This window comes from Urtica dioica, chromosome 7, assembly GCF_054948205.1.
Source record: "Urtica dioica subsp. dioica isolate 48M chromosome 7, U.dioica_male_clone48M_v1_H2, whole genome shotgun sequence".
In the NCBI taxonomy this organism is placed as follows: Eukaryota; Viridiplantae; Streptophyta; class Magnoliopsida; order Rosales; family Urticaceae; genus Urtica; species Urtica dioica.
Window position 1 is genome coordinate 31,669,135 of NC_142762.1, and position 71,489 is coordinate 31,740,623.

At 36.9% G+C, this 71,489-nt stretch overlaps 6 protein-coding genes and 1 non-coding gene across 9 annotated transcripts in view; 4 read left to right on the plus strand and 3 right to left on the minus strand.

Annotated features, from left to right (window-relative positions):
- Window positions 1-11,345: 11,345 nt before the first annotated feature.
- Window positions 11,346-21,018, minus strand: VTE1 (tocopherol cyclase, chloroplast / vitamin E deficient 1 (VTE1) / sucrose export defective 1 (SXD1)). The gene is made up of 10 exons (XM_089620641.1): window positions 20,685-21,018; window positions 20,236-20,480; window positions 19,931-20,010; window positions 19,372-19,448; window positions 19,070-19,239; window positions 18,530-18,627; window positions 12,826-12,933; window positions 12,298-12,414; window positions 11,992-12,141; window positions 11,346-11,901 (listed from the first exon to the last, which is right to left on the minus strand). The coding sequence occupies exons 1-10, from the start codon at window positions 20,939-20,941 to the stop codon at window positions 11,722-11,724; spliced, it is 1,482 nt and encodes a 493-aa protein (XP_089476767.1). The 5' UTR covers window positions 20,942-21,018; the 3' UTR covers window positions 11,346-11,721.
- A 1,472-nt stretch (window positions 21,019-22,490) lies between these two features.
- Window positions 22,491-22,572, minus strand: TRNAS-CGA (transfer RNA serine (anticodon CGA)). Its single transcript has one exon. It is a non-coding gene; the product is annotated as a tRNA-Ser (tRNA).
- Window positions 22,573-22,966: 394 nt separating this feature from the next.
- LOC149390814 (putative beta-1,4-xylosyltransferase IRX9H) lies at window positions 22,967-25,687 on the minus strand. 3 transcript variants are annotated; one of them, XM_089621226.1, is made up of 5 exons: window positions 25,492-25,687; window positions 24,353-25,400; window positions 23,953-24,208; window positions 23,630-23,855; window positions 22,967-23,395 (listed from the first exon to the last, which is right to left on the minus strand). In XM_089621226.1, exons 2-4 carry the CDS (start codon window positions 25,114-25,116, stop codon window positions 23,673-23,675), a joined length of 1,203 nt encoding a protein of 400 aa, XP_089477352.1. In that variant the 5' UTR covers window positions 25,117-25,400; window positions 25,492-25,687; the 3' UTR covers window positions 22,967-23,395; window positions 23,630-23,672. The 3 variants fall into 3 exon arrangements, with proteins under 3 accessions (XP_089477352.1, XP_089477351.1, XP_089477353.1); XM_089621225.1 differs by having other exon boundaries at window positions 22,968-23,385; window positions 25,492-25,685; XM_089621227.1 differs by lacking the exon at window positions 22,967-23,395 and having other exon boundaries at window positions 23,502-23,855.
- Window positions 25,688-39,391: 13,704 nt separating this feature from the next.
- On the plus strand, window positions 39,392-44,913 carry LOC149390815 (uncharacterized). Its single transcript, XM_089618886.1, has 12 exons — window positions 39,392-39,618; window positions 40,077-40,204; window positions 40,291-40,353; window positions 40,500-40,621; window positions 40,849-40,964; window positions 41,091-41,895; window positions 42,117-42,845; window positions 43,058-43,279; window positions 43,362-43,457; window positions 43,538-43,732; window positions 43,803-43,916; window positions 44,366-44,913. The coding sequence occupies exons 1-12, from the start codon at window positions 39,518-39,520 to the stop codon at window positions 44,624-44,626; spliced, it is 2,952 nt and encodes a 983-aa protein (XP_089475012.1). The 5' UTR covers window positions 39,392-39,517; the 3' UTR covers window positions 44,627-44,913.
- Window positions 44,914-44,986: 73 nt separating this feature from the next.
- LOC149390816 (ARM repeat superfamily protein) lies at window positions 44,987-46,238 on the plus strand. Its single transcript, XM_089618887.1, has one exon. It carries the CDS (start codon window positions 45,154-45,156, stop codon window positions 46,033-46,035), a length of 882 nt encoding a protein of 293 aa, XP_089475013.1. The 5' UTR covers window positions 44,987-45,153; the 3' UTR covers window positions 46,036-46,238.
- Window positions 46,239-59,099: 12,861 nt separating this feature from the next.
- Window positions 59,100-63,595, plus strand: LOC149390817 (L-gulonolactone oxidase 3-like). Its single transcript, XM_089620597.1, has 3 exons — window positions 59,100-59,978; window positions 61,769-62,024; window positions 62,614-63,595. The coding sequence occupies exons 1-3, from the start codon at window positions 59,298-59,300 to the stop codon at window positions 63,444-63,446; spliced, it is 1,770 nt and encodes a 589-aa protein (XP_089476723.1). The 5' UTR covers window positions 59,100-59,297; the 3' UTR covers window positions 63,447-63,595.
- A 7,025-nt stretch (window positions 63,596-70,620) lies between these two features.
- The window catches only part of LOC149390818 (L-gulonolactone oxidase 3-like), a 4,904-nt gene continuing 4,035 nt past the window's right edge, over window positions 70,621-71,489 (plus strand). Inside the window, exon 1 of the mRNA XM_089618698.1 lies at window positions 70,621-71,485. Coding sequence (XP_089474824.1) covers window positions 70,820-71,485 — 666 coding nt within the window. The 5' untranslated portion in view covers window positions 70,621-70,819. The remainder of the gene's footprint in view (window positions 71,486-71,489) is intronic.

The following is a 71,489-nucleotide window of genomic DNA, read 5'->3' on the forward strand; positions in this document are numbered from 1 at the left end:
CTCGCACACGCAAGTGCACATGGTCGCAATAGTAATAAATCGTAAGAACGAGTCAATCCCTCGAGGATTAGCTACATAAGGAATCCGATAATCACAAGCTAATATAGAACTAAAGATAGTTGATGGAATTTTTGTCACAAAAATTCATTAACAAGTCACAAAAATAAACAAATAGATAGCACGAAACTTCTAATGGATGAAGGGGAGGACTATGGTTCACGGGTTCACAATACAACTTGGATTCGCTGAACTAAGAGAAGAAACAAGCTATTGAGTTTCACACATTTTACTACTCATACTCACTTTAATAGTATTGATAAATCTCTCTCGAGCATCTAACAACTTAAACCGATACCGGAATTTCATCTCTCGATCTCAACTCCTAACATGCATGGCAAGCATTAAAATCAAGAGTATTCACATGAGTCTAAAACAGCCTAGCTATGTCTAGCCTAAGAATGTATTCTAGTAACCCAAAACAAAAGCACAACAACCTAATCTTTCTCAAGCATTAGAATTGAACATAAATCAAGCATGAGTTCATGACTTTCATACAAGCATTAAGCACAGTTTTGGATTAAGTAAAAGTGATGAGAATAACAACAACTTAGCAATCTTAATAAGGTGAATCCTACATCGTTATGAACCCGCTACACCATGCCCTATATGAGATTAGTTCATATTGATGACTATAACAATAATGATACACAAAGATGAACACAAGAACAATAAATCAAAAGACATCATAAACATAAGGAAAACATGAATTAAAAAGAGTAAGAGATGGAGAATAGAACACTAATTAAGATTGTAGCAATGGTAGAACTCCGCAACTCAATCCTTGTCTTCAAATTTAAGCCACAAAGTATGAACAAAGTCTGGAAAATTTAGGAAAAAAAAAAGAAAATAAGCAAAATAAAAAGATGTTGTTGATAGATTCCACAATGTCTCAATCCTTGCATGCCTTATTTGAAAGCATTTGTCTTTTTAAGGCTGAAGGGACTTGTTTTCGGAGCAATCTGGGCCTTTCAATAGCATCCAATGGCTGAAAATCGCTTTAAAAATTGATGAGAACGACGTCTGACAGGAGGACCGCGTGCTGCGCAGTCCTTTTTTCGCTTCCGCGCGCTCCGCGCGTAAGACTTTGTGTTTATTGATGCAGATTTTCCACTCCGTACGGCGCGCAAAATGGACCTCACGGCGCGCGGAGTTGGAAAATTTGCTTCCTTCGCTTCTTTTCTTCGTTTTTTGCTCCGTTTTGACTCCGATTAGCTTATTTTTCCATAGTGAGACTCCGAACACTAGTAAAACCCACATACACCTGAAAATCCATCAAAAATACTCTAAAAAAAATTAAAATCCTTGAGGACTCGTCAGTTTTAGGCTCGAGAGAAAGGAGCTTTACACGTGATTAATGCACCTATCAAATCCCCTCAAACTTAAACCGTGACTTGTCCTCAATTAACAAAAGAGAAAAAAAGACACACAAATCGAAAAGGAAAAAAAAATAAAAATATGTGGATAGAATTCTAATGCTCAAAAATGCCTCGAACAACTTGTCAATGCATCAACTCAAATTTATGGACTTATGTAGACATGAAACCCCACAATTTTCAAGTTTTAAACCGACTATCAAATGTAATAGAAATCTTATGAGCTCATGTTACCTTAGACAGTTTTACAATGCTTACCGTCTCATGAACTTTCGGAATCCGGGTCTCATAGTCTTTCCATCCACCATCAAGAAGACACAAAAATCGAAAATGAATAGGAATTTGTTTCGATTCAACACACCCATATGCCCCCTCTTCTCTCTTGATCTCCACTAATGTGCACACATCATATCTAGCTCGTCAATGAGGTCTTAGAAGGCTTGTAATGTTCAAGGCTTAGGTTACAAGGTATGGAATGGAATTTTTAGTAGCTTAAGCATCAACCTTAGCGACTCAAATCTCACCAAAACACAATCCTCACATGAAGTTCACTCACTCACCCATTCCCACGTTCTTGGCATCAAATTTTACCTAACGAGAACGTTTTACTTAGTCTTTTTCTTTTCCTGTGTTTTCCCCCAAACTTCGACTTTACAACAATAAATCTCTTCAAGATATAGATCACCACGCCACAACATAAATAAATTAAAGACATAACTGAAATTTATTTTTTTTAGACATAACAATAAAATTAAAAATAAATAATCACCGGCGTGGTGTCTAATGGACTATAAAACATATAGAGACTAGTCGGAGAACATGTCATAAAATAAAAATAATTCACTCAACAATGTCACTCAAGAGTCGCTAAAGTCAACGGGGTTCTTTGTGAGATTTTCAAATCATCGGCTCAGCTTTTTCTGACTAAGTATCGAGAATGGATAGTGTTTGGCCTTTGTGAGTGGGGTCTAAAAGATAAACAATTATGGGTTGTCTTTTTGGCTTGACGGGCTATTCCAAATGCCTAAATCATCCTTACTAAATCAATGTGCACTCAATTTCGCTTCGATTAGGGATCGGAGAAGGTTCTAGTGTGTTTGGTGCTCTTAACAATCGGTTAGACTAATCCTCTCGGTTTCCTTAGGCTTCAAGACATACAAAATTTGGGTCTAATTTGGCAACAACCTAGCTCACTAAACTTCTTTCACACAAGGTAGCACATGGGTCTATTTTCACTATCTATGGCTTAAGATTTTAATAACATTGGCTATCACAAGTGAATCATTGGCAATTGAGCATAAATTCTACTGAAAACCACACAAAGATTGAAATTAAAACATCAGATTTATATACAAAAATCACCCCCGCAAGACAAGAAAAAATCTCCCCCCCCCCCCCCCCCCCCCCCCCCCAAACATAAAACGCTACATTGTCCTCAATGTAAATAAAAAAGAGAGAAAAATACAAACCTCGCGGGAGTGGTCAAACTCCCCTACTCGTTGTCGTCGTATTCCTCGTCCTCGTCATCGTCGTATTCCTTTTGTGAGTGGGTTCTAAAAGATAAACAATTATGGGTTGGCTTTTTGGCTTGACTGGCTATTCCAAATGCCTAAATCATCCTCACTAGATCAATATGCACTCGATTTCGCTTCGATTAAGGATCGGAGAAGGTTCTAGTGTGTTTGGTCCTTAGCCTTCGAGACATACAAAATTTGGGTCTAATTTGGCAACAACCTAGCTCACTAAACTTCTTTCACACAAGGTAGCACATGGGTCTATTTTCACTATCTATGGCTTCAGATTTTAATATCATTGGCTATCACAAGTGAATCATTGGCAATTAAGCATATATTCTACTAAAAACCACACAAAGATTGAAATTAAAACATCCGATTTATATACAAAAATCACCCCCGCAAGACAAGAAAAACTCCCCCCCCCCCCCCCCAAACATAAAACGCTACATTGTCCTCAATGTAAATAAAAAAAAGGGAGAAAAGAACAAACTTCACGGGGGTGGTCAAACTCCCCTACTCGTTGTCATCGTATTCCTCGTCCTCATCATCGTTGTGATCATCGGTTTCGGGAGGAACGTATTGGCTTGGCTCCCATGGAGGATAAAAGGGATAAGGCTCCATGAGGCGTTGTGGGTATGCCGGGTAGACGGGGACGTCGGGGTAGGCACCGGTACTCGCATCGGGAGGAGGGGCGTAAAATTATTGTTGGAGATATGTCCATTGGTTGTATACACCCCGGTGGAATTCATCTCGCTCCCACTCGCGCTCCCTGAAATCGTTGAGGAAACTCCCAAGCACGTTGGTCCTATGACCAAGGGTGAGCACATTGTCGTCGATGCGGCCCAATTGTTGCCAAAAGTTTTGCATCATGACCATTAATTCTTGATTATGGTTTTCCGCCGGTGGTTCTTCGGCTTGGACCGGCGGCGGCTGCTGCTCAACCTCGGGCTCATCAAAGATAGAGACGTTGGGGCCCACTTGATATCGCTCCGAGACATCAGTAAATCCCCAGCCGCTTGGGTGTGCTCGTCCATGCTTCCATTGCGGGAGCTTCAAGATCTTCTCCTCTTTAATTGGGATGCCAAGCGGTGCGCGTTGCTCGGAGTTTGGAATTTTGAGCTTGGCGTCGAGGAAGAGTTGCGTAATTAGTCCGCCGTGGCCAAACGTGACATCGGTGTCACGTCTCGCGCAGAACAAGAATCGTTCTCGTAGGAGCCTCCCAATACTGATCCCTTGTCCCGTGACTAAGCACACCAAAAGAGCTAATCTTTTATGGTCGAGTTGGTATGCCCGTAGGTTTGGGAGGATCGAGGCACAAATGAAATATTGTCAAGCCTTGGCGAAGCGATTGATGCTTGAGATTGGGAGGAAGCTTGGGACTACTTGCCCGTGCACGGTCTTCGTTTTGTAAGTGGCACCGGGATAAGCAAGCAGTCGGATCCACTCTTCCTATTGGGGTTGGATAGTGAGGTTGAAGTAGTCATCATTCTCGGGCTCAGGTATGCCGAGATATGCGTTGAGAGCAGCTGGAAAAATGTTGATGCTGACATTCTAGACCCGGACTACATTTCCCTCCATCACCGAGAGATTGGCATAGAATTCTCTTACTAGTTTTGGTGAGGCCGGCATAGTGATGTTGCACAAATTTCCCCACCCAAGAGCCTCATTTGAGCCACCATATCTCCGCATTGTCTAGTGGGCTCTAAGGTCCGCTCGGGAATCAAGCCCTTTTTTTAGATGACATCCCACACTTCTCCCGCACCCTCTAGCAATGTCGATGGCCGAGGCAATGAGGCTCCCGATTGTCGGACTCTCTTGGGTTTGACGCTCGATGCATCTACACAAGTAAACACGTAATAAGTGAACGTTATTGGATCTAGTGCTTAAATCATGAACTTATCTTCCCCCCCAAAACATAATTCCAACCCATTCTTAAACTCAAATCTCAATATTCACATCACATATGTCTAGTTTCGTGCAAGGATTTTCACTCGGGTATTTCATCGAACACCTAATGTGCATGTCAATTCCAACAAAATTCTTGTATCATGAACAACAAAATGGAATTTCCACAATCAAACATGCATCACAAACACACTAATACCGTCAACTCACGATGAAATCTCCATAAAATTCGAATTTAGAGATATTACCTTGTAGATCTTGGAGATGAATGGATGGATGAGAGTGAAATCAAATAGAGAATCACCAAAACATGGAGTGGGATGTGATTCACAAGTGATTAGGTCTCTTAAAATGTGTTTGATTTCGAGCAAAAATGAGATTTGGAGAGAAAATGAGTTAGGGTTTGGAAGAAATGAGGAGAAGAAATGAGGAGGGAAAGAAATTGCAAGTTTTTAAACCAGATTTTCTGTTCTGCGCGGTCCAAATTTTTAGTTTTCGCATTCCGCATGTATGACTCTGGAACTTGGCGCGTCAAAATTTTTGGACCTCGCGCCGCGCAAAATGGGCCTCGCGCCGCGCGGTCCAAAAAATTTAAGGGTGCGAAACGCGCGTAAGACTCTGGGAAAATTTTTTCGAAAAGTTTTCGATTTTTTTTTAATTATAAACAAATTGAAAAACTTTTAACGAAAATAGTTCTAAATAATGCAACAAAAGAAAACACGGGCTGCCTCATGTGAAGCGCTTTAGTTAACGTCAATAGCTTGACGGGGTACCAATTTCTCATTCGATGATGTCGAGGTACGCCACCGCTTTCTCGTTTTCAAACACGCCGCCATAGTATGACTTCACTGTTTGCCCATTCACCATGAATTTCTCGCCACTAACGCTCTCGAGCTCGTACATGCCCGATGAGAATGTTTGCGTGATTGTGAACGGCCCGGACCACCTTGACTTGAGCTTTCCAGGAAAGAGCCTCAACCGGGAGTTATAGAGGAGGACTTGTTGTCCCGGGTTGATATCTTTTGACACGATATGTTTTTCATACCATGTCTTCATCTTCTCCTTATAGATCCTCGCGTTCTCGAATGCTTCTTGTCGGAACTCGTCGAGTTCATTGAGTTCGAGGAGTCTTTGTTTCTCGGCTGCCTCGTGGTCAAAGTTGAGGAACTTCATCGCCCATAACGCTCTATGCTCAAGCTCTACCGGAAGATGGCACGCCTTTCCATAGACAAGTTTGTATGGAGACATGCCGATATGATTCTTGAAGGATGTCCAGTATGCCCATAGAGCATCGTCGAGCTTATGAGCCCAGTCCTTGAGCGAGCTTCCCACCGTCTTCTCTAGGATCTTCTTTATCTCATGGTTAGAGACTTCGGCTTGACCGCTGGATTGATGGTGATATGCCAAGGCTTTCCGGTGAGTGACACTATACTTTGCAAGAAGCGCAGCGAATTGACGATTGCAAAAGTGAGAGCCTCCGTCACTTACAATTGCTCGAGGTGTGCCATGGCATGTAAAGATGTTGTGCTTGAGGAAGAGGAGCACTTCTTTCCCGTCGCTTGTTGGAGTAGCCTTTGCTTTAACCCATTTTGACACATAGTCGACGGCGAGAAGGATGTACTTGTTTCCGTAGGAGGGTGGGAATGGTCTCATGAAGTCTATCCCCCAAATATCGAATGGCTCTATCTCCATTATGTTCTTCAATGGCATCTCATTCCGGTTCGAGATGTTTCCAGTCCGTTGGCATCGGTCACATGACATGACGAAATTACGGCAATCTCGGAAAAGGTTCAGCCAAAAGAAGCCGCTTTGAAGAACCTTAGCAGTTGTGCGATTGTGCCCGAAATGTCCTCCATACTCTAGAAAATGGTAGTGTTTGAGTATGAAGAGCATCTCGTCATCGGGCACGCACCGGCGGACTATTGAATCCGCGCATCGCCGATAAAGGATCGGCTCATCCCAATAGTAGTGTCGAACGTCGAAGAGGAATCTCTTCTTTTGGTGACGGTTGTAGTCTAGAGGCATCTTGTTGCTCACCAAGAATTTGATGATGACGGCGCCAAAAACTTGTTGCGAATATTCTCGCACACGCAAGTGCACGTGGTCGCAATAGTAATAAATCGTAAGAACGAGTCAATCCCTCGAGGATTAGCTACATAAGGAATCCGATAATCACAAGCTAATATAGAACTAAAGATAGTTGATGGAATTGTTGTCACAAAAATTCATTAACAAGTCACAAAATTAAGCAAATAGATAGCACGAAATTTCTAATGGATGAAGGGAAGGACTATGGCTCACGGGTTCACGATACAACTTGGATTCGCTGAACTAAGAGAAGAAACAAGCTATTGAGTTTCACACATTTTACTACTCATACTCACTTTAATAGTATTGATAAATCTCTCTCGAGCATCTAACAACTTAAACCGATACCGGAATTTCATCTATCGATCTCAACTCCTAACAAACATGGCAAGCATTAAAATCAAGAGTATTCACACGAGTCTAAAACAGCCTAGCTATGTCTAGCCTAGGAATGTATTCTAGTAACCCAAAATAAAAGCACAACAACCTAATCTTTCTTAAGCATTAGAATTGAACATAAATCAAGCATGAGTTCATGACATTCATACAAGCATTAAGCACAGTTTTGGATTAAGTAAAAGTGATGAAAATAACAACAACTTAGCAATCTTAATAAGGTGAATCCTACATCGTTATGACCCGCTACACCATAGCCCTATATGAGATTAGTTCATATTGATGACTATAACAATAATAATACACAAAGATGAACACAAGAACAATAAAATCAAAAGACATCATAAACATATGGAAAACTTGAATTAAAAAGAGTAAGAGATAGAGAATAGAACACTGATTAAGATTGTAGCAATGGTAGAACTCCGCAACTCAATCTTTGTCTTCAAATTTGAGCTACAAAGTATGAACAAAGTCTGGAAAATTTAGGGAAAAAAATAAGCAAAATGAAAAGATGTTGTTGATAGATTCAACAATGTCTCAATCCTTGTTTACCTTATTCTGAAAGCATTTGTCTTTTTAAAGCTGGAGGGACTTGTTTTCGGAGGAATCTGGGCCTTTCAATCGCATCCAATGGCTGAAAATCGCTTTAAAAATTGATAAGAACGAAGTCTGACAAGAGGACCGTGCGCCGCGCGCATCACCTTGCGCGCCGCGCGGTCCTTTTTTTCGCTTCCGCGTGGTCCGCACGTAAGACTCTATGTTTATTGATGCAGATTTTTCACTTCGCGTGGTGCGCGAAATGGGACCTCGCAGCGCGCGGAGTTGGAAAATTTGTTTCCTTCGCTTCTTTTCTTCGTTTTTGCTCCGTTTTTACTCCGATTAACTTATTTTTCCATAGTGAGACTCCGAACACTTGTAAAACCCACGTAGACCTGAAAATCCATAAAAAAAATACTCTAAAAACAATTAAAATCCTTGAGGACTCATCAGTTTTAGGCTCGAGAGATATGAGTTTTACGCGTGATTAACGCACCTATCAGACGCTGATTAAATTTATATCTTGGGAATCTAGAATATGATCTGAGGGGAAATGATTCACAGATACAGAATCCAGCCTTCATGAAAGAAGGTAAATGTTCACTCACCTAAAGGTTAATTCCGAAACCGATAGATTGCGCGCACTTTCGAAGTAAGTAACGTTCGGAAGAATCTTTCGCTGGGAAAACAACGGTGATTAGGGAATATAAGTATCAAGAAAGGTATAACGGAATAATTGACCTTTTTTATACGGATTGAACCTGGAGGATCTTGATCACGATCTGACTATATCAGTGGACACTTGTCACGATGAGTAAATATAATTATAGTACAAAGAAGGGTTCAGTCTTGGCTTTCATAGTGGAGTATTTGACCAAGATTAAACGAATCGATGGAAAAATAGAAAGAATCATTTCGTCTTTTTCTTCGAAATTGTTAAGCTTCTATTACTAGGTCCATAGTCCCTGATTCGGCTCTGATAAAGACGGATAAGAACTCTCTGGTTATAATGAATATTATTATTATAATCTCACATCTGTAAATTATTTAGCTGCACTCATGCAAAAATTTGTCTATTTGCCAAATTAAAAATTTATTGTGGAATTAATTATTTATTGTTGGATCAAGTAAATAATTAATTGAATTTTAAGTTGGGCCTTATGAACACTGTAAAATTCAAAATTCCTTGACCCAGTACCAGTCATGTTGGGCCCCTATTTGGGTAGAAAATACTCAATATTCTCTCTTTAATTAGTTGCTAGATTTGTGAAATATAAATCAGGTAACTAATTAAATAAGAGAGAATAATAATGGTAGAGTTATTCTCTCTCAATTAAATAACGAAATAAGATACTGTCATTTATTCTCTCTCATAATTAGTTTCCTAATATCTAGGAGAATAATAATGGTAGAGATATTTTCTCCACTAAATAAGGAAATAAGATATTGTCTTCATTATTCTCAAATATCTAGATTCCTTAAATATAGGAGAAAAATGAGGAAATATAATATCCTAGATTATAATCTGATATATGATGAGAGAAAAAGTATGATAAGTAGTCAAGATCCAACGGTTCATGCTTAACTACAAAATATGAAAGAATAAAGGAGAATAAAATATACCTAGGAGATTCCTTAAATATAGGAGAAAGATGAGGAAATATAATATCCTAGATTATATCTAGATCTTGTCATATAACCTTAATTAATTAGCTAAGTAGCGTAATTAATTTTTTCCGCATAGTTATATGGGTGCATAATCACCAACAATATCTCGCTAAAGAATTGACTATATACCGAACTGTTTTATAAAATACCGGTGATATGTCACTAGTATACATATATTATAAAAAACCAACAATTCATAGCGATTTTAAAGAGAAAATCTAACCTTTTTACTATTGGTATACCTATTTTTTAAAAATTTAGATTTATATCTACCAATTTTCGTAAATTGTAACTGAAGTATCTATATTTTCGGGTAACGGTTATGTATCTATCAAATGTCTCATTAATTCGCTCGCGATCTGAGAGAGAGTCTCAGAGGTAAATGTCTCAAATTCATAATATATATATATATATATATATATATATATATATATATATATATATATTTTACCGGTTAATAAATAATATAGAAAATAATTTTATTTTTTAAAGAACAGTGGGGGATTGAACACACGACACCTCCACTTTGGAGATAGTGTGGAAGTACCATTAGACTAAGTTAATTACCCCATGATTTTTTGTTACTTTTAATCATCTATGATTCCTCTTATAATATATATATATATATATATATATATATATATATATATATATATATATGTGTGTGTGTGTGTGTGTGTGTGTGTAAAATTAATGATTTATTAGTAGTTTAGTTTATCGAAATATATTTATGTTTGATATCTATTATTAAATTAAATTGTAAGTTTACATATAGCTAACTTTTATATATTCCAAATAAACACATTTTAATGCATATAACTTCTACAAATATTTTGCAATATAATTTTTGTCGCAATTTTTGTCTCTTATTACAATTTTCACAGACTACTGCAGTTTTAATAGACAGTTCTTTCAAATTTTTTTCACGGACTACAAAGGATTGAAATGTCAACGGCCGATTTCGTGTCGATGGCCTCAAAAAACGGAAGTTGCGGTGGCCGATGGGAATTGCGACGGAAAAAATGTGGAAATTTGCTTTAAAAAATACCGACAGAAATTGCGGTGCCGACGGAAATTTCGATAAAACACGGAAATGCCGACGGAAATAATGTTGCATAATTTTTAATATAACAAATAAATTAGTTTCAAACACACACATAATAAGTTTAAACTCCAAATTCAAGTCTCCAACACACGTAATAATTTCATACATCATAAAAAAAAACATAAACAAAAGGTCCAAAACACTTAATAAGTTCAAAAACAAAGATAAGTTCAAAACACATTCTAAGTTCAACATAGATAAAAAGACTCAATAGTAGGTTGAGTGGCGGTAGGGTTGATAGTAACCCCCGGTTCGTGTTTAGAAATCACAGTAGTCAGCCCATTAAAATAAATTCGGATTATATCAAAACAACAAGAAATTCTAATTTTGAAATCTAAATCTCAAACATGAAATAAATTCGGGTTCTATAAAAAACAACAATAAATTCTAACTTTGAAATCTAAGTCTCAAATATCAAATAAATTTGGATTCTATTAAAAAAAATTGAGAAAAACATATGTGAACTACACAACATAAATACAAACCTTTCATTCAGCAAGATTTTTCCAAAAAAAAAAATCAAAACGATTCGATTTCATCACAAACTCAAACTGTCGGCACAAAACAGTGGGAATAACACGGGAATTTCGGCGACATTCCCAAGAAATGACGAAAATATTGTTGATTTTGCACTGAAAGCGTGGAAATAATGTGGGCACGGTCGAAATTCCGGGAAATGTCAACGAAATAAAGTGACGAAAAGACAAAATGTCATTTTTGTGCCAGAATCCCAAAAATAACGAAATTTCCACACAATTTTCTCGAAATACCCCGAAATTTTAAACATTGGTGTAGAGAACGTGGTTCCTTCATGTAAAAAAATTTACATTTATCTTACACCAAATGGTGTTTTTATTAGGAAAAAGAGTTCAAACCACAGTTTGGATTTGTCATTCCTTTACGGATTAATGTCATTTTCACCCCCTCTTTTTTTTTTTTTTTTAACAAGTCTGAGTACAAACTACTTGGAGCTACGAATTGGACGTTTTCGTATAATTTTCAGACAGTGTAGACTTGATAAGAAGAAAAGTAAGAATGGATGTTTAAGTGTAACATTCAATGTGAAAATCTACAGGCCCGGCGGTCTAAGCGGCCGCGGAATCAAATTGAAAAGCCCATCCACATCAACGGGAACATTTAGAGCACGACTAATCAACTCCGGCGTCGAGGTCTTTCCCTTCCAAGTGTTGAACCACGGCCCACCTCCAACCTCTGCGATTGCCATGTCGCTACTCACGTCCAACACAATCTACAGGATTCAATAATAATGTATCATCAACTCCATTGTAAAAAAAATAGGGCATAATAACGGTACTAATGAGACTGAGAAACACTGTACCTTTCCCTTACTGCCATCGTATTTCCGTTCCCACATTCGGAGTTTTACAGTCGCAAAACATGTGTCTCTGCACGCTGGAGCAAGTCCAGATTCAGAAGTCGGTGCACGTAAAGTTGTACCCGGATCCTCCGTTGTTGCCTCCAACTCAACCTGATCATAACCAAGAAAGTCCACGAAGTTATCGAAGTTTTAATATATTATTCCCAGGGACATGAAAGCTTCAATCATCAATAGACTGGATTAATGCTGCTCGGGTATGAAACCAGGAATAGGCCAGATTGTTGTTAAACAGACACAAATCAGTACCGTGTGCGTGTCATTCTCTGCAGCAATATACCAGTAGCCCCAAGTAGCAATTTCCCAACTAACAACACCGTTCCAGGGCACGAATTCATAAAACTTCCCATCATAGTGCACTCCAACCTGCAATGATGAGCAATACAAAGTAAATGAATGTGCTTGGAACTGAAGCTACTGATTCTCTGAAAAGGGTAGTGGACTGACTCTCTCCATTCTCATTGAAACAGCATGAAAATTTCCATGAGTCATTTTCTGGTATTGTAGATAAATTTTCTAACCAAGGCAAATTTGAGCAATTTTTATTATTATTTATATTCCCTACGAGAGGATTGTTGAAATAATTCACAACCCTATTTTGTCTTGCTTAATTAGGAAAGAAAACATAGGTTCACATACACATTAGATAAGCGAACCAGTCACCATTTTATGCACTACCTATGACTTCCGTCATCTTTATTTGTATATTATTTACCTAGGTTGATAATGTATTACTTAAATATATACGAAAACTAGAGGTTGGCTGAGAAGTTTCACCAATGCTGCATTTTCATAAGTTTCTGAGAAACCAGGCAGTTGCCTCAACCCTCCAGCTGCCGTGAGAGCCACTTCTCCAGCTGTTCCTTTGAAAACATTACCCTGAACCTGCAATACGACAAAACGTGGTGTCAGTGTAATCGCTTTATACTGAAGAAAGAAAGACGCATCAGTAGTAGCAAATAAAGATGGTTCAATAGGAAATAGCTACAAAACTTCAACTATCCGTTTTCAACTCATTATTCAAGATTATAAATAAGTTCATTCTAATTATGAAACAGGGTCCTTCAAGCTATTAGATGTATATACGTTTTTATATTATTACATTTAATACCTAGCAAGAGTAACTTGTTTCAAGATAATTTTGAAGAAGATGAATCTAGAGAGATTTGGTGATCGAGAGAGATAATGCTCTTCTCGTCAGATTTTTCATTAACCTTCAAGTATTACAGGGTTTGTTATAAAAACACTTCAGAATCTTTAACAGATCTTTAACAGCCTAACAACTCTAACAGAATTCCAGCTCATCACCAGCTCACTAAACCGACTCTCTATTGCGCCAACGTGTCACGGATTTCTCCTTGCTCATTGGTTGAAAGTTCCCTCAGTGTAACTGATGATGTGGCTGGTGTTGATTGGCTATTACCCCCCTCAAACTACACGGAGATTCCATGACGTGGAGTTTGTTCTTCAGCTTCAAGAAGCGAGTGACGGAGAGAGTCTTCGTGAGTAGATCAGCCGTTTGATCAACTGTAGGCACATTGCGGATTTCAAGCTCATTACGCAGTACCATGTCACGAACAAAGTGGAGATCAATTTCCACATGTTTCGTGCGAGCGTGAAATACAGGGTTGGCAGCCATTGCAGCAGCTCTGATGTTGTCGCACCATATGATAGGAGTCCTTGAGAGAGGCACTTGTAGTTCACGAAGCAACGATCTGAGCCAAGCAATTTCAGCTGAAACATGGGCCAGGGCACGATATTCAGCCTCTGTAGATGATCGAGCGACCACCCCTTGTTTACGTGAACTCCAAGACACCAAGCACCTAGCAAAGAAAACACAATAGGCGCTTGTAGAACGCCGATCATCAGGATTACTTGCCCAATCCGCGTCAGCAAAGCTCGTGAGGTGAAGAGACTGAGTTGGCTTGAACGCTAGGCCGTGTGTAATTGTGCCTTTCAGGTAGCGCAGGATACGCTTACAAGCCAGCCAATGAGCAGTTGTTGGGGCTTGTAGAAACTGGCTCAGACGATTAACAGCATGAGCAATGTCCGGGCGTGTCATTGCCACATACTGTAGAGCTCCAATCGTGCTCCTGTAGATGAAAGGGTCCTCCATAGGTTCACCAGTGAGCTTGGACAGTGACTCACCAGGGGCAGCTGGGCTCGAGCATGGCTTTACACCAGTCATGTTGAGTCTTTGAAGAAGGTCAGCGACATATTTTGACTGTGAAAGATAAAGGCAAGTATTATCTCTGGTTGCTTCAATTCCAAGAAAGTAATGAATCGAGCCAAGCTGTTTGAGAGCAAATTGAGCATGCAGATCAGCAGTGAGCTTAGCAATAGCCTTGTCATTACTGCCGGTGACTAGGATGTCATCAACGTATACAAGTAGGAGAATGTAGATCCCACCAGTGGCAAATATGAACAAGGAAATGTCGGCCTTTGACTCGGTAAAACCCCAATGTAGTAAAGCTTGACGAAGTCGATCAAACCATGCTCTCGGCGCTTGTTTTAAGCCATAAAGAGCTTTATGTAGTTTACACACATGGTTGGGAAATTTGCTATCCACAAAGCCATCTGGCTGTGCCATGTAGACCTCATCAGTCAAGATGCCATTGAGAAAGGCATTATTCACATCTAGCTGCTTTACATCCCAGTTCTTGAACACTGCCAGAGTAAGCACAAGACGAATAGTACATGGCTTGACCACAGGACTGTAAGTTTCTGAAAAATCAACTCCTGGAGTTTGAGAAAACCCTTTTGCCACTAAGCGTGCCTTGTATCGTTGAACAGCACCTGATGGGAGATACTTCACCTTGTAAACCCATTTGTTACCAATGACCTTTTGAGCTGGTGACGCAGGTACAAGTGACCAGGTTTCATTTTGGGAGAGCGCAAGCAACTCAGCCTTCATAGCAGCAGTCCAATCCCTATCAGCAAGAGCATATTTCACTGAACTTGGTTCACTAGGTCCTGGCTTGACAGCAATGGGGTGACGTGTTACAGTGAAGACTTTAGGTTTTTATATTCCAGATTTGGACCTTGTGTGCATGTACTGTGTGTTGACTGGTTTTTACTGCGATTGTACAACCACTGGGACCAGCTCTGTATTACTCGGCAGATTTTGGCATGTATTTGATACAGCTGTTGACGAGTTTGGTACAGTGGGATCACTCTCTACTGGAGGTTGGGATGGCTCGTTTGCCGCTTGATCTATCAAGTCACAACAAGTAGGACCAAGACTGGTCGGTGAGTTGGGACCACATAATGATGGGACATGTTGGTTTATTTGTGGTATACTAGCTATATCTGACTGAGGGTTTAGATATTTGTGGTAATATTGGTGGTGGGGTCACATGGTGGTGTGTGAATTGGGTTTATTTGTGGGATATTAGCTGTTTCTGACTGAGTGTATACACAGACTTGGGATGATGGGAGAACAATTGGGACAGACTCATAGACAGGTTGTGTTTCATCAGGGAAAAGTGTAGGATAAGGAAATTCAAATTCATAGAACACAGCATTCCTAGTAATGTAGACTCTCCCTGAAGAATGAAGGCATTTGTATCCCTTGTGTATAGGACTATAACCTAAAAAGAGACATTTTGATGATCTAAATTCTATTTTGTGGTTATTATACGGTATGAGGTGTGGATAAACACTACATCCAAACACTCTAAGGAAAGTATAATCTGGTAACCTATTGTATATCTTTTGGAAATGGCTAATACCATCTAAGACTTGTGTAGGTAAAATGTTGATTGTGAACACAGCTGAGGTAAAAGAATCCCACCAGTAGTGTAGAGGTAATTTTGCTTGAGCCAGCATGGTCAGTCCCAACTCCACGATATGGCGATGTTTTCTCTCAGCTCGTCCGTTCTGGCCATGAACATGTGGACAGGGGTGCCTCATTGCAATGCCTTGCTCAGCAAGAAACGGAGCTAGCGGTCGATACTCTCCACCCCAGTCGCATTGGACACCACATATCCTTGCATTTAGAGACTTCTCAATAAACTTCTTGAAGCTCTTGAAGACGCCAAGTGTCTCAGACTTCACCCTCAACGGATAGATCCATGTAAATCTTGAAAAATCGTCGATGAAGTGAATGTAGTATCGATAGCCTTGGCTTGAGACTACTGGTGATGGTCCCCATAAGTCTGTGTGAATAAGCTGTAAAACACGCGTTGATTTTGTTTGCGACAGAGTAAAAGGCAATGAATGACTTTTCCCATACTGACAAGCAGAACAAAAATCTTGCACAGTTTTCTTAGGACAAGTCACTTTGCACTTATTCAAGACATTGTGTACAATTTTCTCTGTGGCATGGCCAAGTCTATTGTGCCATAATTCTCACTTATCACTGCTATTACAAACTGTGAAACAAGTATTCAGCTGATTATTAGACTTGTGGAGAAAACTGTCTTGACTACTCTTCTCCTCAGAGAATGCCTAAGAGTCTTGTGCAACATCGTGAGCTTGTACTGAGGAATCCAATGCCATAGGAAGTGAAACATTGAGACTGAGAGGAGATGACTTAGGCCTTGAGCTTGATGTAGAACTTCCGAGCGAATACAAGCCATTCTCAATTGTTCCTCGAAGAAGAACTTTCCATGTTCTCTTGTCCTTTACAACACAATAATCAGCATGAAATTCAAGGAAAACATCATTCTCAGACGTCAATTAAGAGACACTAACTAGACTTTTCTTTATGTCTGGAACTCTGAGAATATTTTTTAACTTTACTCCTCTATTTTCAGTGTTTCTCGCATTCTTATCAACAAGATTTGACTGTCCAAGATGAGTAATAGTTGGAAATTACCATTTCCCACCATGAGTTTCTCTTTTCCCTTGTAGCCGGTGCTCACTTGCAGATTGTCCATTTCCGATGTGACATGGTTTATTGCACCAGAGTCTGCATACCAAGCCGGATCAAAGACAGTCTCAGGTCCTGCAAAGAACACTGACATGGCCGTTTTCTGGTCTTTCTGTGCCTGAGGGGCTGGCTGCTGTTGAACAGTCGTGGGAGGAGAGGCCTGGTAAGATTCATCGAGTCTATACCAGCATGTTGTCGCAATGTGTCCCTGCTTGTTGCAGATCTGACACGTAGGTCTTGAATTGTTCGAGCCTCTAGCACCGGAGAACCTTCCTCGTCCACCTCTGCTACGGCCGCGTCCTCTTCCTCGAGATTCCACATAGTTCATCATTGCAGTGTGGATCTGGTTATCAATGCTGCTTGCAAGGTGTTCGATTCTAGACTCCTGAGAGATCGCCATGGCTAAAACCTCCTGTACAGAAATCTCAATACCACTGAGCACTTGACTCTGCAATTTGTCATTGACCATGGCCACTAGAACATCATATTCACTCGGCAATCCCATCAGAATAGCTAAGACCAGTTCATCCTCGGAAATCTCGTATCCAACCAGAAAAAGAGAATCTGCAATACTTTCCATTTTCGAAAAATAGTCTGAGATAGAAAGCGAGCCTTTCTTTGTAGTTTGTAGTTGCAGTTTCAGCGGCATCACTCGAGCTCTTGACTTGACAGCAAATCGCTGCTCCAGTGAGATCCATAGAGCTTGAGATGTTCTGATCCTTGTGACGGACCGAAGAATTGTTGTTGATAGTGAAGACAACATCCAACTCGGGAGAAGTTGATCTTCACGAGTCCAGATCTCGAATTCAACGTTCGGAACTGAAACTTTCGCTCCTCGCTCGTCGACTGATTCAATGAATTGAGGTGGTTGAGCTCTGGTTCCATAGATCAGACATTGCAGGTTGTGACCTAGGATCGCCGGAAGAACTTGAGACCTCCAAACAGAGTAGTTCTCACGATCGAGCCTCACAGTGACGGCATTGTTGAGCGTTCCTGTGAAATGCGGATTGATCACAGGTCTCAAATCGCTGTTGATCTGAGATGATGACGGAGAAGAAAGACCTTCATTCGCCATTGAAATGCTCTGATACCAAGATAATTTTGAAGAAGATGAATCTAGAGAGATTTGGTGATCGAGAGCGATAATGCTCTTCTCGTCAGATTTTTCATTAACCTTCAAGTATTACAGGGTTTGTTATAAAAACACTTCAGAATCTTTAACAGATCTTTAACAGACTAACAACTCTAACAGAATTCCAGCTCATCACCAGCTCACTAAACCGACTCTCTATTGCGCCAACGTGTCACGGATTTCTCCTTGCTCATTGGTTGAAAGTTCCCTCAGTGTAACTGATGATGTGGCTGGTGTTGATTGGCTATTATTTCAAAGTCTGTTCACAGCAGTTACTATCAGTTTGATAGAAGAAATCAACCTCAAGGCCACTGGGCCCCCACATTTTCTATTTGAAATAATTGTATATATGTACTCCATATCATAAGATCCTTTTCCACACAAAAGGAGAGATAAAATTAAAGCTCACATGCTAAGCAAGTGCAATACTTGTAACTTGTTGATAAGAAGATAAAAAAAAGTGCTTGAGATCTTACCCAAAACCATTTCCTAGGAAATGCCCCTCCCCAATTCTTTTCGGAATAAGATGGAGCATTTTCAAACTCAAATCTTTCACCATCCCATTCGATCCAACCTGGAATACTTATTTGAAATATGAGGAAATGTTGTGACAGTGCAAGCAGAAAGACACAATATCAGGATGATACATTTTAAATTATAAAAAGACACAAAACTTACGCAAAATATTAAATCTTAAAAAAATTATCACCTATCGACAATAGTAATACCTATACTGCAATCAGAAACTCGATGTTCTTGCAATCTAAAATTTCTAATTAATTTTCCGCTGTATGGATAGGTTCCTGATTTCATGCTCACTAGTAATAAAACTCTTGACCTATTTACTCTTCCATTGAAGGACACACCTATGCTTGTATCTATCATACTTGGAAAGTAATAGCTATGATCAACAGCCCTGAAACTCATGATTCCCATGTAATATCTATTAAAGGGAAAATTAAGCACAGTTTACTGTTAAGGATGGCCGGTATGGAAGTCCAGAGAGAAGCATGTACCTGTTGATAATCCGCCAGCCATGCATATTTGCCAATGGGGTTCAAAAACTGGAAAAGCAGCCAGCCATCCCGCCGTAGACTTTTGTTTAGAGTCAATATCGCCCCACCCGAAAATTGGGCGGGTACTGTACTCCCACCGAGCAGTCTTCACGATATCGACATAAGTTGTACTGACATGAGAAGCTTTATCACGTGAAAATATGACCAGTAAAACAATTTTGCTTACCAAATTCCGATTTCTGGCCTAATGATAACATAAGAAGACTTGTGACAACCCAAAAGAGGAAAAAGAAAGTCCATACCTGCCATCGTCACAAATTGATCCTTGGTGCCAAAGTGGCGTGACTTGGAAACCTTCCATCACTCTCTTGTTGAATTCCTAGTTAGGATATCCCAAAAAGAAGGGGAACAAAGAGTTATTACAAATAAATCCAACTTCAAACAACTCCCAAATCGCTTGCGAGTATGCTACAATTTAAAGCAAGCAACAATGGAAAAACAAGAGTAATCTGCCACTATAACAAATAATTGCAGTGGCAAAAAAAAACGTAAAACATGTCTGCATGGCAAGTGAAAACTATGCATAGAACTAAGCTTACAAGTTATCTAGTGTTCATGAAGTTTTCGAAAGCATTTAGTGGGAAAAAAAAAACTAGAAACAATTTGTCAGCCACACCTTTGACATTCCAACAGTAACCTCAAATGCAAACACGGAACCTCGTGCCCTTAGACATTTATGTTGCATAAAATACGTATCATATGAGAGAATCGGATGACTAAATGAGAGCAACAAATGAAAGATAAAGTACAAACAAACACAGAAGTATATGCGGAGAACTGAGAGGTAAGAAGTATATCAACCTGGGGAGGAACCTCCTTGTTTGGAGGCTTCTGTCCTTGTTGTGATATAAAGGTGTTCCCCAACATCAGTTCATGTCTACCTAGGCAGCAAAGATTGTGATGAAATAGCATCAGTCTCAGTTTGTTATTTAATTTATCCTAAAGAAAACATCTACTTTCCTATCTTTTCTACCACAAGGAGGTAGAAAAGCTGAGATAGATTGTTACATGGACTTTAATCATTAGCATCAACTATCAGCAATGCATGGATATAGTAACCTTCCAATTAACAAAAAAAAAAAAAAAACAAAACAAAATGCTCTTACTTCCCCAAAAATTATTCGATCGCTGGGTGAATTGACAGATATACTTGTCATCGGCGCCGAGAATCTGAGCACCGACACCCGTAAAACGAGGGCCGTACTGAGCCACCTCGAGCGGTGAGAGCTTCCCCTGAAACGCTGGGTTCTCGACGGAATACATGAAGCAGAAGCTCTGCTTTCTCTCCGGAATCGAGACCTTGAAATACCATCCCTCGAAGAATTGCCTCGTAGTCCCGTCAAAATGATACCTAGAACACAACCAAAATCGCCACAGCCAAAATTATCAAACAAAAGTCAACAACACCAATGATTTCAACCTAGACTCCAAATTCAAACGCATAAAAACGTTTCCATTTTTGCATTTGACATTTTCTACTCAAAAATTTGAAAATAAGAAAATAAAAAAATAAAAATGTCATGAACTGAAATCCTAGCGAGATAGCGAGAGATACCCGCTGTGAGGCGTTCGGAGCGGTCGATCAGGAGGTGTGGGAGAGTAGAGAGGGGTTATCGGATTCGAAGAGGCCTCTTTATCTCCGTTGATCTCCGAAGCTTTTGAACTGGACTGAGACTGAGATCGGCAATAGAATCGAGGCCTCGGAGAAGGATTGCAGAGCCTGAGAGTGTGATCCCTGGGCGCGGCGGTCGGAAGCCCTAGCTTCGGACGAGGAAGAAGAAACTCGCAAGGCGAGAGAAAGTTCATTTTCATGGCTGTACTCTCAACTCTGTGCACGAGAGAGAGAGGAATAAGAAGAGGAAAATGGCGCGGAGGCAAAGTTCACAAACAGGTGGATGAGAATCGCTACGGACATGTATTAATTTTTGGGACCCTTTTTCACATGTGGCGAACTAGCATTGGCGGTGATTTTAAGTTTTATTTTATTGGGAAAATATCTAATGTACCTCTCGTGTTTAATCGAAATGCGAGATTTATCCCCTCTATTTCTAGAAATATCAGACATATCCCTTCAGTTTAATATAAATGACATATACATCCCCTAAAAAAATGTTATATTACAAATATCACAATTTTCGTTTATTTTTTACAAAAAAATAATTTGAACTCCTCAAAATACTCTTAATAGAATAAATATTTATTTACTATTTTATTAAAAAAAAAATCAAAATCTCTCTTTATAAAAAAAAACCTTAACTTTTTATAAAGAAATTTTTTTAATTTAATTTTTTTGTATATAGAATAGAAGATAAAAAAATTATTTCATTAAGGGTATTTAGGGGATTTCAAATTAGTTTTTTTGTAAAAAATAAACGAAAAATAGTGTTATTTGTAATATAACATTTTTTAGGGGATGTATTTGTCATTTATATTAAACTGGAAGAATATGTCTGATATTTCTAAAAATAGAGGGGATAAATCTCGCATTTCGATTAAACACAAGGATACTCTTGATATTTTCCCTATTTTATTTTATTTCCAAAAAGTACGGTAAAAAATGTATGCATGGTTGACAAGTTTTGCTCCGTGCGCTTTATTTTTCTTGAACGAAAAATTCATTCTTATCTTGAAGAATTCACAGAGTTTGTATAACTAGTATACATAATAAAGAAAACGGTAACATTTAAAATTGTACATACTGAATTTTTCAGATCTATATATAATTCAATGAAAAAGAAAAATCACCTCTTATTCTTATGAGTGTTGGATTAAAATCAAATGCTCTATACAACATTTTAATTGAGCTTTAAGGCATCAATGTGAGTCCTCAAGCGTCTCAGGCTTTGTCTGAACTCAGAAAACACGTGGTCAAAGAGGGGTTTCAAGCTCAAGGCAAAGCCAACAAGGCAGTCCATCACGAGACACACTGCGAGAACGAATCCGAGCTCGAAGTTGGCCTTGGCCGCGTCGAAGAACGTGGCGGCGATCGGCGCGACGGAGAGAAGGTCCAGCGCGGCGGTGGAGAGAAGTCCGGCGGAGAATCCGACGAGGAGCGCGGCGGAGGAAACGGAGACGGCCAGAAGGAGGACGGCGCAGATGAGCGAGCCGTGGAGCGACGCCACAAGAAAGAGCTCCAAGTTCGGTGGCATATTAGATCGATGCAAAAATTTGGACCGTTGAGAAAAAGATCAAACAAATGTTTTTGGAGTTGAAGAATATTGTTTCTCTGCGAAGGAGTGAAGAACTTTAACGAGTGTTTGAGGAAGTAAAGGAGAGATTCTGATACTTTGGAAGATTGGAATGTTTTATTGGAAACTGGACTTCGAAGAAGCAAATGTTAAAAAAAAAAGATATAAAAATGCGTCAACAGCAGGATTCGAACCTGCGCAGGCAAAGCCCAACAGATTTCGAGTCTGTCTCCTTAACCACTCGGACATGTTGACAACTGGTGACCTATTCGATAATTTTAATTTATAAAATGTAAGATTAAGCTAGCCACCATTTTGTACAATATCGTTTTGCTGATTGAGCCGGAATTTTATATAATTCACCGATTATCAAAGAAAATTTCGTATTTATACAAATCCAAAAATTGTCTTGCAACTTTTTGCCGAGAGATATGTCGCGAACGTTACTGAAAAATCAGCCATGGCACTCAAGTTTAAGTATGCAATTTTACTTTCTCTTTTTCAAGCTATTATTGAAGTTTAAAGGATTTTTTATTTTGTAATTTATGCTTAAATGTTCTTACTCAAATTATAAATTATATGTGTAAATGTATAAATGAAAAATTGTGAAAAAAAAATTAAAAAATAATAAAAATAATTTCAAGCTAACGCTTCAGAAATCAATACGAGTTTGTCATTGGGTGTGTGGTTGAAAGCAGTATATTTCCAACGTACTTTGCTGGCTTATAAGTTTTACACCAACTTTAATAGCATGAAATGCAAAGAGGAATATAAGAGCCTGTCCTAAAAGCTCATATTCATCATTAAATAATTTGCTAACAAAGTTACACTTGGAACGACATCAAATAATGTGGGGAAAAAAATTGCAATGAAGAAAGCCAACTGAAAAAAAAATAATAAAAAAATAAAAATAAAAAATAAAAAAAAAAGGTAAATCTAGTGCAAGGGAAACATTTTTCTTCAAATGCCCTCCCCCTTTTTATCTTCAACATCAACGATGTTGCACCAAAACTACAAATCACTCGCAAATCAACTACGATTACGCATATGCTGAATTGCAACCAAGCCCTGAAAAACACTTCAAAAGTACTTTAACAATGTTTTCAATTTGCTCAGAAAAAATATTAAGCTACAAAGAAATTGTTACTGTTAGAAGTATGAACGAGAACAATATTCAGAAACCATGCTGAATTTCATCATTTATTTACTTGTTTTGAATAAAACCCGTAAATACGACACAAAGATCACACACAGTTATGGTAATGTCCTTACAAAAACCATGGGTGAGAACTGTGGAAAATAAGGTCTTTACCTTTTTCGGAAGGTCATTGAATATGAACTCTCTCGCATCATCGTCACGATGATGATGATGATAATGTAGCTACGGCGTCTAGATTATCCTTCAGAACCCAGTCACGAGGATATACTGAGTTGGCCGATTCAAGACGGGCATGCCAAACCATGATTCTCGAGCAATTTCCCATCAAACCTTCCATTTGGCTCTCGTCTTCCACAATCTGCTCGATAAATGAGCTCACCTGTATAGAAACGGGAAAAGAAACAAGCAATGAAGACTTCTGTACATTTCAAGCTCCGAATTCAGACAAAGAGGTCGACATTAGTACTACTAATAACCTGAAGAGCGTTGTCCTTGAGTTTTTCTCGGTGCCGAATAGGTTCGAGCATTGGTCTGTGCCATCTTTCGGTGTCCCATAATAAAGTACTATTAAACGCGAATCCCGACATCTCGGCGTAGAATCTTTGATACCTCTGATAAGGCTCGTTTACGTGCCATCCAATAACTTCGGTTCCGTTACAAACCGGGCCGTCCAATATCGCGTTTTGTTCATTATCATCAACCACTTTCGCTACTTTCCATATCCCAAATCGCCTATTAACTCAAAGAAGAAGAAAGGAAAAAAAAAAAAAAAAAAAAAAAAAAACGGAAACAAAAAATGTGAATGTTACCATTTCGAGATACTAGAAAGATTCTACGTAAACAGATTTATTTTTTTATAGATCTTTATCTTTATACCTTATCTGTCTGAGTTGATCGAAAAGGTCGGTTGAATAAACATTTTCGTCATCAGCAAAGTATACTATTCCGTTGAGCCGGTGAGTCTCGATATGTTTGAGAGCGACATTTCTCTGATGAGCACTCGTATCTCCAGTCACATTCACGTCGTTGCAAACGAGGTGTCTATACATAACCCCGGTTTTCCTCAACACGCCGGCGGTCTCTGAGGACTGAACGGTCATTTCAACGACGATCCACAGCATCGGAGCCGGGACTAGCCTCAACGTGTGCGACAACCGGTTCAGACGATAGGCCTGAGACGGGCGTGGCTGGGTCGGAGTCACAACTATCAGAAGCTTCCGTGGCTCGAGTTTCGACGAAGACCCGTTCCCGGTGGCGTCTTCGTAAATCCCGGCCAACGATTCAGCGCTTCGATCGAGATCCGTCTTGGACGCCGTTTCGAACGAGAAAGCTTGGTGCTTTGGAGCGAGGCACGAGGAAAGGAACGGAGTGAAGCCGAGGATGATTCCGAGGACGAAACAGGCTGAGAATTGGACGATGGGTCTCTTCCACGGCTGAGGTTTGTTGTGCTTCGGCTTCTCGGCGGTCCTCGGATTCTTGGGCGAGAAAACGCCGAGGACAAAGGCTTGGGACTCCAACGGGGCTGAGGAGAGAGAGCAATTGGAGGACCGAGAAAGAGGAGAGCCAGCCAAACAAGCCTCTCCGTTCATCGCCGTCCCGGCCCGGGGAACCGGAGACAAAGTCCTCCTAATCGATGCCATGCACTAAAAAAGAGACTTCAGGTCAAAAAAAAAAAATTGTTTCTTTCTCGCTGACTAAAAGAGTTCAATTTTCCAATCTTCTATACTTCATTGCTCTGATAACTCAAAATATCAACCGTTGAACACAAATCCGACTTGAGCTCGGCGACAATGAACTCTCTAGTGAATCAGATTCGCTTAGATACTCCATTAACTTGAACTATCGAATCAAATCTGTTGACAGCGAAACCCTCCAAATCCGACTTCATACAGAGTTGAAAAATGCGTGACCAGGCCTTTTCGATCTAAAACAACAGAAAGTAACAAAAAAGAAAAACCCCACATGAACACACAAGCATGGAAAATAAAACTCGGAAGGCTTAAAACGAAACATACCGAGGAAATTAAGAGCACAAAGGTTCTTTTCTTTTCCAATTATTTAACAAATTTCAGAAGCTGGGTCAAACCAAATGGCCCGTTACAGTACCGCTCAACGAGAAATGGAGACACTCGATTTTAGCTCAGAGTCGTCGAAGCCAGAGAGAGAGAGAGACTCGCTGACTCCGTTAAGATTTTGAGCTCGAATGACAATAGTGTAAAGGTTATAGATCTTTCGGATCTTTTAATATAAATAATTATATTCTAAGGGGAAAAGCAAAGGCGATGTACAACTACAAGGTGACGATGGGAGTACATAATCCTTTTTTCTATTTTTCGTTTAACACCTATCTATATTTTTTTTTATTATCATTATTAGAGATAGAGACTATGGTTTTGTTTGGTAGTTAACTTAAAAAGTTTTATATCTATCTAGTTTACATTCTCTACACTGATTTGGAAATAAATAAATAAATAATTAAAAAGATTAATGAGTTTTTTTTATTTCGCTTATGATATTTCTTTTTCCCGTGACCGACGGTCCGACCGAGCCTATGTAGTGATCTGAAAGGGCTAATGTAGTCGTACTCCAAAAAGAAAGAAGATCAAACGAAATCCCACGTGTTTTTTTTTCACTTCCTAGCATGGTTTTGACTTTTGATAGTCATCTTTTTTCTTCAATCCCATGTTTAACTGCATGATTAATAATAATTTAAACACATTATATTAAATAACTTTTAAGTTTCAAGATCGAATTTTTTTTTAGCATAATGTTCTTTAACTCATCACGCTCTCTCGAACGACATCTCACAAGCATAAGATCATAATTCTTGACACTTCAATATGGAAATGGAAAATTCACAAGACATGTTATTTTGCTTAATAATCAAAATATATTTATTTGATGATCGGTTGATAGTTTGATTTTACCAAAATATTAGTCATTGATAGAGACATTAGCGTAAAATTTAGATAATTTTGAAACAAAAAGAGTTGTGAACAAAATTTTATTATTAAAGAAAGTTGTACAAATAAAATACCAAACAATCAATTAAGCGGATTATGGAATACATACATTTTTTTAAAGGTTAACGTTTCGTATTAAAGAAATTATAAACTAGCAATCAAATATGTCTATTAACAAATATAGTAATTTTGTTGTTTAACGATTGATGTAAGGGGGGAAAAAACAAAATTTTAGACGACATATGTAATTTAATGAAATTGTCACTGCACCAAATTTGAAAACCACTATATATTAAACACTAGGGGAATTGACACTAATAATACCATCTCAATGTAACTTACCAAATTTAACCCAAAACTCAAAAATTGACAAAAGTAATACTTGTGGTAGGTGAGAGAAATTAATCTTTCCCCAACTACCCTCAACTCTACCATCTCCTCATTTACATTTTTCTTCTGAAAAACTAAGTTTGGCCGATTTTTTTTTCTCTTCTTCTCCCTCATTTGGGTCTGAATTGGAGAACTTGACGAAGCTTGCTTAAGTTCTTCATCACTTGGGTCGCTAGAATTTTGCTCGTCGACGGTAAGTTTCCTAAACCCATTTTAAACCCATTTTGCAATAATGCTAAACTCATCTTAAACTCATTTTGTAATAATGTTTGAAGAAGTTTCCTGCAAATCCAAAGTTGTTCATCAAAACTTCAAGATCCAAGGTTCTTCTTCCTACAAATCCAAGATCCAAAACTTCTTCAAACATATTTTGGTAAGTTCGTCCTATTTTTAACATATAAGAACATGTTTAATTGTTTTGTTTCATTTTGAAATAGGTTCCATTGCAATTGTGTATGATTAGTTTGTCAAAAATGACGTTTTTTTGTTGATGTCCCGACTTTTCCAGGGTGTCACGGAGTGAATCCACTTCATCAACACTTGTGTCACGAAGTGGATTCACTCTGTGACACCCTGGAAAAGTCGGGACATCAACAAAAAAAATGCCATTTTTGACAAACTAATCACACACAAACGCAATGGTGTCTCAACAAATATACAGGTATATTTAATTAATTTTGGTTATTATGTTATGTTTATTATGTGTTTTTAATTTGGCAAATCTGTCACGAAATGACTCGAGTCCATGACACATGTGTCACGGACTGAATTCACTTCGTGACACGTGTGTCACGGACTCTGGTCATTTCGTGACACATGCGTCACGAACTCAGGTCAGTTCGTGACACATCTGTCACAGACTGAGGTCATTTCGTGACACATATGTCACGGACTGAGGTCATTTCGTGACACATGTGTCACGGACTGAGGTCATTTCGTGACACATGTGTCACGGACTCAGGTCAGTTCGTGACACATGTGTCACAGACTCAGGTCAGTTCGTGACACATCTGTCACGGAGATCATTTCATGACAGATGTGTCACGAAGTGAACACATCTGTCACGGACTCAGTTCATTTCGTGACAGATGTGTCACGAAATCACCTCATTTCGTGACAGATGTGTCACGAAATGAACTGAGTCTGTGACACATGTGTCACATCTGCCACGAAATGAGGTGATTTCGTGACAAATCATTTGATTTTGAGACAGATGTGTTGACAATCATATACACACGTACAACACATGAGGAATAAAATCAAGTACTTTAAGTAGCACGAATGTTAACAATCATACACACACATACATACAGTTATAAACACATACGTACAACCATACACACATACATACAGTTATAAACACATACGTACAATCATACAAACATAATTTTAAGTAGCATCCAGATTGGCATTTCCAAGTGTGTGTGTGTGTGTGTGGTTTAAACGCTCTGTGTCGGTATAGTTCGATGGTCATCTTCTGCTTGTACATGCTCCGTGTCAATATCTAACGCACAACATGTTCATGAATTGATATATTTCCTCACACTGTTCATTCGATGCAACTTTGAAATGAACGACCGACACATCTGAAACTCCGCACTCGTTTTTCGTTAGACGAGGATCATGTCAAAAAGCATAATAGGCATTTAAAGGTAAAAGAACAAAAAAGAAAAACAGAAATTAGATTGAAACTCACAAGGCATGAATATTGCAGCTTTGAACTTTTTATTATTATTAACGGTCTCGCCGTGATACTTCTTCAACACGACTTGAGCACGATGTAAGGACTCAGCAACCTCGGCGTCCCCGGGAAGTTCTCTTCTCAATACCTCGTAGTCTCTCACAGCCTCGGCCAATCTTTCAAGCTAAACCCATCAAGTAATACATTAATAAATACCTTAAGCATATTCATTTGAGTCATTTTACTAATTTTCATAGCACAAATTATATATTTTCGTAAAATTTAGTTCATTTAAAACACTGCAAAATCAATTGTTTGATTAAAACTATTTTTGCTCTAATAACAAACTAGTAGACCTAAATGTCGAATCTGCACCCACAATCTAACAACTCATTCTTACTCGCTCCAAAACAAAATCTCCGAGGATTGCTCTCTCTTGACGAGCTTTTTTTTTTTTTACCTTCCAAAGCTAGCTCAAAAAACCAGCCCAAACCTAGTTCAAAAAACCAACACCGATTGTCTCAGAACCTCTCACACATTCTTTCCACTCCCACACCACAGTCACAGAACAAGAAACACTCACCGGAAATAGAGAGAAGCGAGCCTCTGGTGAGCCCGGCCGTAGCTCGGATCGATCCTGACGGGCGGCCTCGCCGAGCCTCCCAGCACGGTCAGCGTCGCTGCGCGGTTTCCTCTGTATGCAGGGTTCTCCGGTGAAGCTTGTATGGCTCGATCGTACATCGCCCGAGTCTTCACGATCTTCCCCGTCGGACATATGTTCCCGCTCGGGAAAATCCGCTTCCGTTTTTGCTTCCAATTTCGTCGGAGCTCGACGACGGCGATTAGGTGGTGGCGGCGGGGAAATTGACGTTGGTGGAGCCAAAGCTTCCGCTGGCATAGATTAGTGGAGGTCCGGCAGAGATGGATCTTCGGTGGCCGGGGCAGGGGGCGTTTTTTGAGCGAGAAAGAAAGAGAAAGAGATGGAGAGAGAGAGAGAGGGTTCTGCGACCGAGTGAAGAAGATGAAGAGGGAAAGAAATTGTTGGCTTTCTTCGCGCAGGTTGAGTTCACGTGGAGGTTGAGTTCGCATGGGTTGAGCAACGAAGAAGATGAAGAGGTGTGCGAGGGAAGTTTTTAGAAAACAAAGGGAATTGGTTTGGGCTTTTCATTTAAATGAATTTTGAGGGTATACTAGTCTTTACCCACTGGACTAGGTGTTACATGTGTCAAATTTTGAGTTTTGGGCTATATTTGGTAAGTGACATTCATTTAGTATTATTAGTGTCAATATCCCTAAACACTATTACGTTTGTTTATTATAAACATTTTAATAGATATTTTTTTGCTTCTATCTCTTTTCTATTCAACAATATTTGAACTTAGGAGAGTGTGCATTTCTTATGAGAAAATAAGATAAGCTTAAAAACAATATATAATGATTTAGAAATATAATGATTTATTCTACTAAGAATAATTTTCTTTTTTTCTTTTTCTTTTTCTATCAATCGTAGATTTTTTTTCTTCTCAAATTTTTTTATCTAAAGAAGATCTCAAGGTAAAGGTATTCTCTTTGATAGTAAGTATGAGTTTACTAGGTCATGGTAAAATCTTGTACAAGGAGACTTGTGAAATAAATGTTTTTCATATCTTGTCTCGATAAAAATGAGTTTTGCATTTTATAATTATATATATATATAAACAATGGGTTATAAATTGGTATATCTCTCTGTTAATAAATTGACTTATCTTTTGATTAAAAAAAATAGCCCAAGATGACACAGATCATGTTGGAACATTTTGATTGACTCGGACAATTATTGTGAGATTTAATCTATTCTAAAGGTTTCTGTTATTAATTAAAGTTTTGTTCTTGGTTTCTTTCGCAGTGAATATTTGCCATAAAAATCTTCTCAAATAACTCTAGCTTGTCATCTAGCACATAGACTTAAATACAAGACGCAGTTCTACCCCCAAAATATATTCACTCACGCATAGAGATTTGAAATATTTCAATATATGAAATAATTCTATTTTGACATTCTTATTTATAAAATTCATTATATTCTTTATCCAAAAATGCTAAAAATGAAGAAAAATAAGACAAAATTTAATACTGCAATCAAAATCAGTTAAAAGTTCAAACAAAAGGATAATCTTACTTTTTTTTTTCTACCTTATTATATGTTTTTTTCTACATAATTGTCACTATTTAGTGGAATTATAAGTCGTTCTTAGAGTCTCCACCATTATCTGAGAAACTAGTTAATATTAGTATAAATAAGGGCAATGTAGCTATTTAGCCAATTTTATAATTGACTTTAAGGAACTGGTCAACGTTTTGTTTATTTTGATAAATTAGCGATTTACCAAAATTAATGTATATTTACCAATATTAGCGTTTGTAAATACTAAAGACAATCATGTAAAAAAACTATTTAATTAATGAGGTCATGTCACAAAATGTGACTAGATTTTAAACATGTTTAAAATGTTGTCTAGATTGCAAAATAATGTTTCAAGTGGCCTACTCCATGAGAGTTTTCTATAAATAACACTTAATTAAGCACATACTCCATCATATGTGTTATCTTTGGATTTGTACTAAATTAGCTTTGTGCATTAAGCTTAATATGTTTCAATATTTTCATATGGCAACCTTTGAATACATATTTTATGGATGAAATGTTTGTACGCCATTCAAATACAACCTGTATTTTTGCCATTAAAATATTTGTTGAGGGCCAAAGTATTTGTTTGTGGGCATGTTAAAAATCCTTGGTTGAAATAAAATGAGAACTAACTAAAGAGAAAATGGGAAATTTTATAAATTTTGAATTGCGGCTGAAAAACAATTAGGTACGACTATTAAGACATTTCAATCAGATTGGAAAAACAAGTTTTTAGATATATAGTTTTACCAATTATTTTTTTCAATAAAGCATTGCTTCCTTATATAAATATATTATACGTCTCAAAATTGTGATAATTAATGATATGGCTTGCAAAATTGGTCTCATTGAGATAACTTCAAGTGTATGATCGTGACCTATCTATAAGAATAAATTAGAACTCTTAAATATCGATATCTGGTACATAAAAGGTCATGCTTTGATTTATGATATTGATATGTTTGATACATATTTTGCGATGTTGTTTCTGATTGCGGGTATATTTAGATCTTCAACACATGTCAAAACTCCAATAACGTCTATGCATTTTGAAATTAGAATAATACAATGTAAAACAAATAATATAGTTAATTAAAGGCTTGGTAATGTTATAGTAAAAAAAAAAATTACCTGATAGTAGTTCAACGTTGTCTATTCGTTCTTGTAATTCATCGGAAGTAGCAAAATAGAATCGATGATGTGGTATTTTTCTATCATCTTCAACAACTAAGAATGAAGTAGCTTTGACGAAATGTTTCATCAAATGGTTTGGAATAACTCTGTATTTAGGCTTGCATACATCGATCGACTAAGAAAATTATGATCTCATAAACATTGTCAGCTTTAATTTTGATTGTGAAAATGCTTGCATCTTGACCTCGTATCACGGCATACATCGCATCGCCCTAATTAAAAGATTAAACAATAAAACATGAAAACTATTGTGATTGAAACATATTTGATATATATATATATATATATATATATATATATATATATATCTTTTCATCCACCGATAAGAAATCCAAAGTTATTAGTCTACCCGTCTTTATATCATGATTTCTCCGCATTCTGCAACTTCTTACTCGTATGAAGTCGCATCTTTGTTTTGCCTTCAACTCCTTAATATGAGTTGTCAGTTCCTAAAATTCGAATAAACATATATTAACGAACGAAGCAAATATTTGTTAACATTAACTTAGATTGAGAAGAAATCGGACTTTATTTATTGTTTGTCTAAAAATTTAAGTCGTTTAATTTTCAATTTTGTTTTTGGATTTCAATACTTTGTTATTGTATACTTATTTGGATACGTAATTGCCTGGTACGGATATTCAATAACTTTATTACCAACTTCGTGCAAGTTGTTTATGTTTAGTAGTTGAAGAGGTTTTTTTTTTCTTTTTCAAGCAGTGTTTCAAACAGGATAATGTAAACTGAAAACGAAAGAATCTTAAAGCAATGTTTACGATTTTATAACGATCGTTTGGTTTGAAAAAATTAGTGTTTTGCATGGAAATGTGTACTGTGAGTGAAGGGAGATGTCAATTCTTCGAGAAATTCAGCCAAAAGTAAATTTTGAAACAAGTTAATGAAAATTAAAATGGAGCAAATTTGCTTCATGTTGTATGCCTTTGAGAGGTATTCTAATAATCTAATAATCAAATTAATCAATCTATTATGCTATGTAAATATGTCATGCTTTCATGTTATGTTAGTAATAGTAATACCCCACTCAAATTCGTTAACTAAAAATTTGTATCTTGGTTAATTAACTTGAATTTTTATGAATTTTGATGATGAATACCGAGCATTTTCTTTTTGTGGGTTTGTGAGGTGAGCTATTTTTGTTGGGTATCGTGGCTATATTATCATTTTGCTTTCCTCTGTTGAATGATAATTCTGGTTGTTAAGCATCATTGACATTTGTTGGCCATTTAGTCTTTTTTTTTTTTAAACATGAAAGGTAGTTATTTGGTTAACTAATATACACTATATATACATATACATAATAAAGAGTAACTAAAAGATTCTCAAGCACTTATCACCCATGATTATTTGTGTATTTAAGTTGTTGATTTTAAAACTAAAAATAAACAATAAATGGAAGAAATGAAAAGATAAATATGGTGGTGAGGTCTTGATAATACCTGATGACGCTTAATTTCTCTGTAGGGTTAAAGAGTACAGTTATAGCAGTAATAGTGGGACCTTGAAATAAACAAAGTTCTTGATTTTAGATTAGTAGCTGAAGATAAACAATAAAGAGAAGAAACGGTGAGATATATATGTAGTGGGGTGAAGAAAGGAAAAATGTAAATATGGTGATGGTTTGGATATTACTTGAATGTTGTTTGCGATAATTGAACTTTGAAGACTACAACTATGACGGGGTCAGTTTATGTATATATATATATATAATATACTACCTGCTTGATAAAAATTTCAAAAATATCTTCGAGATGTAAGAATATGGAAAGTCAGTTCACTGGAAATTTCCAGAATATGTACAACATTTATTTTTATGTTAGAAACATTATAAAGAATATCTAATATTTCACTTGGAAAAGTCAAGCACAAACAGAAGTTGTGATTTTTTTATTAACTGATTGGACATAAGTTGTAAATTTTCAATGTTAAATGTTTATGGTTAATTTCACAGATTTTATATTAAAAACACATTTCATTATTCATATATGTATAGTAATTTTTACATGCTGAGCAAATTATTAGTAGTATGAAATATTTCCTTTCAATTCTTTAATAGAAATTGTCAAATTGTAAAAATACTCTTCTCGAATATATATTGTCTTTGAATACGCTTGACTACCATTATAGACTACTTTACGCTCTTACACTTGACAACATAGTATTGGTATCCACCACATTGAAAGATTTTTTTTCTTTTTTCCTAGCAACATTCAATAATGCTTGACATCAAGAATTGTATCATTCTATAAGAAGTAAAAAATTATTTATAATCTTTAGTTTAACTTATAATATTAACCTTATAATATCATATATCTTTTCAATGTATATATTATACTAAGTTGTGTAAAATTTATTTGTAAACAATACATGATTCTCATATTTTTTAACTGCATCATTTATTAATACATGTAATCCATTTGGTGAAGTTGCTCTTTACAATGCAACATATAATTGTCCATGAGTAAAAAAAATTGAATCTAAGAATAAACCATTTTTTAAAGATTGTCCTTGAATTTTATTTATTGTCATTGCATAACATATTTTCACTGGAAATTGTTTTCATTTAAATGTGAAAGGCCATTTTGATTCATGAAAAGTCATTTCAATACGTGAACTATATACTTTTTCATTATAATGATTTGAATTTATAATTCGACCTTCAATTATTTTATCTGTTAATTATGTTATTATTAATCTAGTTCCAATGCATACTAGTAGCTTGATTTAAATTTCTTAACAATATAATAGGAGTACCAATTTTGAGATGTAATTCGTGAGGTGGAATGCCGTTAAAATTAAGTGTGTTAAAAAATTATGATTGATACAAAAGATTTAACTCGTCTATGTCATCAATAAAGGATAATATACTACCATAACTACAATAAGTTGTATGTTGTTGTGGGACCAAATAAGAAAGTATGTAGTCGTTGATATCATTTACTGTTTTATTTGTTGGACTTATGATAGCTCTTTCTTTAAAATAATTTGTATCATTGTAGTTATTTAAAAAGTCATCATATATTAATGATGAAATAGTTTGAATGACATTTTATTCATAATGAACTATAAATTGATCGGGTATTTTAATTCATGTAGCATCTTCATTATCATGATATTTGATTCCTTCAACTGTTCCATTTTCGGCATCTAATATACACTTTGAAAAATATTCGATAGTTTGTTTTTCAGCTTTATTGATGTTATTGCATTTTAATCTCACACTTTCGGATAGTTGTAAAACATAAAAATGTGACCATAAATAAGAGTTACTAATTATCGCATCAATGATATTTTTTTTTGATCCATTTGGTATAATCGGTAAAATTTGTCTAAAATCACTTCCTAAACGACTGTCATGCCTCCAAAAGGTTTGTTTATATTACTTTTGAGATTTTGTAGTGTTTTATCTAATGCTTCAAAACAATATTTATTAGTCATTGGTGCTTCATCCCATAAAAGAATTTAAGTTTTTTTTTTTTTTTTTTTTTTTTTTTGTGTATTAATGTACATAATTGAGTACCTTTTTTAATATGACATGTACAAAATTTATCTATAGATAAATGTATTCGTAATTTTGAATGAGCTGCTCTTCCTCTAGGTAGCAATATTAAGCTATTCCAGAAGAAGTCACTACTAAAATAATTTCATTAATTGATCTTATCTTTGTAATAATTGCATTCCATAAATATGTTTTTCTTCTTCCTCCGTGTCCATAAATGAAAAAGTGTTATTATTTTTTCATTATAAGCTTTCGAAATTCCCTCATATATATATTTTTGTTCATGATTTAAATTTTTCACTAAGATTTCATTCTATGTTTTCAATCCATCTATATCGTGGTTTTAGTTCTTCTCTCAAAAGTCTATTATTTAAATCATCAACTAATGATCCAGTTGGAAGAGTTAAATTGAAGTGTGGTAAGCTCAAAGAATTTAGGTTTATAAGTTTTTCTAATTCATACAGAACAAAGTTTTTTAAATCAGTTTCAGGAATTCATAAATTTGAACTATTGAACAAATTTGTTGCCCTATATACAACATCATCTATCATTAGTTTCCAACACTTTTCCAATAAAGCATTTGGATCCCTAACATTGCAAAATAACAAATAAGTTTCGAATTTGAGCAAATGAAGAGAATATTGAAGTTTTCATTATAGATTGTTCCCATTCTTTATCATCTCCGTATATTCATAGTGCACAACATGCAGCTTGATTTGTTGGTATAATATGTTATTCACCAGTATGTAGTTCTTCAAAACTACTCACACCTTTTTGATGGTTTAATAAGAGTTTTAAGTAATATAATTCCTCTAAACTCGGATGTACATAAAAGGTATGACCAATAATATGACCAGTACTCGAGGAGACCATATTTTTCTTTGATTTTCAAACATATTATTTTGAACTTTCTGTGTTTAGGGTCAAATCTCTTATTTTTTTCTTAAAAAATATTCTGAAAAAAAGTAAAGGTCATTCTTCTACTTTTTTTTTATATATATATATATATATATAAATATATATATATATATAAAATATAATATAATATAATATAATATAATACAATATATTATGTTTGATACATATTTATCAATAATAAGCTTTTTATATTCTGATACACAACAAAATTTTGTTTAGCTATACGTTCTTTAATTATCATAACTATATGTAAAATTACAATTTACTTGAATCGCAAATTTGAACATGTCACGGAACATCATTGGTTGTGTTTTTTTCTTTTATATATATATATATATATATATATATATATATATATATATTTAATGAGCGCGTCCTAATAGGTTGCGAGCCTAATTTAATTTATTGAGGGCCGGTGTGTTATTTTTTTTTGTAAAATAAAATTTGAACTAGAATCTTAAAAGGAGCTAGTAGAATGACTAGTTGCAACAAATTCCTATATAAATATATTAGTAAAATAAAATTTATAAATTTTTTGAAAAAATATAAATTGTAAAGACGTGAACTTTTTGTAAGACTTGTTTAGTGAAAATGAACTTCGATGTGAAAATGAAGATTTGAAAAAATATACTTAAGGTTGAAGGAATGTTTCGGAAGATCTTGAAAAGGATTCAAGTATTCCAAGACGTCTTAAGTATAATGAAATAAAGTAATCGAATAAGAAAGTTTCACGATTTATTTCTATACAAATTCCAATTAGTCATGGAAGAAATTTAGAAGCCAATGGATTATTTTGCAGCAAAATAAATAGAATAGGGGTTATTTTGAGGCGGTGGAAAAATCATTAGGAATTAAATACGCAATGAATGGTTTTTCTTATTCAAAGATCACATTGTCTCTATGCATCACCATTTACACGAGACCACCAGGAAAGAAAAAATAGATAAAAAAAATGAGAGGATGAGGTCCGAGAGGAATTATCGCCGAATAGAGATTGCTCATTAATTGTCTTGATGATAGTTTAAGTTGTGTTGCTGATTATTGATGGATATTGTTGTCAGATTGAATTTTTTTTATTATTTGAACTTTTGGTCCAATTTTTTTAACTTCACAATCTGATAAAACGAACGTGTAGAGTCTGCTATGGTCTAAGATGAGTTATATTGTTAGGGCTAAGTTCGAGTTCGACTTTGTTGAGAGCTTGACCAAAGTTGTGTTTCTACGAGCTGTAAATACTCGTTAACAAACAATTCAAAATTTATTCAGGATCTCGTTAGGTTAGAGTTATGCGGGAAAGACTTAGTTGGAGTTGGAGTGTCATTTTCTAATCGCGAATAAGGTAAGTAGAAACATTTCAACTGTATCACAAAAACAATGTGACATGTCCTTCATTGTTTGTCTTTACATGTGTGCAACAGGAAATATTGTGCCTTCTTTGCATTTGCATCCACGTGCATCTCATATACGGAAAATTAATCTAGTTGGTTACAATACAGGCGACCAATTTGTTTTACTCTCAGTACGGGGGGTCAAACACTTATTTGGGAGGGTCCGGTCTTCGGCTAGTTCCTAGTACGGGTAGCTGGTCTGGATGGTTGCCAGTACGAGTAGCTAGTCTGTCTGATTCTCAATACGTATGAGGAGTCAGATTGAAAAAGTCTGGTTGGTTACAAGTACGGGCAATCAACCCATTTAACTCTCCGTACGAGGAGTTAGATGTTATGACTCGGGGATCGGCCTCTCGAACGAATGAGCTAAGTGGGAGCTTACAGTTGTATCACACACACAAATAAGTAAGAGTTATCAAAGAAAAGCGAAATGAGTAATTAATCGAAACAGTTTTATGAGCATCAATGCATGTGCATTGTTTGTGCTTACTGGGCGTTAGTCTCACTTATTTTTGTGATACGGGTGATGAGTATGCAGGATATCAGGTTGAATGGCTAGCGACTCCATGTCGACGAGACTCGTATATGAACTATTTTGACTTGTTGGGCCTTCCTTTCAGTAAACGTTTTGAGTCTTATATGTTTTTAAGTTTATATGAAAATGACGTGAAATGTTTTGTGAAGTATGTCAGAACTTGGAATTTAAGTCTATAACTTGTTTTTTTTGTCCTCGTGTAAGTGTATTTGTAAGTTGTCTAAAGTATTTGAGTTTTGTATGAAGGTAAGAAAAGTAAGTCATAACATCGGGTCGTTTATTGTTTTGTTTGTATTAAAAAAAATTGACCACAATTTTTCTTAGTTAATAAGCGGCTCGTCGGGACATGACATATTTTGTAATATATCCAATTTGAGATGATATATATTAAAAATTATATTCAATTTAAATTAACAAATAAAATTGTGGAATTTGCTGTTGAAGTCACAACAACAGCACATTATTTCATTTGTATCACAAATTAGTCTAAATTGCATTCGTGTCTTTTTTTTTGCATATTTGTCACCTATACAATGTCTTAATTACCCTTTTATTTTATATCCAACAAGAATTCATATCCACACCCAAACCCTAATCTCTCATCAAATTCCCTCCCAACCCTAATCTCTCTAACTTAAACTCCAACTACTGCGCCGATCGCCGCTTCGATGAGGTCAACGCCGCCGTAATCCTCGCCGGAGCTCTCGCCGGAATCACATATTCAGCCTTCTAGTCTACTTTTGTTTTGTAAATATTTAACTGTGGTTCTACTTTCTTCTTCTAGTCTACTTTTGTTTTGTAAATATTTAACTGTGGTTCTACTTTCTTCTTCTAGTCTACTTTTGTTTTGTAAATATTTAACTATGGTTCTACTTTAAGGATATTTTGGTCTAATAATAAATAAAAGTGACTTATTTGCAACACGTTTTTTGGTTGTGACATAGATGCAATTTTGTTCATAACAAGTGACTTTGGTGCAAATCTCTCAATAAAATTTGGGGCGGGTACATATCATTAAATTAATGTACCCGGCCTTATTCTTATTTGTGCCACTTTTTTATACGGGCCTTGATGTGGCCCCACATTGAAAAGCCCAATGGGCTCAAACATATTTACATAATTAATTAATTATTATTAAAACGAAGCCGGCTTTTTTCAGTCGAGAGACTCGACTCGAGACTCTTGAGACGTATATACACTCATGACTTGATTCTCGGCTAAAACGAAGTCTCTTCACAGATCTGATTCGGAGAAGCGATTCGCACATTTCACGCAGTTCAGAATCGCCATGGCTATGGCGGTTAGAGCTTTCATTGTTCTTCTCATGGTCTTCAGTTTTTCGAAGCCTTCCTTCGCGCTATACGAAGATCAAGCTGGTCTCATGGACTGGTAAGCTCTCCAAATATTTCAACTATCTATATTAAGCTTTGTATACGTATATCTGATGGTTCTCAAGCTTTACTCTCATTCGTTTTTTTTTTTTGGATTAGAGATTTGATTTAATTTACTCAGATTCGTCTCTTTTGAACCCAGGATTCATTTTGTTTTCTTTCGGGAATATGATTATGAGGAATTCCTATCACGGGATTAGGGTTAGCTTATGATATTTCTCAGGAAACGAACTTGTGCTTGATGTGCTTATTTTCAGTAGATTAAATTTTGTAATATCCATTTTTCAGTTCTAATTAACTGGGCTATTCGATTAGTCTATACGACATCGTTGGAGAGCTTATTTATGTTCATGATCTCTTGGGTTTCAGAGACCCTGTTCATCCGATGCCAGGAATTATGGTTTTATTAGTACATTTTTTCTTATGATATAAAATTTTTCATTTGATCAAACCCAGGCACCAACGATACATAGGGAAAGTGAAGCACGCTGTATTTCATACTCAGAAAGCTGGGCGTAAGCGTGTGGTGGTATCAACTGAAGAGAACGTTGTCGCGTCTCTTGATCTCCGACATGGAGAGATTTGTGAGTTTGTGTTTCCATTTGACTTAGAACATGCTAAACTTTTCGTAATTTTAGCCTATTATCAATATCGACGTTGTCTCGTGCAGTTTGGAGACACGTTCTCGGCAGCAATGATATCATAGACGGGATTGATATTGCTTTGGGGAAATGTAATGATTCCACTTTCCCTTCACCAAATTACTTGTTATGTTGAATGAATTTTTCCACTTTATGTGGTCTGTTAAACAAGTGAGAATTTGCCTTTATTGATTGTTGATGCAAAGACTTAAGATTCTGCTTAATATTTTCCATCCAGATGTCATAACCCTTTCATCTGAGGGGGGTATTTTAAGAGCATGGAACCTCCCTGATGGTCAGATGGTTTGGGAGTCTTTTCTACATGGCTCAAAGACCTCGAAATCAGTGCTATCTGTGTTGGTTAGTCAATAGTATTAGCTCGTGATATTTTTTTTTGCTTTCGACTAAATCTCACATCCCATTACCTTCGGTTTACAGTTTCTCATTATTCGCATGATAAAAGATGGGAGGAAACATAAAAGGATCACGGATTAAATTGAATTGTAGACATTTGCACTTATGAGAGGTTCTTGTGCATTTTGAAAATCATCTTAGCCATCTTTGTTTGTAATGGTTCTCTTGTGCAGAAAAATGTGAAAACTGAAAAGGATGATTTAATCCTTGTCTTCAGTAAAGGGTCTCTGCAAGCCATTTCTGGAATAGACGGCGAGGTTATGTGGAAGAAAGATTTTGCGTCTGAGAGGTATAATGGACGTGAACACTCAAAGGCTGTTATCGCTAATCTTTTATTTCTTAAGAGATGTTGCTATTGATGTTTGTGTATTGTGTTTCTTATCTTTTGTGTGTGTGTGTGTGTGTGTGTCTGCAGTATTGAGGTTCAACATATTATTCAGCCTTCTGGCAGTGATGTAATATATGCAGTAGGCTCAGATGGCTCTTCCCAGTTCGCTGTGTACCAAATAAATGCAAAGAATGGAGAGTTGCTAAAGAATAACTGTGCGGTATTTCCAGGAGGGATTTCTGGGGATATGTTATTAGTTTCCGATGACTTGGTAGTGGCACTCGATGCCAGTAAGTCAAGTTTGGTGACAATAAGCTTTCAGGACGAAGTTAAATTTCATGAAACATATTTATCTAAACTCGTTGGAGGTTCCTCTGGTGTGGCGACATTGTTGCCCTTAAAGCTCCAAGGGATGTTTGCTGTGAAATTTGATGAGTTCACGTTTTTCATAAGAGTGACTGGTGGAGGAAATTTGGAGGTTCTGGATAAAATGAGTAACCCGGTAGTGGTGAGTGATCCGATCCAACTCTCAGAGGACCAACAATCTGTTGCAGTAGCTCGTCATGAAGATGGCATGATTCAGCTCACAGTGAAACTAGTTCATGACTGGAGTAACGATTTGCTAAAGGAGAGTACAGTCTTGGACAATCAAAGAGGCCTTGTGCACAAGGTTTTCATTAACAGTTATATCCGAACAGACAGGTCTAATGGGTTCAGAGCTTTGGTTGTTTTGGAAGATCACTCGTTGCTGTTGTTGCAACAAGGAGCAATTGTCTGGCGCAGGGAAGATGGCCTTGCCTCGATTGTTGATGTAGCAACATCAGAGCTACCTGTTGAAAAGGATGGTGTATCAGTAGCAAAAGTGGAGGAGAATCTTATTGACTGGCTTAAGGTATGAATTTATAAGTTAGCAACAGGGAAATTAGGCACAGAGTATCTTCTTTTTATTTCTTGAATTCATGTTCGTTATTCAACTATTTTTTTTTTAATATACGGGATGACTATGTTCAAGCCAAGTATCAGAAAGTTCTTCTTGTATCTACTCTTCTGCTTCTTTTGGGAATTTTCTTTTTGATTGGTTTACATGCTAATTAATTGTTTTGTAACTTAAAGGGACACGTTCTGAAGCTTAAGGGAACTTTAATGCTTGCAAGCGCCGAGGACGTTGCAGCAATTCAAGGAATGAGATTAAAGAATTCTGGGAAGAGCAAAATGACACGAGATCACAACGGTTTTCGGAAGTTGCTCGTAGTCCTGACTCGATCAGGGAAGCTCTTTGCCTTGCACACTGGAGATGGACGGGTTGTTTGGTCCCGCTTATTGTCTTCACTTCGAAGCTCAAAATGTGAAAATCCAACTGGGCTTAGCATATACCAGTGGCAAGTTCCTCATCATCATGCTATGGATCAGGATCCATCTATTCTCATCGTCGGTCGATGTGGACAAACGTCTGATGCACCAACTGTTCTTTCTTTTGTGGATACTTACACTGGGAATGAAATTGGTTCTTCTAGTCCCAAGCATTCTGTTGCACAAGTTATCCCACTGCCTTTTACGGATTCGACAGAGCAGCGTCTTCACCTACTAGTGGCTCCAGACCAGAAGGCGTATTTATACCCAAGAACTCCAGAGGCTAAAAGTATTTTTCAACGTGAATTTTCAAACGTATATTGGTATTCAGTCGGTGCTGATAGTGGCATCATCATGGGGCATGCTTTGAAGAACAATTCCGCTCAAGAAGTTTCTGATGAATACTGCTTTGAGTCCAGAGATGTCTGGTCAGTTGTTTTCCCCTCTGAATCGGAAAAGATAATTGCAACAGTGACAAGGAAACTGAATGAGGTATGCTGTTATGATTTATATTTACAGTGGTTATTTAACAATATAATTACTGGTGAACAAATTCTTGAAATGCTTGGGATTTGCAAAAAACACGTGCAATCCCTTTTAAAAAGTTGAACTGAATCTTGTTATGCTAATTAACATTAATGATTGCTTGACTTGATCTCTGTGAGATTTTATTACAATGACGTTGAGCGGTGTGCGTTTTTCAGGTGGTCCACACTCAGGCAAAGGTTGTAGGTGACCAAGAAGTAATGTACAAGTATGTTTCAAACAATTTACTCTTCATTGCAACTGCATCTCCAAAAGCCAGTGGTGAAATTGGAACAGCCACCCCAGAAGATTCAGCAATGTTTGTGTATATTATTGATACCATAACTGGTCGTATATTGCACCGAGTGACTCATTATGGTTCACAGGGTCCTGTCCACGCTGTAAGCTTACAAACCGCTGCCACTTGCATTCTTGTTATCAAATGAAGCGTGTTTCACTTATGTGCTAATATATGTTTCGTAGGTCTTTAGTGAGAACTGGGTTGTGTATCACTACTTCAATCTAAGAGCTCACAGATATGAGATGTCAGTCATTGAGATCTACGACCAGTCTCGAGCAGTATGTTGACAATATCTGATTTTTATGTTGCGTATGTGTATGCCAAATGAGGTTTTTGTCTAACCAAATTCCATTTGCAGGCCAATAAGGATGTGTGGAAGTTGATTCTTGGAAAGCATAATCTTTCATCTCCCATCTCACTGTACTCTCGAACAGAGGTCGTTGCTAAGTCGCAATCTTACTTCTTCACCCACTCTGTTAAAGCTATATCAGTGACATCAACGACGAAGGGAGTAACGTCAAAACATCTTCTTATCGGCACTGTTGGGGATCAGGTTAGTTCACAGGCATCCTATATTCAGTAAATTGCATCGTATATTCATAGCTCGTACAACTCTTTTTCAGGTATTGGCAATTGATAAGCGATTTTTAGACCCCCGTCGAACAGCCAACCCGTCAGCAGCTGAGAGAGAAGAAGGCATTATTCCGCTGACAGATGCGATTCCGATCATACCTCAGGTATGTTCTGATTTCATGCCAAACCCAAAAACATCACAGAAATCATTCACCGTAAAAACTCTCACTTCCTTAACAAACAACTTGAGTGATTTCTCAAGAGTTCATCTTCCTGCCAGCAGTCATGGTTTATGTTCCAGGGGAAAAAAAAAATCACTAGAAAACCCGACAAGTAGTACATGGATATTGGTGTTTTGGCTTGTGGGGCCAAAAGTTTGTAATTGACTTGTGGACCCGACCCCCCATGGCTTTTTTTTTGTTCCACATTATTGCACCTACAATCATGTGCCTTGATGGGATTTCGAAAGGAAATACTTTTACTCAGAGTTTCTCCTTATAATCTTGGTGAAACCTGTTTGCATATCAGAATTCACATTATCATTTTCCACAGTCAAAATATTGACCTCCATTTTCTCTTGCTTGCGGGCGTTCTTAACTCGGCATTTTTTCAGTCTTATGTAACGCACGCACTCAAAGTGGAAGGACTCCGAGGGATCGTAACGGTGCCCACCAAGCTGGAATCGACAACGAGCGTCTTTGCTTACGGAGTCGATCTGTTCTACACGCGAATCGCACCGTCCAAGACCTACGATTCACTCACCGAGGATTTCAGCTACGCGTTGCTTCTCATCACCATTGTTGCCCTAGTCGTGGCCATCTTCGTGACGTGGATCATGTCCGAGAAGAAAGAGTTGCGCGATAAGTGGAGGTGATCTTCCCGCGTGGCCTAGTGTCTCAACAACACTCTTTTCTTCTTATGCCCTTTCCGATTCCAAGGGAAAAACTAGCACCAGCAAACCGACCAAACCCTAACACTTCTCATTGTTTTAGGTTGCCCTCTTTTCTGTGGCGAATTTTTTTGTTGTAAAAGTCCCGAGATTTTCATTAAGCTTAAAACATTTTGATGACCGGATTGTATATTTCTCCAGGCGGTAGCGATTATTTATGTTTCTTATTCTAGATCCTAAATAATGTGCAATGAGAATCTTTTTTTTTTCTTCTTCTTGCCTTTATGTTTCCACAATAGAAGGTAAAAAAAACTCAAAATTATTAACAAAGCAACCTCGGGCTTGTAGCGATTTTGTTTATTAAATATCATTGACAAGACTTTAATGAGTGGAAAGCGACAATACTCGCTGACGCTCAACACGTACATATTGTTGGTGGCTCACAGTCTCTCACTTACAAAATCAAACAACACTCTTGTTTGTTCTCTCTAGTGACAGCTAAGTTGACCACAATGAAAACGGAGCAACAGCCAGCAAAGCTGAAGACCCATCTCTTCTCCTGCGGCTTCTTCCGCCACTGCACCCAAACCGCCCTCAGCCCCACCGCCACCGCTCCACCGTCGCCTCCGCCGCCGCCGCCGATCACACGCCGGCAACAGCACCAGCAACTGCCCTCGTCTTCCTCCTCCTCCTCCTCCTCCAGCTTCACACAGTGGAGGCTCCCTCTCTCGGAGCCGGCGGCGGAGGCGGAGGCGGGAGAGGTGTTCCGGCGGGCGGGGGAGAAGCTGAGGTCGTCGGCGGAGGGGGAGCGCTTGGAGGGGCTGAACATGCTGGAGAGGGCGCTGGTGAGGGACCCGCCGGGGGAGGAGGCGGAGTGTCCGGCGGCGGTGATGAGGGCGGTGGTGGGGTGGGGGCTGACGGCGGCCCCGAGGGCGGCGTCGAAGGTGCTTCTGGCGCTGTGCCTGGCGGAGGGGAACCGGAGGGCAGCGGTGGAGGCGGGCGCCGTGGCGGCGGTGGTGGAGGCGGACATGGACGGCGCCGCGGCCGAGAGGGCCATGGCGGCGCTGGAGCTCATGTGCACCGTGCCGGAGGGGGCGGCGGCGGTGACGGCCCACGCGCTCGCCGTGCCGGTCATGGTGGCGGCCATGGGGACGGCGTCGCCCAGGGAGCGGGAGTGCGCCATCAGCGTGCTGGCCGTCATCTACGGCGGCGCGTCGGGAGAGGACGCCGAGGAGAGGGCTCCGCCGGAGGAGGTGGCGCGTGCGGTGGAGCTCGCCATGCGCGGCGAGTGCAGCGAGAGGGGCAGGCGCAAGGGCCTCTCCCTCCTCAAGTCCCTCCAGGACTCCGCCGCCGCCTCCGCTGCTCAACAACAACAACAAACCACTGCCCTTTGAATCCTCTTTTAATTAATTAATTAATAAATGAACGTGTTGCTCTGTTCCTTTTGCATGATTTTGCTAGGTTTGTTTCTATTCCTTCCTCTCCCTCATGCTTGACGCCAAATTGAGTTCATTAGTAAAAGAGCTATGCTTTATCTGTGTATAATATTATTCTCCAATTCCATTCCGATGTATCATGTTCGTGTGTTTAGCCTAAACCTGCCTAAGAAGAATGGGATGATTTGGTAAACTTTGAAAGTCAAGGACAAAGATGGTCAGACACATCACGTGGAATAGGGTGTAGATAGATCATAGAACAGAGTACAGAGGCTTTATTTTTTTCCCTGTAATATGTAGAATATTATTTATTTTATCTATCTTTCTTCTGAAAGACGACGAGTGTGTCATTGTCTAGTGTCAGATGATCATTCCAAAGCCAACCCAAAAAGCCAGTGAGCCACGTTTGTAAGTAGTTGGGCTGAGACTTGAGAGAGGACACATGCTGATTGACTCATACATACATTATACATAAATATGCATGGATTAGATTTGATGTCCGTTTACAATATTCTTACATTCGCATAGGACTGAATGTAAATCATATAGCACCTTTATAATATCCATTTTAATTTTCAATTTTATATGCTGCCATGCTACTCGTGCGACCTATTGATACGACAAAAAAATAAATTGCAGTGGCACGTCAGGTTGGAGCGTATAATGCTAAGGGGAAATTTCACGCTTAAGAAAGTTGATTTCCTAAATACTTCTAATTACTAAAAAAATATATAAATATTTCGTTTTTAGATGATTTTGCCTATATTTTTAATCAAATTATAAGCAAATATTAAAAAATAAAATGATAACTATAAAAAGTAAAAAAAAAAAGTAAGTTTAAAACACCATAAACAACAATAAGAATATAAAAATGAGGTACAAGTATAATGAGAAATTTTCAGAAGAAGAATAAGAATGAGAAACGAGGTATTCTTGAAAATGTTTATAAAGTGAGGTTGTTCAGGTAGTTTTCACTAATATGTTGGTGACTATTCTTACCAGAGGGCCTAATGATTCAACTCTTGGCCCATTAAATGAAGAAAGATAAGGCCCAATGAAGTTAGTTAGACGAATTAGTGTAGTAGGACTAAATTAAAAAAATAGGAAATTATGTAACTATCTCAAAATAGGCACTAAAGTAAGTTTTTGATAGCTCACGTGCTAAATAATCTTGGAATACGTCAAGACCTTAATATTCGGACAAAACTTCTTTTGGAAACTCTATATCGTTTTTACGAATAATACCGTCGCTTGCGAGTCCGAAAAGAATTTGATTTTTAGGTTTAAAAGTTAAATAAAGTTATACTAAAAAAATGCACAAATAAAATGAGGAGTAAACAATTATAAGATTTTTTGGCAGATGAGGTGTTAGAGTGTAAAGCTAAGCGTGCAACACACGTTAGCTTATTTATTTACAAGCCACGTGGCAAAGCCATGTGGGCGACTCTGTTATGCCACGTTGGCTATTCTGTTACACAGTTGGTTAGTTAGATCTCAGTTGCATCTGAGTATATAATGTATGAATCGTGAAGATCAAAGAAATGAGAATTCTCTTCATACAATTCAACTCCTTTGTCAATTGCTCTCTAAAACTAACATGGTATCAGAGCTCGGAGATTCTCCGGAAATCGAATAATCACCAATTCTCGGCGGAGCTTCGTCTTCAATGGCGGAGAAATCCGGACCAGTGGTGTTCTCGCACTCTTTGTCGATCAAGCTCTCCAACGACAACTATCTTCTGTGGAATCATCAAGTTTCAGCAGCGATTCGCGGTCACAATCTCCAATCTTTTCTCACGGAGACGTCCAAACCAGCGAATTTCTCTCACTCGCCGATGAGAAATCAGGTCAGATCAATCACGCCTTTCTCGATTGGGAGAGACAAAATCAACTTCTCACGTCTTGGCTTCTTTCGTCTATGACTGAAAGTCTTCTCACACGCATGATCGGATGCGATGAGTCGAACAAGATCTGGTCCACGCTGCAACAATATTTCACAGTTCAGACGAGAACTAAAATCAAACAGTTGAAAGGCGATCTGGAAAGTACCAAAAAGGATTCACTCTCAATGAATGAATTCCTTCTTAAAATCAAGAATCTCTTTGATCTACTTGGTTCGGTAGGTCATGTTGTCACAGTTGATGCTCATATCGGAGCAATCTTTGATGGACTTAGCGCTGAATATGATTCGTTCATCACTTCGATTGAAACACGAGTAGAACCATACACGGTCGCTGAGATCGAGTCACTCCTTCTGTCACAAGAAAAACGAGTGGAAAAACGAAGTCAAGTCAATCACTCAGCAAACCTCACATCTGTTCAGACAAACTCATCCACTCAAAGCCACAACAACAGTCAACGCAGCCAGAATTTCAACAACAATGGAGGAAGAAACAATAATAATCGTGGAGGTCGCAATGGCCGTGGCCGTGGAGGTCGATACAACAACAACAATAGTCCTCTTTGTCAGATCTGTGGTCGTCTAGGCTACCCTGCCTTCAAGTGCTTTCATAGATTCGATCAAGCCTTCTCAGGACCACCACCACAACAACACCACCAATTCAGACCCTCAGCTCCTCCACAAGCTCACTTCTCTCAAGTTTGTGATGGCAACTACACCAACTACAACAGCTATGGCAACCAAAATGGTCACTACAACAACAATAACGGTGGTTACTCTTCCTTGCCATACCATCAGACTTATCTCACCATACCAGAGACTGCGTATGACCCAATGTGGTACCCAGATTCAGGAGCCACAGCACATATCACTCCAGATTCCAACAACTTGACAACTCAGTCCAGCTACAATGGCTCGAACAAAGTAATGGTTGGTAATGGTATGGCTTTATCAATCTCTAATGTTGGTTGTTCTAGCTTTCAAAGCTCAAACTTGGACGAATGTCTTAAGCTACGGGATATATTGCATGTACCTAAAATAACCAAAAACTTGATGAGTGTGTCAAAGTTTACTAAGGATAACTCTGTGTTCTTTGAGTTTCATCCTCACTCGTGTTGTGTTAAGGATCAGGGGACAAAAGCAGTTCTTCTTGAAGGGAAGCTACATAATGGTCTCTATGCGCTCAATCCCAAAGATCTCAAGCCTACCTCTACACACTGTCAATCAGCTAACCTGGCATCTCAAGCACAAGCTCAGGTTCAGAGTTCCACAGCTAGCCAACTGACGTCCAAAGACAGTTAAACACTCTCACTGTGGCATGATAGACTAGGCCATCCGTCTATCAATGTTGTAAAGAGTGTCCTGGCAAGTTGTAATAAACTCAGTTCTGGCATAAATAAAGCTTATATTACATTTTGTACTGCTTGTTGCAAAGGCAAAATACACAATTTTCCATATGTGTCTTCTGAAAATGTGTACACCACACCATTGGAGCTGGTGCATTCAGACTTGTGGGGACCTGCCCCAATGATATCCAAGAGTGGCTACAAGTACCACATTCACTTTGTGGATCATTACTCCAGGTTTACCTGGATCTATCTGCTTCACACCAAAGCTGAGGCCTTCAGTGCGTTTCTTCAGTTCAAAGCTCGGGTAGAACTTCAGCTCGGTCACAAGATAAAGGCCATCCAGACAGATTGGGGTGGAGAGTATCGGGCCTTCACCTCATTCCTCACAGAACATGGCATTCAACATTGAGTCTCATGCCCTCATTCTCATCAGCAGAATGGCCTTGCTGAGAGAAAACACAGACATATAGTGGAGAATGGTCTCACACTACTTGCACGTGCATCACTGCCACTCTTACTCTGGGATGAGGCTTACAGAACTGCTGTCTATCTGCATAACAGGCTTCCAACGCCAGTTCTACAAGGAAAATGTCCTCTTGAAGTTCTGTTCAAAGCTGCACCAGACTACACCACCTTGAAGACATTTGGGTGTGAGAGCCTTCCAAACCTCAGACCTTTTAATCATCACAAACTCAATTACAGATCACAATCTCGTGTATTTTTGGGGTATAGCATTAATCACAAAGGGTACAAATGCCTTAGCTCATCAGGAAAGGTCATCATATCTCGCAATGTTGTCTTTAATGAAACAGTATTTCCATATAAAAAATTGTTCCTTAAAGAAAGCCTTGCACACCACTCAACCGAATACACCACCTCAAATATCCCAATCCTTACACCACAGAGTACTCCAACCTCTCATCATATACCTCACACACCTCAAATGACCACAAATGACCAACTCAGCCAATTACATACACCCACAGATAACACACCAGATCACACTCTAAACCAACCTAGCACCAGAAATACATGCACTGACATAATAACCTACACTCAACCATCCACCCAAACCATACCACAAACCATAAATACTCACCCTATGATGACACGAGCAAAAAATGGGATTCACAAACCAAAGGCTTTCCTCACCACTGTGTATGAACCTGATACAGCTGATGATGCATTGAATGATGTAGCGTGGAACAAAGCTATGCAATGTGAGTTCAATGCTCTCATACAGAATGGAACATGATCATTAGTAGACCTCCCACCCAACAGGTGTCCTATAAGCTGCAAGTGGGTCTTTAGAGTCAAGGAAAACTCAGATGGAACCCTTAACAGACTTAAAGCTCGGTTGGTAGCTAAGGGATTTCATCAGATGCCAGGCTTTGATTTTGGAGAGACCTTCAGTCCTGTCGTAAAGCCAACAACAGTTCGAGTTGTTCTGACAGTTGCAATATCACGTAGGTGGCGAATATCTCAGTTGGATGTTAACAACGCGTTCCTAAATGGAACCATCTCAGAAGAAGTGTACATGCAACAGCCACAAAGCTTTGAGCAGAAAGGCAAAGAAGATAAAGTTTGCAGATTACACAAAGCGTTGTATGGCTTAAAATAAGCCCCAAGAGCTTGGTTTGATACACTACATCACTCTCCTCTCGTTTGGTTTCACCAGTGCCAAGTCTGATCACTCTATTTTTGTCAAGTTCAGTTGAGACTCAATCATATTCATATTGGTCTATGTTGATGACATCCTGGTCACTGGAAATGACACAGGTCAAATCAGTCAACTCATCCAGTCCCTGAATGCCTCATTTGCTCTTAAAGATCTAGGTGAACTACACTATTTCTTGGGCATAGAAGCTAAACACACAACGGCTGGCTTGCACTTGTCACAAGGGAAGTATATAACAGACCTGCTGAGAAAGTCCAAAATGTCCACAGCCAAAGGCATGCATACGCCAATGGCAAGTGGTACAAAGCTAAGCAAGTTTGGAAGCACAGAACTTGAAGATCATCAACTCTACAAGCAAGTGGTAGGAGCACTGCAATATGCCACGATTACCCGTCCAGAGATCTCATACTCAGTCAACAAAGTATGCCAATTTATGCAATCCCCAACAGAAGAACACTGGAGAGCTGTCAAACGAATCCTACGCTATCTCAAAGGAACACCAAATCATGGCCTACTTCTTCGCCCAAACAACAGTCTCAATCTGACAGAACTAACAGGGTTCTGTGATGCTGATTGGGCCTCAGATCCTGATGACAGACGATCAACATCAGGTATGTGTGTGTTCCTCGGGTATAATCTTGTAACTTGGCAGTCCAAAAAGCAGCCAACGGTGTCACGCTCAAGCACTGAAGCAGAATATCGCAGCCTAGCCACTACGGTCGTAGAGATCACGTGGTTGAAGTCCTTGTTGTCAGAGCTCAGAGTCCCAGTGCGAAAACCTCTAATGGTTTGGTGTGATAACCAAAGTACTGTTCTCCTGGCAGCTAACCCAGTTCAACATCAACGCACAAAGCACATTGAGCTAGACCTGTACTTTGTTCGTGAGAAAGTCCAGGCCAAGGAAATCGATGTCCGTCATGTACCTGCCTCAGATCAGCTCGTTGACGTGATGACCAAGGCAGTACCTAGCAAAGAGTTTTTGGAATGGCGGGACAAACTTCGAGTCACTGACTCTAGTGCGCTGGGTTTGAGGGGAAGTGTTAGAGTGTAAAGCTAAGCGTGCAACACACGCTAGCTTATTTATGTACAAGCCACGTGGCAAAGCCATGTGGGCGACTCTGTTATGCCACGTTGGCTATTCTGTTACACAGTTGGTTAGTTAGATCTCAGTTGCATCTGAGTATATAATGTATGAATCGTGAAGATCAAAGTAATGAGAATTATCTTCATACAATTCAACTCCTTTGTCAATTGCTCTCTAAAACTAACATGAGGTAACTCAATTAATTTTCACAATAGAAAATTACTTGTTAGGTTTTCAAAATAAAAAATTATATTTCATTTATATGTGTGTTATATTTGCAGTTTATAAGTATAATATTTGCCCTCTTTAAAACATTTTAGTTTTTAAAAATCTGGCGGTTAGTACCTAAATAAAAAGGACTTGAATAATCGGATTCGAAAGAAGATTCATCGAAATCAGAGGAGTGATTGTGGCGGCGTCTACGACGTCGTTTAGTATCAGAACGCGAGGTCTTTGCTCTTCTTCTTAACCTTAGGGCTCTATTGCACCTGGTCTCTTTGTCCTTCCAGCTACGACGATGCCTTCGAGATTTCCGGCGAGAATAATGAGTCTGAAAACGAGTCAGATGAGTATATATAATGACCCCGAGGAAGATGATGCCGCCATTTTAGTGCGACAACTCGTTCGTGTTTATTGCTGGTAAAGGACAATTTGGTCGAGTCTATTATTGACTACGATGAGTCTATGTCATCGATCGAAGATGCCCACCAGGTATTCGACAAATTGTCCTCGGTTGGTGATGGCGGTTACAGAAGTTGGGATTAGGGGTTTTGAGGGGACCCATGGTTGCCACGAGGTCTTGTTGAGCGATTTCGTGGACCACTCAGGCGACGGAGGCGAAAAAGATGCGGCGACTTCCCAATTTTCGTAGCTCGACCATAGCATTTCCACGACTCAGAAGAAAAAACAAAAAGAAGCAGAAAAGAAAAAGGAAACAAATTAGATTGGCCTTGTTGTTACGTTGAGAGAATTAGATCCTTTGAAAATTGAGGTATCTAAGCTCAAAAACATGAATGGTTTATGGTTTTTTTACATGAGAGAGAGAGAGAGGAGAAGATGAAGTGATAAAATTATATTTATAATTTAAATCTGTTTTTAAAATTAATATTATATTACTTATCATATAATATGTCGAGTTTACCAAAATAACTTTTATTTGAGGTTCCGTATGTGACTACTTAACTGACGTTTTAACATCACAATAAACAGAAGGATTGTAATGATACAAAACATGGTATTGAGAGGCAAAGATCGAGTTTTTATATTATGAGAGACAAGTTGTTACAAGAGTTGTAGTTTAGGAGGTAAAAATATCAGTTGTTCAAATAAAAAAGTGTCTTTCATTTCCGTGTGTGTTCATTATCTTATAAGTAAATATTTCACCCTCTAAAGCACGTTTTATATTTTGCAAATGAGTAGCACTTTAATTTGGATGTTTATCTTCACAATAGAAAGTTACTCATTAAGTTTTCAAAAAAAAAAAAAGTGTCTTTCATAATTTTTTGTGTGTTCATTATCTTATAAGTAAATAAATAACCCTTTAAAACGTGTTTTATATTTTGCAAATGAGTAGCAATTTAATTTGGATGCTTTATTTTAAGGGCTATTTTGAAGAATAGACAAATTGGCTCAATAATATTCAGGGACTAGCTCATGTTTCATATTATTAAGTAAATAACTCAACTTTAATAGACTACCTAAACTATCCCTATCATCCACAACCTCCTTTAACCCTAACTCCTTCCCTCTCACCGCTGCCCCAAACCTCTCCGACGACGACTCCTCCACCACATCTGTTGCCGCCACGCCCTCCTGCTCCGGGATCTCGAAGCTCCGCCGAGTCCAAAGACTGGATTTCTCGCAAAACCATTTCACTGGCGAGATTCCGGCGACCGAGCTCGTTCGTCTCCCGAGACTGCTAACTCTCCGCCTCGAGTCGAACCGGTTCGATGGAGGCCTCGACGAATCCTCGCCGCAGAAAAAGAAGAAGAGAAAGAAAAATCTCTGATGTTGTTGATTCACTGTAAATTCGCGAATAAGTTAATTTAATTAACGTACTGGAGTGAGTTAGGTTAATTAATTAACTGATTCGTGAAGGATTTGAAATTCATAAAAAATTTACAAAAATAAGAACTTAAGTCAATTGATATTCAAAGCATTCAATTAATTAACCTAATTCCTAATTCAATCATTTAGTAAATTAACTTTACTCACAAAAAAAAATCAGAACCTAAGCTAATATTCAACCAATAAGTTAATTAATTAACCTAACTCACTCCAGTACGTTAATTAAATTAATCTATTCGCGAATGAAGTGAAGGCATTATGGTCTGAGCCGAATATATGGGTTATTTGCTTAATAAAATGAAACTTGAGCTATTCGCTCAATAAGAATGACAAACTTGGCTAGTTACAACAAATTTCACTTATTTTAAATAGAAAGTTCTTGGTTAGGGCATCTCCAAAATTATATATTACCATTTTTTTCACTCTATTATACGGTTTATGTTAAATCAAATAGTATTTTATCTCCAACCTAAAATTCTATTTTTAATACAAAAAAAGCATATTCCATATATTATTTATATAGATTTAACAACTTATATATATATATATATATATATATATACATACATATATATATATATATATATATATATATATATATATCACATTTTAGCCCACATATACTTAACTTGTATCTTTTATATCCAATCAATTTTTTACATGAATTATATATAATTTCTAAATCATGTAAATACATATTTCATAAACTTGTTAACTAAGACGCATTATATTTTTTTTTTAATTTTAATTGTTGTATTGTATTATTCTTGAAAAAAATATTTTTTAGAATTTTATTTATATATTTATATCATGTATTTTTTTTAAGTTTGTTTAATAGAGATATATATATATATATATATATATATATATATATAAATATATATTTACTATCTATCATGTTAAAATTACAAATTTTAATAAGAATAATATAAAATAATTTAAAGAGTATGATATTTATTTTTGTATAAAATAATATAATTATAAATATAATGTATAAATTATAATAATTTAGAGTTTTTTTTATTAATGAAAATAATTTAATACAATTAAAATCTCACTCTATTATAGAGTGGGTGAATAGCGAAACTCTATATATAAATTTTCTCTATTAACAAATTTTTATAATAGAGTAAGAAATAGAGTTGAATTATAGACAGTTCAACTCCATTTCATCCAATCACACTCTATTATTATATTATAGAGTGAGTTGGAGATGATCGTTTTTCAAAATGAAAAATAATCTTTCATTATTTTCTGTGTGTTCACTATCTTTGCAGTTTATAAGTAAATATTTAGCCCGCTAAAAGGTGTTTACATTCTGGCAGCCAGTATTTATATTTTGCAAATGAGTTGAACTTTAATTTGGATGCTTTTAAAAAATCCAGTAAAACATGATTAACAGGCATAGGGGTGGCAATTTGGGCCGTACACGAGACACAACACGGTTACGACACGGTGTAAATGGGTTTGGGTCGACCTAAAATGAATCTGGGTCCATCCGTGTCGAACGCGATTAACACGATTAAATAACGGGTGAACACGACACGAACACGAAAACCCATTGGGACCCAATTAGACACGAATATTAAATAGGTTGTTAATGGGTAAACACGATAAAGACCCATAATGACCCAATGGATTGTGTTTAAACTTCTCTTTTTTAGTAAAAATATTATATTGGTGGCTTAGTTGATTATATGGAGTATTTTTATTAATTACTTATTCTGACTAATTTGTTATTTAATTTGATTTAGAGGATTTCAATATTTTGAAGTAAACATGTCTAAGGGCCTAAACCGATTCACGCATTCAAATGTGTTTATGTTGTCAATGGTGCCCACAAGAAGAGTTGTAGTCTTTATTTTGTACATTTGATGTAATAAAGTCTCATGAAGACTCTTGCTTGTAGTTGCCTATCTATTCATTAATAAAGTTGAAACGTTCATTCATTCTTTCTTTGTTTGAAGCTTTATGATAAAACCTTAGTCTTTTAGTCCATAAACAAACTTAACAACTTACGAAGAGACAAATGTAGATTTGCATGAACAAACTCTTCGTAGTTTGCTTAAAACGATATATTCGCAATCTTAGGGTCAAAGGACTATTGACCTCAGTATGATTGTTAGAAGAATCTATGATGTCTGGTTATGAGGCATTGAGAGTTGGGGACTCTATAGTTCTTCTAGGTATCTTCCGAAGGTACTGAATTGACCAGTGCACTTCTAGAGACAATATAAGAACAAACCATTTAACCTCTTATGTCTCGAAGTCACTATGTATGAATTGCATCATGCTTACCTTAATCCTGAAATGAGACATGCCATTTCACACCTTAGTATTCTCATTTGAGAAAGTCAAAGTTCGGACTCACTATGTGATTCCGAACAAGGCCTATTGGTGAAGTACTAAGTTGTGAGTCTGTCATGAGTAACTTTGTGAAGTTCTCATAGATATGGAATTCATGTACAAGATTGCTGAAATGCAATGTATGTCACCTCATGCTTTGTTCCTTGGAGTGTGAATAAATGAACTGGCCAGTGTCCAAATTGAGTCCTGACTCTTTTGGATGAAACAATGTGACTTGTTAGCTCCTCGTCAATACATTGTTTCTAACTTATTCACAAGCGACAAAGGAGTTGAGGAAATAACAGCTAGAAGGGTAAAATGGTAATTTAGTAAATCCCGACTAGCTGATGACATTCATGAAGGGTAAACATAGATAATATTCAGTGGATCCGCTCATCATAATTAGGTCGAATTCTTGAGTAGAAAATAAATTCATTTGAACCGAGAGATTTTAAGTGTCAGCTCTTTAGTGGAGTCAGTTGGCATTAAGCTAAACTTGGAAAAGGTTTGTGAACTTTTGAGTCCAAGTGTTTAGCTCAAGCTTTGTTCATTTGGGTCCATGAGGTCACTGTCACGAATCACATCGATAGGAATAGTTAAACTGGAAGCTAAGTCAAAACAAGAACGAAAATTGTCAAAAGGGTAATTTTGTCTTTTGAGACATATGATGAAATGAATGTCAATAAATTTTTTGACAAGTTCATTTGATGACTTAATGTCACTCGGCCATAACTTGATTATTGGGCCTCGTGAATTATTTCATTTCATAAGAATTTTATTGAAAATTCTTAATGGGCCTTTTTTCATGTTGTCATGAACAAGTGGAAAAGCTATTAGAAGGTCTTTCTAGATAAGTTATAGGCGCCCAAATACCCAAGAAACAAGAGAGAATATTTTGTGCATAAATGTATGAAGATACTTACCAAAAGAAAAAGAGGAAACAAATTTCCTTTAAGGGAAATAAGAGGTAGGCGCCCAACACAAGTAAGATGCAAGGCAAGGAACAAAAAAAGGAAACAAATCCAAGGCTTAATGAAGCCCACCTTGGCCGAGTGCATCATAGAGGAAAAGAGGAAATTGGCTCATGAATATGTGATATTCTATAGAAGAGGAAACTACCTTATTGAAGGTAAGACCTCTCCTATAAATAGGAGCCTCATTCTTCTCATTTTTCTCATTCCACATAAGTTAGAGATTGAGAGCTTCTATCTCTAGAACTTGTGGTTGCCGCCCCTCTCTCTCTCTATAGTTTATTTTCGATTTTTCTTGTTTTGGCACGTAGGTCCTCACTCGACCTAGTGTTTAGCTCTGCGACTTCAAGACTTGTTCTTAAGTCGTAGTGTTTAAAAGTGCCCACTCACTGATTCCTTCTTTTCGAGTGATTTAGTGATAGAAACTTTCGTGGTTGCTCGAGGTGCCGAGGAAAGAAAGAGAGACGTGCTGCGAGGGGAGACGAGCGTTGCAAACTTTCCAAAAGCTTCTTCAAAGTTCAAGCTTCAAGAAAGGTTAGTAAACTTCTAGCTCATATTAGTTTTTAATTACATGTACTTGCACTTGTCTAGGTTAGTAAAAATCGTTTTTACTTATAAAAGAAAATTTTTAAAATTCCGCCGCTTCCCGAAGCGTTAATTATTTTCTTAAACCCTAGATCGATTCCAACAGTTTAGTGGTCTAAATGGGCCTGTGGGTCTAAGTGGGTTCGTGGGTTACATGGTCCATTGAGACACGATTAATAAATGGGTCTTAGTGGGTTAGGTCTGGGTTTGACAAAAAAATAGTGGGTCGTGTTTGAGTTTTGCTCCTAGACACGATTAATAAATGGGTCGGGTCTGGGTCTGTCAAAAAGTACATGAAAACGAATAAGACACGACATGAACACGACACGTAACCCGAACTGCCACCCCTAAACAGGCAGCTACATAGGCTTGATGATGTCATGATATAAACCTAAATTCATCATGAATTACGGCCATTTACAACCAAACAAAATGAAAGCATATGGAAAATCCATTGGGTATATTAATATTAGTCATTGGGCAGAGTCGATATATTAATAAAGTCCTACAATTATTAATGTGACTTTATTGATATTCAACAGCACATGTAATGTAAGTATACCCAGTGACACATAAATCTTACTAGCTTAAATGATTGAATTATAACGGACCATAACTTGGTGAATGGAATTTATTGAAAAGAATTCAAAGAGAAGCGGCTCTTTAAATATAATCAAATTAATTATTTTTTCCCTCCAACATTCCATTAAATAGCAATTTTTGTTTTGTTTTGAAGAAATAGCAATTTAAAAGAAATGTTGATAAAAACTTGAGAGTAAATATAACAACAAATAGGTAATCGAGTGAGTCATTATGATCAACTTTTAAGATGCATATAAGCTGTGAGCATCCTTACCCTCTTACCCACACCAATTCAAATTTCAGGACAAAATTCCCTTAAAAAAGAAATAGAAAATTTTAAAGATGCAACGTATCATGACAACTTTTTTTTTTTTTTTTTAAGGATGATGACAACATTTAAATATTGATGAATATCTATATGATCGGCCCTATTAATTGATTGCCTTCATAATATAATTTGTTTACATACTCAATTGGTCCCATTTCACATGCTCGAGTAAAGGCAAAATCTCTCTCTCTCTCTCTCTCTCTCTCTCTCTCTCTCTCTCTCTCTCTCTCTCTCTTATCCTTACCGTACAATTCAAGGAAAAAAATGTCACAATAAGCAAGAATACAAATATACAGCACTCCCTTCAAGTTAAAGAAGAAAAATAAAAATAATGCGCACCATATCACTAATAATAGTGCTATGCCTCGTAGCTGCCCAACCACCTGTCAAGGCAGTCGTCCCACGGGATCCAATCAGCTGCGGCGGCAGCACCACCGCCACCGGGTGCACACTCTCCAACGCGTACGGCGAGTGGGGATCGGACCGCACCCAGTGCCGCGCGGCGGAGGTGACCTACCCTCGGACGGAGCAGGAGCTCGTGGCGGCGGTGGCGCGGGCCGCGAGGCTCGGACTGAAAGCCAAGGCCGCGTCGGGATTCGTCCACAGCGTCCCCAAAACGATGTGCCCCGGGGCCGAGGGCGGCGTGGTGATCAGCACGCGGGATTACGGCGCGGTGGAGGTCGACGCGGCGGAGATGACGGCCACGGCGGAATCCGGCGCGGGGTTGAGGGCCGTGCTCGACAAGGCCGACGAGGCCGGCCTCAGCCTCGTGGCCTCGCCCTACTGGGAGGGCCTGAGCGTCGGCGGGATGATCGGGAGTGGGGCCCACGGGAGCTCCTGGTGGGGACGTGGCGGGTCTGTCCACGACCACGTCGTCGGGCTCAGTCTGGTGGTTCCGGCGCCGGCATCGGAGGGATTTGCGAAGGTGGTTTGGTTGGACAACAGTCCTTCTTCTCAGCATCTCTTTGACGCTGCTAAACTCTCTCTTGGATTGTTGGGTGTCATCTCCAAGGTTAGCTCTTGCTTTAGTACTCACTATTATTATTATTTTTTTTAGTTGCCATGTGAATACGATTCTTGGTCAAAGTTAATCATAATAAGTCAGGCTCTTTATTTTATTTATAGCATACATGAGTTATATTCTTGATATACGATTCATAGTTTATGAGTGTAGAAATGGCTCCACCACCACCTGGGTTTTAATATTTTCTTGGAAAATGTACTGTGTAAATTATATTATCCCCATTTCACTATGATGAAACACTGAAATAAAAGATTCGTTTTGGTATACACAAAACTGAATATGGTTGGTTTGAGTGTCTTAGATATATCGCCTATAAGAGTATCTTTCGCCAGATCTTTATTTTTCATCTCTATTTTATATATTATATCAACAAATACCACGGAATGCTCTGATACAAAACAAAATAACCTCAAATATCGCAGAATGCTCTAGTACGAAACAAAATAACCTCAAAATTTAAAGTGCAGTACGGTTGCGAGATTCGAGATTTCAATTATTGATTTGAATTAATATTTTTTAGAATACATTAATTTATAAATATATACATAATACATATGAAATATCAAATTATAGTTATAAATTAAATGTTCGGCTAATTTATATTTTTTAAAAAAATTTGAGTTTTAAAAAAGAGTTATGGAGTATGCCATGAATACTTGAAGGACACCTATTTAAATCATCTTCAAATATATATGAAGAACACTTATTGAAATCCTCTTCAAATATGAAGTATACGTCTTCATATACATATGGATTGAAGGACGATATATCTCTATTTTTATTACCTCTAAGATGCATTGGAGATGGTCTAAAGATAATACTCTTATTCAGATAATAATAATCCAATATATATATATATATATATATATATATATATAATTTTGAGAAATATACAGTCTAACTTTTTTTAAGCAATAATCCAAAAATTCGTGTTTGTTATATTAGGTGCTTTCTGTAGGCTGTAGTATTATTAAGAACACAGATTTGGTATTTGACTGCAACTAAATGTGAACTATGTGTACTAGTATGTTTATAGATGACTACAAATTCATATCAAGTGATTCACTTGCCTGATTATTGTTTTGTTCACTTTTAAAATATATAATTTTGTAAAACTTATTCACTATTAATGGGTGTTCTTTATACAAGTTTTCTATTCTCTTATCTGCGGATTAGAACGATAGGACATGTTGTTTGGGAAAGCTTTCCAATTATCGTTTTTTTTCTTCTTCTGAAGATTACGGAAAGCATGACTTGTGGACATATTTGTTCTAGTCTTGTAGATCATTATTAATTGCGAAATATGTAAATTAGCATATTTATCCTATTGGGGTATGAATAAATGGCACTTTTTATTTATGTCATATCACTTTGAAGGAATCGACATATATGTATTATATTATTTCCAACTCTATGCACATTAGGCCTATCCTATTCACTACACACACATATAAATTGATATAAGTATACATATATATATATATATATATATATATATTATATCAATGATTATGTGTATTATTTCTAATACAACTATGCCATTCCAAATACCAACTACTTCTTACTTCATATTTCGGCTCCCAAGAAAAACAAAAACCCTACTGGCTACTTTCTAACCCTTACATGTCATATAATCGATCGTATAAAACATTTTTAATAAGTATATTTGGTAATATTATGTCGGTGCTCTCTCATCATATTACATCACACGTATAATAAAACTGCAATCTCAAAACATTTTTAACATTATACTTAATATTAAATAACGCGAACTCCAGGTGAAGTTTTCACTGGAGAAAGGGTTCAAAAGAAGCATTACATACAACTTCACAGGCGAGGCTGGGATTGAAGAGAGCTTCGCGGAGCACGGGAAAAGACATGAATTCGGAGACATAACATGGTATCCATCGACACACACGGCTGTGTACAGATACGACAACAGAGTTCCTTTGGCCAATCCTGGCCGTGGCTCTTTTGACTTCATTGGTTTCCAACCCAATCCCATTCTTCTCTCTCAAACTGTCCGAGCTTCAGGTACATATACATATATATATATATATATATATATATATATATATAAATAAATTGCAATCCCAGTTTTTCTAGCTGGAAACATGGGAAGACAGAGAGGTGGAAAAATAAATGACGAATTTCCATTTATATATAAAAAAATCATTTACAAACTTAGTCTATAATAAAGGTACAAACTTCCAAATAAAGTCTGAATTTTTGTTTCAGTAATAAGTGAAACGAAGAAAATAAATAACTATGCCCACAGCCACAGGGCACATGAGAATGAAACAGCTTTATCACTTTCCACAATACGCCAACAGATTCATTGACACGTATCCTATAAGCCTAAAACCAACTTTACTTTACGCACAAAGCACTATAAAAATAATAGCCATTTTTATTATTATTACAAAAAAAAAATTATCAAAGAAAATCTATTTTTATTCTTTGTTGAAACAAATATATTGTTAATTAGTCGGCTTTTCCTTTAAAAAAAAAAAAAAACCTTAAAGTAATTCATTTTTTTTTCATTTATGGAAGTCAACCATAATACATTTGTTTTTTTTTCTTTCCAAAATATTAATTTTATACAAACAATTAATATACGCAGAGAAAGTACTGGAAGAGACGAGAAACTCAAAGGGAAAGTGTCCTCTAGCTGCCACGTCGATCTTGGCGAAGGAACTCATCGGCAACGGCCTGAAGAACAACGCTCTAACCTTCACGGGCTATCCGGTGATCGGCCACCAGTCCCGAATGCAGACCTCAGGCTCGTGCCTTTACTCCCACAGACTCGACGCCGCGTGCGCGTGGGACCCACGCTTCAACGGCCTCTCCTTCTTCGAGACCAGCGCCGTGTTCCCACGCGCCCGCCTCGCCCCTTTCCTCCGCGACGTCATGGAGCTCCGGCGCGTGAGGCCACACGCCTTCTGCGGCTGCGACTTGTACAACGGCTTCCTCCTCCGCTTCGTCGGAGCTTCCCGGGCTTATCTCGGCCAGGGAGAGGACTCCGTGGCCGTTGACTTTAACTATTACAGAGCCAACAAGGGTTTGACTCCGAGGCTCGACCAGGACGTTTGGGAGGAAGTAGAACAGATGGCTTTCTTCAAGTACAAGGCTAAACCTCACTGGGGCAAGAATCGGGACGTGGCGTTTCTTGGCGTGGCTGACAAATTTCCGAGATTCGGAAGGTTTTTGGAGGCCAAGAGAGAGTTGGATCCTCTAGGGTTGTTCTCCAATGAGTGGTTGGACAAGTTAGGGTTTGGTGATAACATATCATCATCAGTGTCATCGTTATCATCAAGATTATCAGACGGGTGTGCTTTGGAAGGGCAGTGTGTTTGTTCTGAGGATAGACATTGTAGCCCTCACAACGGCTACTTTTGTAAACAAGGGCTTGTTTATAAGGAGGCCAGGGTTTGTAGGCATGTTGGGTCTACTTGATATTAAGTATATGTTGTAATTTGTAAGCGATGGGTAAAATATTTGTGGATGAAGCACAACATTGTATACTCACCACGACAACGTTCATAAAGCTACTTTGACTTCCTTTGAGAACTTTATTTTATTTAAATTTTTATTTACTTTATCCACCGGCTGTGGCACATTTTTTATATGCAAGTTTTCTCATTCTATTGAACACTTTATATCAAATAAAAAAAGTGTTACCTCTAATCTAATATTCTATTTTTTAACATAAAAAAAGTACTCCTCGGTCATTTATTATTTAAATAGTTTTAACAATGTATTACATTTCCACTCACAGATACTATCGTTAATGCCCAATTATATATACTTTATATTTATTTTGGATTAATTTAAAATAATCTACAAACTCTCAAATAAATGTGAACTCTAGTGAAAAAAATTAGGTAATTAAACACACGTTACAGAAAGCATTTAAACAATAGGTAAACAACAAATAAAATGAAGGATCGATCTTAAAATGATATACGAATATACCATTGGAAAAATTGGAGCAACGATAATGCAGCTTCCTTTAAAAAAGATAAAATAATACATATATACCATGTGTTTTAATAAAATATCGAGTTTAACCTTTGATTTTCAAAAATGTCGAGTTCATATATTCTGTTTAATTAAATGACGAAATTATACTCTGAAATAGATAACAGTATCACAAATTTCTCTTTTATTGATATTAACTATTATATAAGAAAAATCGAATCAAATCCAAACCAGTACCTTAATTTCCAAATTCTCAATTATGAAATAAAAATAGCGTTAAATTGAAAATATATAATAAAATTCATATCTCCCAAGAGATGACTTCATTCCGTGTTCGAATTGCAACTCTAAATTCTGAATTTTCTATTCGAATATGTGATTTTGATGACTATCAGATGTCGATTTTCACTCATTTCCCTCTTTATGTGTTCTGCACGATTAAAAGACTATTGTTTATTTATTAGTTTAAAAATAAATTACATATATGACGCGAATGAATAAAGATAATTGGTGTTTACATAAAAATATTTTAGTCAACGTCAATGAAAAGTCAATAAAAAAAATTCATGGCACTGTTGTCTATTTCAAGGTATATATAATTTAATCATTTTAGTTAAACAGATGATATGAAATCGACATTTTTGAAAATCAAAGGTTAAATTCGACATTTTACTAAACCATAAAGTATATATGTGTCATTTTCCCTTTAAAAAAAAAGATACAACCACATTGTGACACCGAGACATAACAAATTTCTTCATTCTATAATAATTCAAAAATATTGTTGTATACAAAATTTAAATTTAGTTAAGTGCGCTTTCCCCAATTTCATCCATTAAATAATATTTAAGTAGTTTTTTTTAAGTCAAAACGGATAGATTCATTTTTTTTATTTGGACGTTGGGTACTTTAGATTTATCGAGTACTTTTTTTTTTTTTTTCTCAAAATGTAAAAAGTACAGTAACTTTCTTCAACGATTTTTTTAACTGCTGTAGAATCTCAGTTGAAGTATCGCTACTTTATAATAGTGAAATGAGAGTATATATGAAATGCGGAATAGGACGAGTAGTTTGTATGATGGGTATTTTCATCTTTTAATATATTAATATAAAAAATTTATGGTTATTTCTCTAAAATTTACCAACTAAACTACAAAAATTAAAAAAAATCAATAAATTAAAATTTGTGGCAACATGTGAATGATTTACGATTTTACGGTTTTCAGGTTTGCTCTTCTATATATTTTACGTTTTTGGTATATCTGCGTTTGAATTTTAAAATTTATTAGCCATTATTACATTCAATTAATTTCAATCCCTACAAATTAGCATTCGGTTATTTTATTACAGGGTGATTTAGTCGCTTTTATCGTGTACACTAATTTGATATATTGTTTCGTTCATTATAGGTAGTTTGCATTAAAAAAAAAAAAAAAACCATTGTTTAAAAGTATTTTTTTTTTCCTGTATTACACGTGAAAATCTGGAAGACTTTGATTTTGTTGATTCTATATCAAGTATTCAGTTATTTACGATTATTCGATTTCATTTTTCTTCTACTTATACGGAATTACAGAAAATATATTTGGATCTATATATATAGATTTATTTTTTTCTTTTCAGGCTTTAGATCCTACAACTATTATGGCTGTGTTTGGCATAGCTTTGCTTTTAAAAAAAGTGATTTTAAAATAGCTGTACGAAAAAACTGTTGTTTTAAAAAACAGATGAGTGTTTGGTAAACTATTGTAAAATAGCTGTAGCTGTTAACAAAAGCTTATTTAGTGTTTGGTAAAATATATATTAATATTTATAAGTATAATTATTTATATAAAATGTAATTAACAATAATAATAAGATATATTTTGTTATATAAAAAATATATCAAAGTGGGTGTCTATAGAATGTAAAAAATAAATTATAAATTTTGGTGACGTCAAAAAAATTATTTGATAAAAGCGTGTAAAGATAATTAGAATTAAAAGTTAGTGTAAAAGAAAAAAAAAAGTTAAGAGAGAGAAATTACAAACAAAAAACTAAAGCTGCAAATTATAGCTTTTGATTTTTTAGTTAAAATATTCAAAAACACTTTTTAGTTTTTAGAAAAAGCAATTTTACCAAACACTTAAGTATGATTTAACTTTTAGAAAAAACTAAAATCAAGCTTAATAAGCTGAACTAAACATAGCCATTAACCATTTACGAATATTTACTTATATTGACCATTATTTACACTGCTTTGGTTTATATTTTTTTGCAGTGACGTTGTTTGAACGTCAATATTTTGAAACGTGGAAATGAAACTCATTACTGCAAATGTGGAAAGAATTACTTACTGCAATTGTGGAAAGAATTACTTACTGCAAATGTGGATTTTGCAACGTGGAAATAACTAATTACATATGTAAATGTGGAAAGAACTAATTACTGCAATTGTAGAAAGAACTAATAATTACTGCTAGTGTGGTTAACTGTCGGCTTTAGTTTTAATTGAAATATAATTGAACTACTGGGCGGGATTGTTTTGAGTATTGACGTCATTTCTGCTATGTAAATAAAATTTTGGTGGTTATTTACAAAAAAAAAAAAAAAAAACATACAAAAAGTTAACAATATGGCAAAATCTAAATTTACAAGTGGCTATATATCAAAAGGACCTATAAGTTAATGATTTCTTTCAATTTATCTTTTATATTTTATCATTCCTTGTTTGAATTTATGAAAGGTGTAAGGGCATGTTTGGTGTGATGTAAGGACTTGGAATGAAATTGTCATTACTTTAAAATGATCTCATTCTAATCGTTTGGTTAAAAAATAAAATCAGAATGACAATTCTAATGCAATGGCTATTCAGTCATTTTAAATGAATGGAGATTCATTATGGGTACCTAAAGAATCAGGATTTCATTCCATCGTATTTTTTAAATCCCTAAACTACCCTTTCACTTGAGCTGACAAAGAAATAAACTTATCCCCAAAAATCGCATTCCACCAGCATCGTAGCTACGTCAAATTCCACCACCGCAATTAACGCCGGACTATGCAACCTTAGTTACTGCCAGACTTTTCCACCGGAGTTGCCGCCGAGATCCGCCAACGTTATTACTGCCGGATTCTGCCACCGTGATCGGCGACGTAGGCGCCGGAGCTTCTTCAACGATGACCAGATCATTCTTATTTCTTTGTTTTCCACCATTATTTCCGGCGAACATTTGTTATTATTTTTGGATTCATATGTGTTGAAGTATTCTCTGTGGATACTCAACCTGGCTTAACAGAAATATCGGCCTTCCAATAAGCCAATAAGGACGGCTTAATGGCTTAATGGAAATTTTTCTTCCGTTAAGCCACTGAGCCGTTTCCGTTTCTTATTGGAAGCCATTATTCCGTTAAGCCAATAAGCCGTTTTGATTTCAATTAAAATGTAAAATCAAAAGGACTAAAATGTTACGTTTTTAATAAAAGGGTTAATATGCAAACTAAATTTTATCTTTACATACAAACTATATAATGAAAATATTTTCGAGACGTTTTTGTTTTAAGTAAGAAACGTGGACGGAACCACGAAAATTTTATCAATTAACCCTCACTTGTGATGGAGGAAAACCGTGGTTACAATAAATATCATAAAAAGAAAAATAAAACGAAAGGATTACAAAAATTCAAGAAACATGATTATATTCTCATGTTTTCTAAGTTGACACCAAAATTATCAAATTCATCAACGGAAATAAACGTTTCTTTAGAACGATGTTCGTGTTGACACCAATCTTTGTAAATGGTTAGCGCCAAATAATGAACAAATCTACCAAATCCTTTACTTTCTACGCATGTGAAAATGATTGATCGGACTGGATACTGTGGAGCAATTGAAAAAAATTACTTCTTCACTTTTGCCCCTTCAGGTTTCCAGGTCGGTTGGGTGTTTAATTTATTCGTGGTAAATCTCACTTTTGGATTCATGTATGTGTTTCTCTCTTTTTCGCTTACAGATAAAGTGGTAGTGATGTGTGTTTATCTTACCAACGTTTTTAAATTTCATATGTGATATGTTTTGAAGGGGGTTTTTTTTTTTTATAAATAAAATTGCCGTATGTACACCACAATTAGGTTATAAATAGGTTAAATCTTAAATAAATAACCACTTTTATATATTTACAAACATAAATCTTAAGTAAATAGTCACTTCTATTAATTAGGCCACGTCAACTTTATGACTATATAACTAAAATTTATGAAATGTTAGTTATATAGCAATTGGAAACATTTTAGTTGACTATTTACCTAATTTTTTGTATTATATAATATATTATGTATTATATATATGTATTTAAATATATTTATATGATAATGTATATTATATATTTTACTTTTATCCAAATTTTAGTTTCATAAAGTTTAAAAAAAAAAAATTTAATTTCAAATATATCTTATATTGTCATGTTTATAAAATTATACATATTCAGTTATAGGGGTAATTTTGTAAAAAAAAATTATATATTCAATTCCACTAATAGTCAAACATGTTATTATATATTCAATCACTACTCATTCTAATACTTACCAAACAAAATAATAATCAAGTTTTCATTTTTATTCCATTCATTCTTCATTCCATTATTATCCTCATTATCATTTTTATTCTCATTATACTACTACAACCATGAATGCCCTGTGGTAATTATAAATTTGATTAGTAATAATTTTTGTAAACGGAATATACTTATTGCATTTCTTCCTTATTAGAATAGTGACACAACACAAAACTGATCAGTTGGTAATAGTAATGGTCACTTGATATTCGTCCCAGTCGCTGAAAATATTTACATATATCTGAACAGTAAACATCCGTGTAATGCCACGTCGTTTAACCCGTTTCCTTTTTGCTCTCCTTTCCTCACTCAACTTTCAGAACCCGCCCGAATCAATATTACATGTTATGCGTACATAATACTGATCAATCTGTGATTCTGTTACATTCATTCGAAGATATGAATATATAATAAATTATTGGTTGGATAGAAGAGTTAATTATATTTTGTTAATGTTAATTAGGTTAATAACTTTAACCTATGTCCGCATGACTCCGTTTGTAAACAGTTTATATGCTACATGCCCAGTGATTTGATTGAGCATTGGTCTTACGTGTGACTCTATTTAGTCGGTTTACTAAGTTAATTGGCCGTGTGACTCTATTTATGTGTGAAAATTGAACACACAACTTTCATTTTTTGAAAGTCGTGTGAAAGTATCACTAGACTAAGTTAATTGAGTTAATAATTAGTATTGCATTGCATAATTGGATTAATAACTGTGTATCTTTTAATAAATGTACGTCATTTATTAATGGTATAAATTAGGTTAATTACAATTAATCGACGTTGATTGATGTGTATATGGCACCCGTATATACACTTAATCTTACACAGTAATTTAGTTGAGGTTGTTCATATGGCATTATTTGATTGAGTTTATAAATGTTCATTGCTGTTAATTGAGTTAATAACAATTTATTGTTGTTGTTAATTATGATTCGTGGTTGAACATCCTGACACTGCGTACTGAAAATAAGAAAGAGTCATTACCCCATATACAATTACATTTAATCGATTATCAAATACATAGGAGTAGAATATATTAAAAAATAAATAAAAATGGAAATGTTAAAATTGGTATGAAAGTTTTACCAGATTCATCACCTAAGTTGAATCGGCTATTTTTTGAATTTGTTTGAAACTTTAGTTATTTTTTATAATTTTTAGTGGGTTAATTTATCTAATTTTTCTAAACTAACTTAACAATACGTATAATTATTGATGAGGCAATTTTACTCGGGTATCCACGTAACTACAAGATTCTACATGACATGAGTAGTCTTATCCGAATAAATTAGTAATATATAAGATATGAATTATTATCCGTTACAAATTATATAATTATGAGAAAGGTTGGTATTTAAATACCATACAAATACTTTACTCGTTTAAAATTGTTACTATATGAAGACATATGTAAAAAATATTTTCAATATTTTATTTTACTATTGAGACTTTAAATTTACAATTTATTTCTTAATCATTATAAGAGATCTCAAATTTATGAATTTAAAGCGGATTTTAGAATATATTTTTTTATTGATTAAAATATTCTTTTAGAGATTTATTGATTTCTTTTTAAAAAAATCTAATATTAAATTAATAAAAAAATATACTCATTGCTCAAATCTGAACCTTGATTTTAAAAATGAATATGGATATAACATGGTTTTAATTAATTTTCGTTTTGTACCAATTGATCCGTGCACGTCTTCTTATATAAATATATGTATAATGTACATGAGTATTTTTAGAAATGGAAATTGACATCAATAATATCAATTATTTGTCATTTATCAATAATCAACAAAAACTCAAATATTGATACATTTAGTATCAAATCGATCACGAACTGGATTGATTTTGTGACACATTAATCACGAACTGATTGTAATTTGTGACCGATTTAGTACTGAACGTCAGTATTTGAGTTTTAATTGATTTTTTGTAAGTGACAAATAAATAATATTATTGTTGTCATTTTTTCTTTTTTAAATTGAATACCTTCTGTCAAATTATTTATTTACAGGCTTTATCGGTTCCATTTCACATGTTCGAGAGTAAAGGCAAAAGCAATCTCTCTCTCTCTCTCTCTCTCTCTCTCTATATATATATATATATATATATATGTATCGTAACCGTATAATTCCAGCCAAAATGACAGGAATACAAATAGTCAGCAACTTCCCTTCAAAGCACACAAACAGCCCACAACCTACATTCTAAAAAAAAAAAAAAAAAAAAAAAAACCAGATGCAGTCCATACTATTATTATTGGTATGCCTCATCGGCGGCCAACAAACCGTCCGGGCAGTCCTTCCGCAGGACCCGGTCCGCTGCGGCGGCGGTGGGTGCACACTCTCCAACGCGTACGCGGCGTGGAGTTCTGACCGGAGGGAGTGCCGCGCGGCGGAGGTGATGTACCCTCGGACGGAGCAGGAGCTGGTGGCGGCGGTTGCCCGCGCCGCGAGGCTCGGACTGAAAGCCAAGGCCGCGTCGGGATTCGTCCACAGCATCCCCAGAACGATGTGCCCCGGGGCCGAGGGCGGCGTGGTGATCAGCACGCGGGATTACGGCGCGGTGGAGGTCGACGCGGCGGAGATGACGGCCACGGCGGAGTCCGGCGCGGGGTTGAGGGCGGTGCTCGACAAGGCCGACGAGGCCGGCCTCAGCCTCGTGGCCGCTCCCTACTGGGAGGGTGTGAGCGTCGGCGGGATGCTCGGCAGTGGGGCCCACGGGAGCTCCTGGTGGGGACGTGGCGGGTCTGTCCACGACCACGTCGTCGGGCTCAGTCTGGTGGTTCCGGCGCCGGCGTCGGAGGGGTTTGCGAAGGTGGTTTGGTTGGACGACAGTCCTTCTTCTCAGCATCTCTTTGATGCTGCTAAACTCTCTCTTGGCTTGCTGGGTGTCATCTCCAAGGTTA

What these genes read in the sequence shown, in the direction of transcription:
- LOC149390814 (XM_089621226.1), bottom strand. Translation starts at nt 25,116, where the DNA reads ATGGCATCGATTAGGAGGACTTTGTCTCCGGTTCCCCGGGCCGGGACG. An exon ending in GATCAACTCAGACAGATAAG is followed by an intron (nt 24,209 to 24,352) that starts GTATAAAGATAA and finishes TTGAGTTAATAG; the next exon opens with GCGATTTGGGATATGGAAAG. An exon ending in TCAAGGACAACGCTCTTCAG is followed by an intron (nt 23,856 to 23,952) that starts GTTATTAGTAGT and finishes GTTTCTATACAG; the next exon opens with GTGAGCTCATTTATCGAGCA.
- LOC149390815 (XM_089618886.1), top strand. Translation starts at nt 39,518, where the DNA reads ATGGCTATGGCGGTTAGAGCTTTCATTGTTCTTCTCATGGTCTTCAGT. An exon ending in AAAGATTTTGCGTCTGAGAG is followed by an intron (nt 40,965 to 41,090) that starts GTATAATGGACG and finishes GTGTGTCTGCAG; the next exon opens with TATTGAGGTTCAACATATTA. An exon ending in CGATTCCGATCATACCTCAG is followed by an intron (nt 43,917 to 44,365) that starts GTATGTTCTGAT and finishes GCATTTTTTCAG; the next exon opens with TCTTATGTAACGCACGCACT.
- LOC149390816 (XM_089618887.1), top strand. Translation starts at nt 45,154, where the DNA reads ATGAAAACGGAGCAACAGCCAGCAAAGCTGAAGACCCATCTCTTCTCC.
- LOC149390817 (XM_089620597.1), top strand. Translation starts at nt 59,298, where the DNA reads ATGCGCACCATATCACTAATAATAGTGCTATGCCTCGTAGCTGCCCAA. An exon ending in TGTTGGGTGTCATCTCCAAG is followed by an intron (nt 59,979 to 61,768) that starts GTTAGCTCTTGC and finishes CGCGAACTCCAG; the next exon opens with GTGAAGTTTTCACTGGAGAA. An exon ending in TCAAACTGTCCGAGCTTCAG is followed by an intron (nt 62,025 to 62,613) that starts GTACATATACAT and finishes TAATATACGCAG; the next exon opens with AGAAAGTACTGGAAGAGACG.
- VTE1 (XM_089620641.1), bottom strand. Translation starts at nt 20,941, where the DNA reads ATGAAAATGAACTTTCTCTCGCCTTGCGAGTTTCTTCTTCCTCGTCCG. An exon ending in GGCTGGCGGATTATCAACAG is followed by an intron (nt 18,628 to 19,069) that starts GTACATGCTTCT and finishes TAAGTATTCCAG; the next exon opens with GTTGGATCGAATGGGATGGT. An exon ending in CAGAGAATGACACGCACACG is followed by an intron (nt 12,142 to 12,297) that starts GTACTGATTTGT and finishes GGTTATGATCAG; the next exon opens with GTTGAGTTGGAGGCAACAAC.